General features: G+C 43.7%; 1 protein-coding gene and 1 long non-coding RNA gene across 2 annotated transcripts; both read right to left on the bottom strand.

Moving 5' to 3' along the window:
• Positions 1 to 508: 508 nt before the first annotated feature.
• Positions 509 to 30,250, bottom strand: LOC124043662 (TGF-beta receptor type-2-like). The gene is made up of 7 exons (XM_046362467.1): positions 29,714 to 30,250; positions 22,512 to 22,662; positions 21,625 to 21,815; positions 18,914 to 19,686; positions 18,113 to 18,254; positions 2,048 to 2,172; positions 509 to 1,683 (listed from the first exon to the last, which is right to left on the bottom strand). Exons 1-7 carry the CDS (start codon positions 29,784 to 29,786, stop codon positions 1,492 to 1,494), a joined length of 1,647 nt encoding a protein of 548 aa, XP_046218423.1. The 5' UTR covers positions 29,787 to 30,250; the 3' UTR covers positions 509 to 1,491.
• Positions 30,251 to 33,842: 3,592 nt separating this feature from the next.
• LOC124043059 lies at positions 33,843 to 35,020 on the bottom strand. The gene is made up of 3 exons (XR_006840263.1): positions 34,894 to 35,020; positions 34,035 to 34,226; positions 33,843 to 33,899 (listed from the first exon to the last, which is right to left on the bottom strand). It is a non-coding gene; the product is annotated as an uncharacterized LOC124043059 (long non-coding RNA).
• Between the last annotated feature and the right edge of the window lie 37,069 nt (positions 35,021 to 72,089).

The raw sequence follows: 72,089 nt of genomic DNA on the forward strand, positions 1-72,089 counted from the left end.
AACAGGCAGGGGATAAATCATGAATTGGAGGTCACCTGTTTTTCATGTTTACTGCTGTTGAAATGAGCTTTGGCAATATTCAAGTACCAGCATACAGCCTCCAAAAACATGTCCTGATATGACCTAAAGGTTGAGCCAAATTAAGAGAGCCTTGTGTTACAGTCTGGTAGCCCAGTGACAGCATTGGAAACTCTGACGAGAGGAAATAGAACTCCACTTCAGAGTGGCAGTGAAATGAACTAACATGTTACTGTAATGCGGTTTGACTGAATATCCTGTCCGGCAGTAGTACACACATTGGAGTAGTCCACACACTGTGAGCCTTCAACACTGTGGGTAGAGATCAAGCTGAAGACACGGTATCCCTTTGGCTAAAAGAGAATGGACGTGCCCTGCCTGAGGTTATTCAATCAAACCGCAGACCTAAAGTTAGGTCGAGGTGAATAACAAGACAGCAAGAAAAAGAGAAATATTTAATCCTACGCCAAGAAAATGAAAAGACGCCATCTTTAAAAGAGTAGAATACTTAAAATCTTTAATGAAGGCTTTTTAATATTATACATAGACAGGGTTTAGAGATCTTTAATTGAGAAAGGATCAAGTTCCCTTCCTTGTCATTATATTTAAATATCTTGTATCAGTTACTGCTGGGCAGAAATTCCATGTACAGTACTTCCAGTTCGGTCCTTTTGTTATGATAGCTTGATTCCCTTTATCATTCTCCGTTGATTAAATACACTTTCTTTTATAGCTCCGGGTTCCTCTGAGTAAAATATCTCTATTCCCCTTTTTCTCATCTAGGGCTTGAATTCAGTCTTTCGTTTACAGTTCATAGTCCTTGGGATATGATATCAGCATTTCCCCCTGGGCTTATTGGCCTGGAATCATTTTCTATTTCATAGCTTGGTCCTTTTTATCATTCCCATGAAATGAAACTTTCACCTTTGTTTTAGTTTTATATTGCGCCGTCCTCCAGTCCCTTTTGTCATCCAATGCCACCTTTAAAAATGTCAAAAACACCCAGTCCGAAAACTGGCTAAGATGTTATTAGTGTTACCAGTATTGACTGCTCTCTTACTGTTCCACATTGGCAACCCTCTTTCCTATAACTGCACTGTATTGTCATCACGAATATACAGTAACGGAATATACACAGTTTGGTATGCATAGCTATTAATAAAGTGCAAACAGCATTTAGTTACGAAAGCTGTATATTTTCCCCAGTCCAGTCATGGCTTTGATCCGTCTTTGGAGCAGCTGCTGTAAATCTTTAAAAACACGATCACTTCCTTTCTGATTGGTCGGTTCAGTTTTGTTACCTTTTACATGCATGACACACCACATCCATCTGTTTGCTCCTCGGAGTCACAAGCAGGACAAATACATAGAGCACATACACAGACTCTCCACTTGAATCTCTCTCAGCTGCTTGGTTGCTTGTAGTTATCGGCCTCCCCAGCAGGGGGCATTGTAGTTTCTGAGGCATACTTCCTACTTCTCAATCTCTTCAATCTCCGTCACAGAGACATCCTGGGGGATCTTCTCCTCGGAATTGCTGCGTCCAGACAGCTTGTCTGGGTGCTCCATGTCGTTGAAGCGTTCGGCCACACACTGAGCAGTCAGCCTGGCCTCGGGGTCGTGGTCCCAGCACTCGTCTATGGTGCCGCACACCACCTGGATGCCCTGATGGAGGTGCAGTGGAGCACAGAGACACACAGTCAGCAGTAGTAGACAGAAACTGGAGTAGGTAGAGAGAGAGAGAAGTTGGCCCTAATCACAGATCTAAAATCAGATTATACTATGAAAAGAATTGCTGAACCTGTATCTGTGATTGGGGCAACTTCGACTTAATCCTCGTTATTGTTAACAAAAAAAAAAAAGAAGAAGAAGAATGCGCAAGTAAATTATGCAATAATTATTCTGCGCTTGTGTGCATCATGCACCTGCAATATGTGCGTGTGTGCGTGTGTGCGTGTGCGTATTTAGTCCTATGTGTGTGTAAGGATGCGACAGTGAGTGCATAATGAAAGCAGGCCTTGTTACTTACTGGGTGGTTGATCCAGCTGTTGGGGATCTCTGGCCTCCCTCTGTCTCTGAGAACGCTGTCCTTCATACTCTCCACACACGGGTGCTCCCTCACCTTACCGAAGGGCGGCTCGTAGTCCTTCACCTCTGTGCACAAACACACACAGAGCTGTACATTTAATGCAGGAGCCAGAGAGATACAGATGTCAAAATATACATATGATACAGGTTAATGGAGGTAGGTTCAGAAACATACACACACACACAGAGCCATGTATTGTTTTGTTTATATTCAAATGTAGCTCTACCCTCACTATATGATTTTCCATGAAAGTCGACAATAAGGTTTGTATACGCAAACTGAAACAGAGAGACACAGACATCCAAAACGTACATATGTCGTAGGTTTATAGGATGAGGGGCCAGGGAAAACCTGCCGGAGGAAAAACAGTCAATATTATTGCATTTGGGCTCGTTGAGAGTGTGCTTGAAACAAATCACCAACTCAGCATTGGCTCAGTGTCAGCTATCTTATAACGTGGCATCCAAGATACTCGTCAAGCCCTACGCCGGAATAAAGTTTACTCTTGCAGAATATTAAAGAGTTGGCTTGGGATGATGCAGAGAACTATTTATCTTTAGATTGATCTGATCTGTCCATTGGGTAGAGCAACAAATCAAACTCAAGAGTACTATGAAGAGTGGAGCTCTTGTATAAAAATAAAAAAATGTTTCAGAAAGTCCAAAAGGGGTAATTAAAGCAGCTTGACGGAAACTGTGTGAGAACCTTGAGCGCTGAAACGGAACTAAAAGTCATTTTCCAGGGAGATTTCCGACGATAAAAAAAATGAGTAAGTCAATTATCCTCAATAGCGCCATATCGCAAAAACATTCCTGTACAATGACACGGAACAGGCGTGAGACAGAGCCAACTGAAAACAACACGGTTATTCAGGGGCCAATAGGCACTGTGGTATTAATACATATTTCCACAATGAATACCTGTACTGTAACTATTGTTTCACTTTTGCATTAGTTTAGTAATGCCATCGTGAATAGAATGAAGACATGGAAATACAGTAGTATATGGATCCTAATGAAAACCTTTCCCATCGCTTAACACAATCCCACAATCAATCAAACCAATGATGAGTTGACCTGTTAAGAAACTGAAAGGCCCAGTGCAGACAAAAAAGTGATTTTCCTGTGTTTTATATATATTTACACACTATGAGGTTGGAATAATACTGTGAAATTGTGAAATTGTGAAAATTGTGATAATTCCACAAGAGCTGTTTGGAAAGACCTGAAATGTCTGCCTGTTTTGGTCAGATAGAGCTCAGGCCAGCTACTTTTGTGTCTTTTTGGCCATTTTAATTGAAAACAATCACAGTAAGGTACTTAATTATTAACCAGAAATGATTTGATATTGAGATAAAATTTGCTGCATTGGCCCTTTAAAGCTGATGAGCTGTTTCCCTGTACAGTTCTGTAATACTGTTCAATTCTGAGTGAATTCTGTCTGACAGCTGAGAAACGGGCGGTCCCTGCCCAGAAGAGAGGCCTCGCAGGAAGTCCAGATGCACACAGACAGGAATTGGACGCTAGGTCACGGCTTGGGCCAACAGCTGACTCCACAGGCATGAGCATCCTGTTTTGACAAGAAGACTTCCCTCGTTTCAGTGTTTAAGAAAAATACACCCATCCATCCACCCGCCCACCCATCTGTCATTATTTAAGCGAGTAAAGGAATAACGTTAGAGGATCTGGGTACTGTAATGAGTGCACGAGTGGGAGCCAATTTCTAAAACAATTGTGCAATTTTGTTTATCGTCTTAATGCTAAAACAGGAGCTCCCAAAATATGCCACATGAATCACTAAGTCCACACCCCTTATTTATCTGGGTAGCCGGAGAGTAGAGAATTTCAGAAGTCTAATGCTTTTGTCACATCTAGATTAGACTACTGCAATGCTCTATTTTCCGGCTATCCGGATAAAGCAACTAAATACACTTCAGTTAGTGCTAAATACGGCTGCTGGAATCTTGACTAGAACCCAAAAAGTTGATTATATTACTCTCTACACTGGCTTCCTGTTAACGCTAGGGCTGATTTCAAGGTTTTACTGCTAACCTACAAAGCATTGCATGGACTTGCTCCTACCCATCTCTCTGATTTGGTCCTGCCCCTACATACCTACACGTATGCCACGGTCACAAGACGCAGGCCCTAGAATTTCTAAACAAACAGTGGGAGGCAGGGCTTTCTCCTATAAAGCTCAATCTTTATGGAATGGTCTGCCTATCCATGTGAGAGACAAAGACTCGGTCTCGACCTTTAAGTCTTTACTGAAGACATATCTCTTCAGTAGGTCCTATGACTGAGTGTAATCTGGCCCAGGGGTGCGAAGGTGAACGGCAATGCACTGGAGTGACGACTGTCTCTGCCTGGCCCGTTCCCCTCTCTCCACTGGGATTCTCTGCCTCTGACCCTATTACAGGGGCTGAGTCACTGGCTTACTAGTACTCTTCCATGCCATCCCTAGAAGGGGTGCGACACGTCGTGCCAGGTTTTTTCCCCTCTATACTCGGCTTAAGTGGGTTGAGTCACTGACGTGATCTTCTTGTTCGGTTTTGCGCACCCTCAGGCTTGTGCGGTGGAGGAGATCTTTGTGGGCTATACTCAGCTTTGACTAAGGGTAGTAAGTTTGTGGTCTGGTGATCTCCCTCGAGTGTTGTGGGGGCTGCTTTGGCAAAGTGGGCAGGGGTATATCCCGCCTGGTTGGTCCCATCAGACAGGGCCCCCCCTTGTCTCAGCCTCCAGTATCGATGCTGCAATAGTCTATGTGCTGCAGGGCTAGGGTCAGTCTGTCCTATCTGGTGAAATTCTCCTATCTTATCTGGTGTAATTCTCCTGTCTTATCTGGTGCCCTGTGTGACCTTAAGTATGCTCCTTCTAATTCTCTAATTCTCCCTATTGACATGAATGTGGTGTCATATAAAAGAAGAGGTTGTGCTCTTTAAAAGTATGTTAACTTGTCATTGTCACGTGTTCTTTGTTTTTGAGCTATGTCTGTTTGTTTGAAATGTGTGAGAAAATGAGTTTTATCTCAAAAATTCTCAGAAACTACAGCAGCATTCTAGAATTCTATTGGGGTCTAATGGGTTAAAGCATATCATTTTCCTATTGACTCACATACCTGTATTAGAACTGTTAATAACACCTTTGATGATAACTGACATATTGTCTGCATCACTCACTGTGAGTTGTCATAGGACGTGAGAAAAGTCTGAAATAGTCTCAACAAGTGAATCAAGAAAATGTCTCAACATTCCCGCTCTGGTGTTTCCCACTGACTTCCTCTTGCTGGTTTGTAATGTTAATACAGTACATTTTTAGCAGCTCAGACATGTTTCCATAGGTTTAGACTCATGGCCAGACTGTTGTGTCTTTATTGGATCTCATCACCACACTGCCTCTCTCTCCCTCATGCTATTAACCATCAGGTCTCAGTCTGGTTTCCTGGTTCAGAGCCTGACCTGTTTAAGTTACTGTGCAGCCCCAGTCATATGTTTGTTATTATGGCTCATTCTAGAGACTTCTGTTCAAACTGTACCCTGTGGTTGAGCAAGCATGCCACCACCTGAGTATATCTGAACCATCTGAGTATATCTGAACCATCTGAGTATATCTGAACCACCTGAGTATATCTGAATCACCTGAGTATATCTGAACCGCCTGAGTATATCTGAATCACCTGAGTATATATGAACCACCTGAGTATATCTGGACCACCTGAGTATATCTGAACCACCTGAGTATATCTGAACCACCTGAGTATATCTGAATCACCTGAGTATATCTGAACCACCTGAGTATATCTGAACCACCTGAGTATATCTGAATCACCTGAGTATATCTGAACCACCTGTGTATATCTGAACCACCTGAGTATATCTGAACCACCTGAGTATATCTGAATCACCTGAGTATATCTGAATCACCTGAGTATATCTGAACCACCTGAGTATATCTGAATAACCTGAGTATATCTGAACCACCTTATTACAATGCCTTGCAAAAGTATTCATCCCCCTTGGTATTAGAACCTGTAACTTAAATATATTTTTATTTGGATTTCATGTAATGGACATACAAAAATAGTCCAAAATTGGTGAAGTGAAATTTAAAAAAGAACTTGTTTCAAAAAATAAAAAATAATAAACGGAAAAGTGGTGCGTGCATATGTATTCACCCCCTTTGCTATGACGCCCCTAAATAAGATCTGGTGCAACCAATTACCTTCAGAAGTCATATAATTAGTTAAATAAAGTCCACCTGTATGCAATCTAAGTGTCACATGATCTGTCACATGATCTCATTATATATACACCTGTTCTGAAAGGCCCCAGAGTCTGCAACACCACTAAGCAAGAGGCACCACCACCAAGCACGCGGCACCATGAAGACCAAGGAGCTCTTCAAACAGGTCAGGGACAAAGTTGTGGAGAAGTAAAAATCAGGGTTGGGTTATAAAAAAATATATAAAACTTTGAACATCCCACGGAGCACCATTAAATCCATAATAATTTTTTAAAGAATATGGCACCACAACAAACATGCCAAGAGAGGGCCACCCACCAAAACTCACAGACGAGGCAAGGAGGGCGTTAAAATCAGAGAGGCAAGAAAGACACCAAAGATAACCTTGAAGGAGCTACAAAGCTCCACCACGGAGATTGGAGTATCTGTCCATAGGACCACTTTAATTAAGCCTTACACTCCACAGAGCTGCGCTTTATGGAAGAGTGGCCAGAAAAAAATACATTGCTTAAGAAAGAAATAACCAAACACATTTGGTGTTTGCCAAAAGGCATGTGGGAGACTCCCCAAACATATGGAAGAAGGTACTCTGGTCAGATGAGACTAAAATTAAGCTTTTTGGCCATCAAGGAAAACGATATGTCTGGCACAAACCCAACATCTCTCATCACCCCGAGAACACCATACAGTGAAGCATGGTGGTGGCAGCATCATGCTGTGGAGATGTTTTTCATCATCAGGGACTGGGAAACTGGTGGGAATGATGGATAACGCTAAATACAGGGACATTCTTGAGGGAAACCTGTTTCAGTCTTCAAGAGATTTGAGACTGGGACGGAGGTTCACCTTTCAGCAGGACAAATACCCTAAGCATACTGCTAAAGTGACACTCGAGTGGTTTAAGGGGAAACATTTAAATGTCTTGGAATGACCTAGTAAAAGGCCCGACCTCAATCCAATTGAGAATCTGTAGTATGACTTAAAGATTACTGTACACCAGCGGAACCCATCTGAATTTAAGGAGCTGGAGCAGTTTTGCCTTGATAAATGGGCAAAAATCCCAGTGGCTAGATGAGCCAAGCTTATAGAGACATACCATAAGAGACAGCTGTAGTTGCTGCAAAAGGTGGCTCTACAAAGTATTGATTTTGGGGGGGTGAATAGTTATGTACGCTCAAGTTTTCTGTTTTTTTGTCTTATTACTTGTCAGTTTCAAATGATACAACCCCCCCCAGGTTGTAAGGCAACAAAATCGGAGAAATGCCAAGGGGGGTGAATACTTTCACAAGCCACTGTATATCTGAACCACCTGAGTGTATCTGAACCAGAACATGCCAGTTCACATCAAAGTTGAAGTAAGATAAAGAAAAGGGGAAGAGAGAATGACCAATGTAAACCCACAGACAATACAGTACCCCTCAGGCACATAGGAACGTGGTATTCATCATACAGTACTTTGTTGTGGTTCATTTCTTGTGCACTATCTGGTAGATATTAGGATTTCCGTCATCTTAAACAAGTCAAGAAAACAGATCCTCATAGGGCTAACAAAAGTCTGCTTCCCAATCTGAAGCCAACACAGCAGCAGGAATCTGTTTGAGATGCTGTAGTCTCAATAAGAGTCACAGTTTGACAATCCAGCTTGACACTCTCTCCCTCCCTCTTGGAGAACGATAATCTATTCTATTATACTCCTCTCTTCTGATGGTTTTGATTAAGATGAAAGCGTGTGGCGATGGCTCTGACACTTGTTTTCTGTTCCTCACAGGTTGTTAAAGCCCTGGGTGACAGACAGACAGAAAACCAGCCAGCCAGCAAGCCAGACAGACAGAAAGACATACCCTTACGGAAAGAAAAAAAAACATGAATTTCACATGAACACGTGAAGTGTTCCAAAAACACGTTTTCATGTGATCACATGCTCTTACATGTATGTGAAGTTAAGGTGATAACATGTGACAACATTTAAAGTAAGATGTGATAACACAAAACGACACCCGAAAAGTGTTCCAAAAACACATTTTTACATGAGTTCACAGTTGAAATTTCATGTGAAATCATGTGGTTTTTCTGTAAGGGTAATTCAGACCGAAAAGACAAACAGACAGTTTGCCAGACAGCTAGCCAGGCAGACAGACAGCGTGGGGCCCATTCAGGCTTGAGGTGAGGCCATGACATCTGGATAGCAGCCGCCCTACTCTACTCTACTCTACTCTACCTACTCTACTCTACTCTAACCCTGTCTTCTCCCTCAGGGGAGTGAAGGCATTTATCCTATAGTGGGATGGTCAACACCACCGTTCCTCCCTGACCCCGCCTGGGAACACCCTCCTGTCTTTCCTGCTCCTAATTCCAGCCCTGCAAATTATATGGGAGAGACATTTCGGGAAAAGAGACGGCCCCGGGACGCTGCCTTTATTACTTTCTTTCAGAATTTCTCTTTTTACTTGTCCTTACTTTTACTTTACAGGATAAAGAGTGCATTGTGTTGGCTGCTGCTGCTTCCTCGGAGGCTGCGACTGGCCCTGTTGACAGACAGGCACGTTCGTACCGGGTGACAGACAGCGTGACAGATCCCAGATTATACAAAAGGCCCCGAAACTGTGACAAAGTGGCTGACTGACTGCCTGTGTTATGTGGCAGTCTGCCAGATAAGGCAGTGAGACGACAGGAACTGTTCTGACATCTGTCTGGCGGTGGCGGCTGAGGCAGGGAAGCCAACGCGACAGACAGGGAAGCCAACGCGGCTTCACCTCCCAACTCATTATAATGATGCACTGAGATGTGTCAGTCTGACTGTGTGTGGGGAAGAGGGAAGTGTGTGTGTCTTCTCAGTTTCATGCCATCGGGTGTGTGTGTGTGTTCTCAGGTGACCGAGCTGGGATGATAGCATGGGAAGCTTTTATTGAACGGATGACAAGTGGTCCAAAAATGAATGTGCTGTGGTTATGTGAGTGCCACTTTCGCTGACATAGATAGAAGATTTGATAAGATAGTTATTCTAACTCTGCAAACATTTTGCCCCCAAGGGAATATCCAAACAAACGGTCAGTGCGGCACAGTAACGCTTTTACACAAGATAAGGCAGCTTGCTGTATCAAGGTGGGAGACTAGCTAAATGCATGGTGGATGTATGTAATGTAATCATGCAGTGGGGGGGGTATTTATTACTGTAAGAGTATATGCTTCAGCACAAGAGACTGCTGAGAGAGAGAGAGAGAGAGAGAGAGAGAGAGAGAGAGAGAGAGAGAGAGAGAGAGAGAGAGAGAGAGAGAGAGAGAGAGAGAGAGAGAGAGAGAGAGAGAGAGAGAGAGAGAGAGAGAGGAGAGAGAGAGAGAGAGAGAGAGAGAGAGAGAGAGAGAGAAGAGAGAGAGAGAGAGAGAGAGAGAGAGAGAGAGAGAGAGAGAGAGAGAGAAAGAGAGAGAGAGAGAGAGAGAGAGAGAGAGAGAGAGAGAGAGAGAGAGAGAGAGAGAGAGAGAGAGAGAGAGAGAGAGAGAGAGAGAGAGAGAGAGAGAGAGAGAGAGAGAGAGAGAGAGAGAGAGAGAGAGAGGAAGGGAGAGAGAGACTCTGTGCCCTAGATAAAGGAGGCCTGAGGACATAGTGACCGACCTGGGTCTGTAAAGAATGTCTACTGCCTTGAAGCTGAAACGAGAGAGAAGTTTTTGGACAGAATAACGACTGAATATCTGAATGTTTGGAGAGAGATAAGTGAATGAATGAATGAGTTCATGAATGGACGAGCGAGTGAACAAATGAATGAACGAACATAAAAATATAACCACTCATGCGGTTTCTGAGTTGTCCTACTCAGTGGAATGCCTTGCTCTGTAGGACCAATGTAACCATAAGCCACTATTTTGCCAATCATGGGCCTAGATTCCCTTAAAACTCATCATCATCACCACAAATATGCTTTCTACTCTAGGCTACAGCACATCCTCATGTAAACAAGACCAATATTGCCCCTCCATGGAACTGAATATAGTAATTTCAATATGTGTGTGTGTGCATTGCTCATTCCATGCAAAACAGGAAATTAACTATTTTCATTTCAGAGGTGTACCCACAGGGCACACATATTCTTCACCCCCTGCCAATGGAGGAAAAGGTGAAAGGGTCTAACAGGCCCGACCATTCCACAATGTTGTCCTTCAGAGGGCTTTGGGGCAGCGCTACTGCTCTGACGGTGTTCAAGGGACCACTAGGGACCAAAGGGAAAACAGGAAATGGCCATGCAGGAAGCAGGCGAGCACCAACACTAACATTTGATCGATCAACGTTCTGACACAATGGTCAAACAGGATCACCGGCAAGACCAAGTAGACCACAGTGACACAGAGTGGATTGAAAATATGAAATATGGCCATGTGGCTTGCCGTAGGATGCCCATTGGATAGTCACCCAATTATATTAATTTCTCATATCCTCTCCGTGTTGTTCAGAGAGATGGCAAACAGGAAGAAGGGTCATTAGATAGGGGAAGGCTGTTGTTCATTTATGAACTACCTGAGGATGAATTGTGTTTTTGACACAATTTGTTTTCTCTGAAATGGTTCCCACACCACATTTGTTTTATTATCCTTATTTTACCAGGTAAGTTGACTGAGAACACATTCTAATTTACAGCAATGACCTGGGGAATAGTTACAGGGGAAAGGAGGGGGGATGAATGAGCCAATTGGAAGCTGGGGATGATTAGGTGGCCATGATGGTATGAGGGCCAGGTTACAATAGAGAATCAGGACACCCGTTTAACGTCCCATTCGAAAGACAGCACCCTACACAGGGCAATGTTCCCAATAACTGCCCTTGGGGAATTGGGATATTTTTTTGTTCTACGTACTCCCCACCCGTTTTGGTAAAAAGCTAAGGGATGGGACTGGAGAAATGTAACGACTCCTAAATTCGTAGAAAGACCTATGGATGCAAGGACTGACCATTTTCTAGGCTATATAGTGTTTGTTTACATTAACTTGTTTACACACATTGGAGTAAAACAAGCTTATATTTTGGCTCGTTGAACTACGCTCATGACATAAGTTATATTCTTCAAGAATCAATGGGTAAAATGGATGTAGCGATTGCCGATTGCCCCTTTAAGCAGTCTTGAGTAGTGCTGTGGACATCATGACCTTTTGTCAGCCGGTGATTGTCAAGCAAATAACTGCTGGTCTCAAGGTCATTTACCATGAATTAACATAAACAAATGTAGCATCTCCTGGCTTCCACGCACAGCCTACAAGCCACTGATGCAGACCTTTGGAACATCTACATTAATAAATCCATTAAATATAGCCTACACCATCACAATAAATCCCTTATTTATTTTAGACTAGTCTGAAGAAATATGATATGAAGAAAATGTAGTCTATTACAGAAGAACAGAATAGTATACTCTGAGTTGTCCTTATGTTAGGCCCTGGTCTGGCTATGCCATATGGCTGTGGGCTATACTAGTTCATCATTTAGCAGGCAAGATTTGCTTAGAATTCCATGGCATTGGCCTCACGAGTGGTGCAGCTGTCTAAGGCACTGCTTGAGGCGTCACTACAGACCCGGGTTTGATCCCGGGCTGTGTCACAACTGGCCGTGACCGTGAGTCCCATAGGGCGGCTCACAATTGGACCACAGTCGTCTGTGTTAATGGAGGGTTTGGCCGAGGGGGCTTTACATGGCTCAGTGCGTTCTAGCGACTCCTTGTGGCGGGCTGGGTGCCTGCAGGATGATTACGTCGTCAGTTGAACAGTGCTTCTTCCGACACATTGGTGCGGCTGGCTTCCGGGTTAAGGAGCGCGGTTTGGCGGGTCATGTTTCGGCGGAGACATGACTCAACCTTCACCTCTCCCGAGCCCGTTGGGGAGTTGCAGCAATGAGTCAACATTGAAAAAGGGGTACAAGAATATAAATACAAATCTGTGGCATTATTTTATAGTATGATGAATACAATTTCTCCAAACGATTTGAGGGCGGCTATTCTGTGTTGAGCGGATAACAAAGAAACAGGTATTTCTACATGCTTCATTCAGAGTTATTTATGTCACCTTAGGTGTACACAGCCGTAGGCTATAAGTGCAACTGTTCCATTAGCAGGAAAACTCCATTCTAAAAAGTGAGTGCAAATGCAATTATGCATGTAATGATTTTATTATAAAGGTGCATATTTATGCTGAATTTTTTCCCCCCAAACTTAGAACTGGATGGACTAGGTTACATGAGGTGTGTGACTCTGCTGTTGGATCTGACAATTCATCTTGATGGTTGTACAGTTGTCTCAATTAAAACTTTGAAGGACCTCGGCATTTCTCTGGACCCTGATCTCTCTTTTGACGAACATACCAAGAACATTTTAAGGACAGCTTTTCCATCTTCGTAACATTGCAAAAATCGCAAACTTTTTTTTACAAAAATGATGCAGAAAGCTAATCCATGCTTTTGTCACTTCTAGATTAGATTACTGCAATGCTCTACTCTTCAGGATAAAACACAAAATAAACTTCAGTTAGTGCTAAATACTGCTGCTAGAATCTTGACTAGAACCCACAAAATTTGATTATATTAATCCAGTGCTAGCCTCTCAACCCTGGCTTCCTGTTGAGACTTGGTCTGATTTCAAGGTAGCATTGCCTTTAAATTGTTTAACTTGGGTCAAACGTTTCAGGAAGCTTTCCACAAGCTTCCCACAATAAGTTGGGGGAATTTTGGCCCATTCCTCCTGACAGAGCTGGTTCATCCTTGGGAGCAATTTCCAAATGCCTGAAGGTACCACGTTCATTTGTACAAACAATAGTATGCTCACGCTTTTTCAGTTATGCCCAGACATTTTCTATGGGATTGAGGTCAGGGTTTTGTGACGGCCACTCCAATACCTTGACTTTGTTGTCCTTAAGCCATTTTGCCCCAACTTTGGAAGTATGCTTGGGGTCATTGTCCATTTGGAAGACCCATTTGCGACCAAGCTTTAACTTTCTGACTGATGTCTTGAGATGTTTCTTCAATATATCCACATAATTTTCCTCCCTCATGATGCCGTCTATTTTGTGAAGTGCACCAGTCCCTCCTGCAGTAAAGCACCCCCACATCCCCCTTTTTCCTCCAAACATAACGATGGTCATTATGGCCAAACAGTTCTATTTTTTGTCCCCATGTGCAGTTGCAAACCATAGTCTGGCTTTTTTTATGGCGGTTTCTGAGCAGTGGCTTCTTCCTTGCTGAGTGGCCTTTCAGGTTATGTAAATATAGGACTTGTTTTACTGTGGATATAGATACTTTTTTTTCCCTCCAGCATCTTCATAAGGTCCTGTGCTGTTGTTCTGGGATTGATTTGCACTTTTCGCCCCAAAGTACGTTCATCTCTAGGAGACAGAATGCGTCTTCTTCCTGAGCGGTATGACAGCTGCGTGGTCCCATGGTGTTTATACTTGTGTACTATTGTTTGTACAGATGAACGTGGTACCTTCAGGCATTTGGAAAGGACGAACCAGGTCTACAGTTTTTTTTGGCTGATTTCTTTTGATTGTCCCATGATGTCAAGCAAAGAGGCACTGAGTTTGAAGGTAGGCCTTGAAATACATCCACAGGCACACCTCCAATTGACTCAAATGATATCAATTAGCCTATCAGAAGCTTCTAAAGCCTTGACATAATTTTCTGGAATTTACTTCTTATGGCTGGGGGCAGTATTGAGTAGCTTGGATGGATAAGGTGCCCAGAGTAAACTGCCTGCTACTCAAGCCCAGTTGCTAATATATGCAACTTATTAGTATTAGATTTGGATAGGAAACACTCTGAAGTTTCTAAACCTGTTTTCATGATGTCTGTGAGTATAACAGAACTCATATGGCAGGCAGAAACCTGACAAGAAATCCAACCAGGAAGTGGGAAACCTGAGGTTTGTAGTTTTTCAAGTCATTGCCTGTCAAATATAAAGTGTCTATGGGGTCATATTGCACTTCCAAAGGCTTCCACTAGATGTCAACAGTCTTTAGAACGTTGTTTGAGGCTTCTAGTGTGAAGGAGGGGGGAATGAGAGCTGATTGAGTCAGGGATCTGGCAGAGTGCCATGAGCTGATCACGCGCGCTCACGTGAGAGCGACCTGCATTCCATTGCATTTCTACAGACAAAGGAATTCTCCGGTTTGAAACATTATTGAAGATTTATGACAACAACATCCTACAGATTGATTCTGTACTTCGTTTGACATGTTTCTACGAACTTTAATATGACTTTTCGTCTGAACTTTCGTCTGGACTTGCTCGCTCCTCGTGAGTTTGGATTGTGCACTAAACGCGCAAACAAAAAGGAGGTATTTGGACATAAATGATGGACTTTATTGAACAAATCAAACATTTATTGTGGAACTGGGATTCCTGGGAGTGCATTCTGATGAAGATCATCAAAGGTAAGTGAATATTTATAATGCTATTTCTGACCTCTGTTGACTCCGTAACATGGCAGATATCTGTATGGCTTGTTTTGGTCTCTGAGCGCTATACTCAGATTATTGCATGATGTGCTTTTTCCGTAAAGCTTTTTTGAAATCTGACACAGCAGTTGCATTAAGGAGAAGTTAATATAAAGTTCCATGCATAACACTTGTATTTTCATCAACATTTATGATGAGTATTTCTGTAAATTGATGTGGCTCTCTGCAAAATCACTGGATGTTTTGGAAGCAAAACATTACTGAACGTAACGCGCCAATGTAAACTGAGATTTTGGGATATAAATATGAACTTTATCGAACAAAGCATACATGTATTGTGTAACATGAAGTCCTATGAGTGTCATCTGATGAAGATCATCAAAGGTTAGCAATTAATTTTATCTCTATTTCTGCTTTTTGTGACTCCTCTCTTTGGCTGGAAAAATGGCTGTGTTTTTCTGTGACTCGGTGCAGACCTAACATAATCATTTGGTGTGCTTTCGTCGTAAATCCTTTTTGAAATCGGACACTGTGGTGGGATTAACAACAAGTTTATCTTTAAAATGGTGTTAAATACTTGTATGTTTGAGGAATGTTAATTATGAGATTTCTGTTGTTTTGAATTTGGCGCCCTGCACTTCCACTGGCTGTTGTCATATCGATCCCGTTAGCGGGATCTAAGCCATAAGAAGTTTTAAAGGCACAGTCAACTTAGTGTATGTAAACTTCTGACACACTGGAATTGTGATACAGACAGTGAATTGTGAAATAATCTGTCTGTAAACAATTGTTGGAAAACTTACTTGTGTCATGCACAAAGTAGATGTCCTAACCAACTTGCCAAAACTAGAGTTTGTTAACAAGAAATTTGTGGAGTGGTTGAAAAATGAGTTTTAATGACTGCAAACCTAAGTGTATGTAAACTTCCAACTTCAACTATATATAATAATATATATATATATATATATGCCATTTAGCAGACGCTTTTATCCAAAGCGACTTACAGTCATGTGTGCATACATTCTACGTATGGGTGGTCCCGGGGATCGAACCCACTACCCTGGCGTTACAAGCGCCATGCTCTACCAACTGAGCTACAGAAGGACCACAACTGTATCTCTCCGATTTGTTCCTGCCGTACATACCTACACATATGCTACGATCACAAGACACAGGCCTCTTTATTTTCCCTATAATTTCTAAGCAAACAGCTGGAGGCAGGGCTTTCTCCTATAGAGCTCAATTTTTATGGAATGGTCTGCCTGTCCATGTGAGAGACGCAGAAGTCTTTACTGAAGACTCATCTCTTCAGTAGGTCCTAGTGTAGTCTGGTCCAGCAGACGAAGGTGAACGGAAAGGTCCTGGAGTGACAAACCACCCTTGCGTTCTCTGCCTGGCCAGCTCCCCTCTCTCCACTGGGATACTCTGCCTCTGACCCTATTACAGGGGCTGAGTCACTGGCTTACTAGTACTCTTCCATGCCGTCCCTAGGAGGGGTGTGACACTTGAGTGGGTTGAGTCACTGACGTGATCATCATGTCCGGTTTTTATCCCCCTCGGGCTCATGCCGTGGGGGAGATATTAGTGGGCTATACTCATCCTTGTCTCAGGGTAGTAAGGTGGTGATCTGTTGATATCCCTCGAGTGGTGTGGGAACTGTGATTTGGCAAAGTGGATGGGCTTATATCCTGACGGATTGGCCCGGTCCGGGGGTATCGTTGGACGGGGCCCTATTCTCCCGACCCCCCCCCTGTCTCAGCCTCCAGTATCTATGCTGCAATAGTCTATGTGCCGGGGGACTAGGGTCAGTCTGTTATATCTAGTGTAATTCCCCTGTCTTATCTGGTTTCCTGTGTGACCTTAATTATGCTCCCTATAATTCTCTCTCTCTCCCTCCCTCCCAGAGGACCTGAGCCCTAGGATCATGGCTCCTGGGTGTCCCCGGTCCACCTGGCCGTGCTGCTGCTCAAGTTTCAGCTGTTCATAATGCGGCTACGGAACCCTGACCTGTTCACAGGATGTGCTACCTTGTCCCGGACCTGTTGTTTTTGGCTCTCTCTCTACCACACCTGCTGTCTTGACCTCTGAATGCTTGGCTATGAAAAGCCAACTGACATTTACTCCTGAGGTGCTGACCTGTTGCACCCTCTACAACCACTATGATTATTATTTAACCCTGCTGGTAATCTATCAACGTTTGAACATCTTGAAGAACAATCTGGAATTAATGGCCATGTAGAGGACTGGCCACCCCTCAGAGCCTAGAGCTTTCTTCCTAGGTTCCTGCCTTTCTAGAGAGTTTTTCCTAGCCAGTGGAAAAACTTCTACATCTGCATTGCTTGCTGTTTGGGGTTTTAGGCTGGGTCTCTGTATATGACTTCTGCTGATTTTGATTTGAAAAAGTTGCAAAAAAAAGGCATGCGCTGTTCCTTGCCTTAAGCTGGACATCATTCACAAGGGATAATATATCATCCACAAGTGGCAGGCTAATATTGTGACCCATCAGACTATTCTTGATGTAATCTTGTCTTTACATATACTAAACGATATATGAGTGAAATGGATTTAGAATGGACCATTATCATGTACTTCTCTATCATGCACCTACAGTATATTTAAATAATGAATGGAGGACACTAATTCCCACGGTTTATTTTCATGCCAGCCAGGTAGGCTGCACTCCTGTTGTAAAGAGAAGCAATGTGCTTCATATTAGGAAAGTTGAGAAAGAAATATAGTACGCCTAGCCTATTGAAAGTTGATGGGATCCTCCTCTTTTTAATGAAGGCCATCCCTCTGCTTCCTCACGCAATTGCATAGCCTATAGAAATGTTGCGCAACATGAGCTCATGGGCCGTCATTAATTGTTTGATTCGATTTTCGATTACATTTTCATTGGTGTCAGAGTGATTAGAGGGACAATAGAGTGCTGGGTACTTGGCAGTTAGCAAGTTTGGTCATTAGTCACCTACCATCGGCAGCATCAGAGCTTGGAGAAGCCTAATTACCGTGACAAAACGGTCATGTGGAATTTGACTGCCGCCCTGACTTGTGATTGCCGGTGTGGTGATAATACGGTCACCGTAACAGCCCTAGTCATGAATAACTTCAGATAAACAAACCTGTGATTATTTAACAGTGAACACCTGTATTTTTTACAGACAATTTGTCAAGGTCCTGAAGGATTTTCAGGAATGTGTGACTACAATTGCGGGCACCTTTTACGGAGAAGTACACCTACTCTATATCACTTACACAAGGTCACAAATTAAAATCAATTGGCTACAGTCTAAAGCAGCTCAGTCACATGATTGGTCAGACGTCATGTGGTGTTACTTTACCTCCAATGGCATTGCACCTGGAGGTGATCTCCCACAGTACCAGGGCCATGGAGTAAACGTCTGTCTGCTTGAACGACTCAATGTTTTCCAGGTTGATTCTGGACTCCAGCACCTCAGGGGCCATGTACCTGGCAGTGCCCACCTGTAGGGTGAGACCAACAAGGACAAGATGTTAGCCTATTCAGTGGATCATTATCAAAACTGTTCTGTTCTATTCTATTATTTTCTTTTCTACTTACTCTGTTTTGTTCTGTTCTATTGTATTCTGTTCTGTTATATTCTACTCGATTCTAATGCTATTTACAGTAGAATATGCATGATTGCTTCCAGAGGTAGTACTGTACAGTACCATGTACCACTACAATTCAACTGCAATTTTAACTGACAGCCTGGTCGGATACATGTCTTCCCTGTTTCTTCCCCCCACTGTATTATAAGACACTACGAAGAGACAATGGGTGCATTAGACACCAAAGGGGAACCCTCTAAAGAAGCTCACAATGACTACGTTTCATAACAAAGTCACAATGACCCTGTCCTACTGCTGTATAACAGTCTAATGGTTCTATTAGAACTCCATCAGGCCTGTTTGCCTAGTTACTGTAATAAAACAAAAAGGCCGAGCAGCACTTGCTCTATGGATATTACTAATCTGTTGTCCAGAAGAGGAGCCCCCATGAGTAAGTAAGCCAGTCTGAAATGGCACCCTATTCCCTATATAGTGCACTAATTATAGGCAATATGGTACCATTTTGGATGCACCGTGAGTTGAAAGGAGAGACAGGAGGGAAGAACCTGTACCTGTCCACTGTTGGCCAGCTCGTCCACGGACAGCGAGTTGTCCAGACGCAGACCCAGTCCGAAGTCACACAGGACACAGGTGAGGTCCCCCTTCACCAGGATGTTGGAGCTCTTGATGTCCCGGTGGACGATGGGTACCTTGTAGCGTCCACACAACGTGTGGTCACTGTGTAGGTGGGCCACGCCCCTTGCCAGCGACCCGCCCAGCACCCACAGGTCGTCCCAGCTGATGACATGGCGCGTCAGGTACTCCTGGAGGTTGCCCCGGGGGTGGTAGGCCGTGATCAGCCAATACTGTTTCTCCACCTTGTGGTCTTCTGCGGTCAGGAAGTGCAGGACGTTCTCGTGGCGCAGGTCGGCGTCCGAGAAGATGTCCTTCTCGTTCTTCCACGAGGCATATTCCTCGTCTGCGAAAATTTTGACGGCGACGGTCTCAAAGTGTTCGCCAGCCCCAGTGGCGCCCTGCTTCAGCTTGGCCTTGTAGACCTCGGCGAAGCGGCCCTTTCCCACCTGGGCGTCCAGCTCGATGGGGAGGAGCTCCGTGTTGTGGTTGAGGTTGTTGGCGTGCGTGGAGCTGCTGTCCGAGCCGTCGTCGTCCATCATGATGGCGTGGGCATCACTGAAGTCGAGCGGCGTCTTCTTGCGCTTGGCACCGGCGCGGCGCTGGTGGTAGATGCGGTACCAATAGAAGGATGTGATGACCAGCACGGCCAGAACCAGCAGAGGAACCAGGCTGACCAGGATCACCGACACCACCTGGGAGTCTAGGGAGTCTAGGGTGGAGAGGAAAGACGAGAGAAAAAGAGACAAGGTAGATGTTATAGATTAGTTATACAATACATTGCCTATTCAGTATAAATATTGTAGAATATACCTATTCTGAAACATACAGTAGGACCACCCCCTAGTTAGGTATATTCTACAATACTTTTAAAATGATCCACCTCTACAATTATTAGAAGTCTTCAGCCATCATAATCTACTCTGAAACTTGAGCATATTTTCACAATGACCTTTTCACTCACTATGAGTAGCTGGACTGGCCATGAAGGTGAAGATCAAAGAATTGCCTGTTTGTTTATTGAACTTAAGAGCCCACTGCATAAAAACCAATGACCACAAAGGACTATATGGGATACATGATGTGTGCAGTAGCCTATACTTTGATGTTTGACATTTCAGTTGCACTTGAACGTCATACTGTACATTACACTCCAACTCCTTCAGCACTAGGAAATCAATAGGAAGTAGCCAAGTAGCTATATCGTCTCAGAGCATCTTGCTACGCGCAACGTAGCCTGCTCCTTTCCAGCAAAGCAGAGGAACCTAACATTTCCATGAGGAATGTCAGTAAGCATCTCGAAGCTACGAAGCTGAAGTTAGCTTGCTGGTCTGTTAAACACACAAATAGGCTGAACCATGCCCCAGTCAACCACATATTGTGTTCCCTTTATAGACCTAGTCTATGTCTGATTCTTATACTTTTAAGGAGTGATGTCGGTGTCTGCTAGACAGAGTAATCTGGTGAACGTTTATGTTTATGCTATGTTTATGATCCTATTTCTGGGGATGGCAGAAGTCTCGTAAAAACATAATAAAACACAACATGTCACGCGCAATTCCAGATCCCAGATCAGTTAGGATTTAAAGGGTCGTAAATGAGTCCTTAACACGTTGTCTGAACAGGCAGACTGTGACAAGTGCTGCTGGGGTTCTATAAATACAGACAGAGATATTAGGAACATGTTTGGCAGTGGAGGATTGTGTGTGTGTGTGCGCATGCATTTGTGTGTGTTTGTATGTCTACGAATGTTTCTGTGCATAGAGAACAGCAAGTACCCGTCAAGCCCTCACTCACTCGCTCCTTTTTTTCAGACAGGAAACCACATGTCTGAAATCTTCCACCCAGCGGAGTTTGTTTTCTTTTTCGAAGAGCGAGAGATAGGAGATCCGTCACAACAAACCTGTCCCTGTGCCTCTGCCATCTCTCAGTAGATACGGCCCACAAAGGAAAGCTTCCTAGTTACTAACCCCACTTAGGGCCAGGTTTGAGAATATCAATTGTATTAATACATGCACGAGCTGTTTTTCACCATTCATTGTTGTGTGGTGAACATGAAGTTAGACCGTGTGCAGCAGAGCTATCCATCTTCCGCAGTGAGGGGAAATGTATTTCCATGACATCGATGTTCCCGGTGTGCGGGATGTTTTTAACTTTGGGCTCCGGAAAGTAAAGTCTGGAAAATGTATCTCTGTGTTATTACTGCTTGGATGCTGTAGTCAAAATACATTTGATTCCAAAATTGTAACGAAAGACTACAGCCAAAAGCCCTCGGCGATGCAAAACCTTTTTGCAATCTTGTATTTGGTGGGTGTACAACAGTACACACATGTCAGCATTCATGTGTGACACCTTACATGACAACCTAATAAGGAATTGCATAAGTGTTTATTACAACATATGGTAGAAGAACATGTGTGAGTTACGTCAAAAGTGTTGGTAAACTATATGATCAATTGTCATAGTTAGCCTACATAACACAATCAGCCATGGCATAACAGGTGACATAGCATCACATAGGGACTCACAGAAGGTGAAGAAGACACGTTTGTTGCACTCGTTTGACCAATCATAATGCCAACAAAAGGCATGACATAACAGGTGACATAGCACTGCACAACAGGTGACATAACCCTATATAGGGACTCACAGGGGGTGAAGAAAAGGTGGTCGTTGCACTCGTCCTCGGAGCAGGAGCAGATGAAGAACTGGGAGCCCATGTTATTCCTCTCCCTCATCTCACACTTGCTGTTGTTATAGTCCTCCAGCACCAGACCATGTAGCTTATGGGCTGGGTTGTGGCATATCGTGTCTATGGTGACGTTGTTGTCTTTCTTCCTCCTGGAAACAAGACAACAGGAGCAATTAGTTCCACTCCAATTCATTTTTATTAAACAGAGAGAACATTTACGCTAGTGATAAATACAGTAATAACTGGGAAAATAACTTTTAAAAACTAACAAAACAAAGTCTAAGCATTATGGTAATGATTTGATACAGAGGTCAGGTTAGGTTGTACAGAATGTATCCCCCAGTTACAAAATACCGCCGTACACGTGCAGTGAATAATCCTGAAGGTGCACAAATGGACCTACAAATGGGATACTCAGGTCTCCTGCTGGGTGGTGTGGAGCGTATGTCCTGAAAGCCTTTTTAAGAGGTGTTGCTGTGAACATGGCATTAGGAGTTCAGCTGACTTCAGCTCTGAATGCTATAAAAGTAATGAGATAATGTGGCATTGCCTTTAGCTTCGAACAGGAGGCCAAATCTAGTTCTCCTCTTTTTTTACATTCACAAGGCAAATTTCACAACGATTGTTGGTGGGGCACTTTTGGGTTTAGCTACTTAAATAAACCTTGTTCACAGCAAATGTAGTTTTTAAATGACAAAGAAAAAGTATTAATTTCTGCTCTGTCACACATTAACATGCTCCTAGTGTGTCACTGTACCCACTACCCAGCATTCTCTCCTAAGGTCAAGTTTAAAGGTCATTCCAACTCCCAACGAGAGATGATGAGGGGCGCTGTAGTCACTCACCAGATGCTGACACACACGTCCTCTGGATGGGGGCAGATGGATGTGATGCTACAGTCGGCCATACAGTTCCCTGTGCCCGTACAGCTGGTAGACTCAACGTCACAGAACTTACACAGAAGCTTCAGCTTCAGCATAGTCATTGATGAGGCCACTGAGGTGGAGACACAAAGAGATAGGGGGAAAGACATTAGATTGATCATTTATAAAGGGATATGGTTACACACAGCAGTCAATAGTTTGTCAATTTAGGTTACTCATGTGTCGTCAAATATGTTCACTCTTCACTGCAGCTCTTTTACTTCCCTATTCCAAAGTAATACAGGTCACTTTGACAAGATAAGACAGTTGACTGGGATTCCATTTGATTGCGCTCGAATACAGCTTTTAAAGGCAATGTTGCCATGTTCGCTGAGATCGCATTCGAGGTAAACGCCGAAAGATGTTGGCTCAAATGGAAATGACCTTTAAATGTTTTGGATTGAACCTCGGGCCATTGTTCGCTTTCATATACGGGCCTAAACTGTATTGACAGAAAGGCGAACTCTCTCATCTAAATGTATTACATATTAATATTTCCTACACTGGAAGAGTATGGCCTGTTGAACATCAGCGAGTACAGTGAAACATTAACCTCACGTCTCAGTCCAGACTACGTGAAGGAATTTATCATTAGTGAGAGACTTGACAATTTCCCTCTGAAAAGAATGTGTGAAACAGACAAAAGGAATGTTCCCTTCGGTACTACGTCTCTAAGTATAACTATTCCAAAAGAGAGTTTTCAAAGCAAGTGATACATTTGTGTTCATGTGTTCTTCTCCAATTCATTCATTACAGTGTAACATGGTACATCCATTTTTCAACCGTATGTAAAACTATTTCCCTCGAGCGCAAATTCTACCGGGTGAACAATCAGCACATTCTGCAGTGCCATCTATCTACTATGGTCGTGTTCAGACTTGACTCAGACTCAGTGGCGTGATGAGTGCCTGTGTGTGCTTGATAGTCATCTCTACTGAGACAACCACTAGACAGACAAAAAAAAAACAAGCAAAGGGAACATTGAACATCAGTATGTCTTTCAGTCGAGTAGTCTCTAATTTGCAAATTTGATTAGTTGCCGTCTTGCCAATTCACTTTGTGAACATCAAAAAGCAGGAGATAATGTCAGAGTGTGTGTTTGTGAGTGAGTGAGAGAGAGAAACAGCGAAAGAGATAACTAATAGAGTGTATAAATGTGTGTGTGCGCATGTGTGTGTTTTAAAGTCTAGGAGCGCTCCTAGTGGCAGATAACTTTAATGCAGGCAAACTTAAATCAGTTTTACCACATTTTTACCAGCATGTCACATGTGCAACCAGACTAAAACTAATCCTAGACCATCTTTACTCCACACACAGAGATGCATACAAAGCTCTCCACTGCCCTCATTTGGCAAATCTGACCATAATTCTGTCCTCCTGATTCCTGTTTACAAGCAAAAACTAAAGCAGGAAGTACCAGTGACTCGCTCAATATGGAAGTGGTCAGATAACGCGGATGCTACACTACAGAATTGTTTTGCTAGCACAGACTGGAATATGTTGAGGAGTACACCTCTTCAGTCATCGGCTTCATCAATAAGTGTATTGACACCGTCGTCCCCGCAGGGACTGTACGTACATATCCCAACCAGAAGACATGGACTATAGGCAACATCCCCATTGAGTTAAAGGCTAGAGCTGCCGCTTTCAAGGAGCGGGACACTAATCCGGATGTTTATAAGAAATCCCGCTATACCCTCAGACGAACCATCAAACAAGCAAAGTGTCAATACAGGATTAAGATTGAAGCCTACTACACCGGCTCTTACGCTTGTCGGATGTGGCAGGGCTTGAAAAATATTCCGGACTACAAAGGGAAACCCAGATGTAAGCTGTCCAGTGACGAGAGCCTACCCGACGAGCTAAATGTATTTTATGCATGCTTCGAGGCAAGCAACACTGAAGCATGCATGAGAACACCAGCTGTTCTGCATGACTGTGTGATAACGCTCTCGGTAGCCGAAGGTGAACAAAACCTTTAAACAGGTCAACATTCACAAAGCAGCTGGGCCAGACGGATTACCAGAACATGTACTCAAAACATGCGCAGACCAAATGTCAAGAGTCTTCACTGACATTTTCAACCTCTCTCTGACAGAGTCTGTAATACCTACATCTTTCAAGCAGACCACCATAGTCCCTGCACCCGAGGAAACAAATGTAACCCGCCTAAATGACTACCGCCCCGTGGCACTCACATCGGTAGCCATGAAGTCGGTAGCTGCCGCCAGGTGGTAAGAGTAGGCAACAACACGTCTGCCACGCTAATCCTTAACACTGGGGCCCCTCTGGGTTGTGTACTTAGTCCCCTCCTGTATTCCCTGTTCACCCACGACTTCGTGACCAAACACGACTTCAACACCATCATTAAGTTTGCTGACGACACAACAGTGATCACCAACAACGATGAGACGGCCTATAGGGAGGAGGTCAGAGAACTGGCAGTGTGGTGCCATGACAACCTCTCCCTCAATGTGAGCAAGACAAAGGAGCTGATCGTGGACTACAGGAAAAGGCGGGCCGAACAGGCCCCTATTAACTATTCAACGGGGCTGTAGTGGAGCGGGTTGACAGTTTCAAGTTCCTTGGTGTCCACATCACCAACAAACTATCATGGTCCAAACATACCAAGACAGTCGTGAAGAGGGCACGACAAAATTTGGCATGGGTCCCCAGATCCTCAAAAGCTTCAACAGCTGCACCATCGAGAGCACCCTGACCGGTTGCATCACCACCTGGTATGGCAACTGCTCGGCATCTGACCGATTCTACAAGAGGGTAGTGCAAACAGTCCAGTACATCACTGGGGCCAAGCTTTCTGCCATCCAGGACCTATATAATAGGCGGTGTCAGAGGAAAGCCTATAAAATTGTCAGAGACTCCAGTCACCCAAGTCATAGACACCCCCCCCCCCTCCCTTTTGTAAACTGCTGCTACTCACTGTTTGTTATCTATGCATAGTTACTTCGCCCACACCAACATGTACAGATTACCTCAATTAGCCTGTATCCCTGCACACTGAACATGTACCCGGTGCCCCCTGTATTAGCCTCATTATTGTTATTCTTATTGTGTTTGTTTTTATTATTACTTTTTATTTTAGTCTACTTGGTAAATATTTTCTCAACTCTTCTTGAACTGTACTGTTGGTTAAGGGCTTGTAAGAGAAGCCTTTCACGGTAAAGTCTACACTTGTTGTATTCGGCGCATGTGACAAATAAAGTTTGATTTGATTTGCGTTTGTGAGTGCGTGCTCATGTTTTACTCCCAAATAAATTCTATTGGTTATCTACCTGTCTTTGCACTGCGTGTGCTGCTCCTGACCAATTTATAAGTCGCTCTGGATAAGAGCGTCTGACTTAAATGTAAATGTAAATGTAAATTACTTAAATGTAAATGTAAATAACCATTAGACTGTATGCTACTGTTTGGCTGATGTAAGAGAATAAAAATCTCAGACACATGGCAACAACTGGAATCTAACTCTTCCAATCACAATGAGTATGAGGGAATTCTGTTTTCACTGCAATCACCATAGTGAAGTATGTGGGAACAGGGATATTTTGGCTGCGAGATGGGGAGAGGACATCTTTATCTCTATCTTTAGGGCTCCCGAGTGGTGCAGCGGTCTAAGGCACTGCATCTCAGTGTAAGAGGTGTCATTACAGTCCCTGGTTCAATTCCAGGCTGTATCACATCCGGCTGTGATCGGGAGTCCCGTAGGACGGCGCAAAATTGGTCCGTTTTGGCTGGGGTAGGATGTGATTGTAAATAAGAATGTGTTCTTAACTGACTTGTCTAGTTAAATTAAACAAATAAAAAAATCTCTCTTCGACTTTATCTATGTGTGCAAGCATTATTCAGTCCCAACCCCACAGGGGTCGTGCTATCATATGAAGACTTGGTCCAACTTTACACACTATCTGCGTGTGAAATGGCATCCTATTCACTATATAGTACACTACTTTTGACCAGGACCCATAGGGTTCTGGTCAAAAGTAGTGCACTATAAAGGGTGTACAGGGTGCCATTTTGGACACGCATACGGTCTCTTTAGTGAATAGCCATACTGTATCGTTGGTGAGAGGAACATGGTCCCTTCCAGCAAAAATGTGTAATTTACTATTGCTGGGTTATGTTTGTCCACCTGTTACAAAAGCTAATCATACTTCAGAGAGATTTGCTTTGGAGGGCGCCAGTGAACGGTTGATTACCTTACATCAATGTTTCTCTGTTGTTACTTAATTGTCGCAATAACATGTGGACAACACATTTTGAACATAAAATCAACTATAGCCCCAAAACAGTCCACTTTGGTAAGGTAGGAAGGATCCAACAATCTTCAGGACTTTCTCACCGAGGGGTTGGAAAGTGAGAGCAAGAGAGAAAGAAAATGCAAGAGCAAGAGAAAGAGAAAGATGTTGCACCCAACTGCCAGATCACTCCCTTTTTTTCCCTCCATTTGCTCTCCTTCCAGACCTTTATGGAGTGTCTTTAGCATGTATAAAACCAGAAACGGACCAAAATCAGATGCTCCTAATTGTTAAAACAGAGATGAGGTGAAATGAAGTGAAAAGAGACGGAGGGAGAGATCTTACACACTGAATGACGTCACTACCACATAACCACAAGTCTAAGTATGATAGACTGCACAAATAGGAAGAGAAAGCTCAACCTTTTACTTGCATCAGCAGGGTCCTCGTGACACAACCGATAGTGAAAATGCATTATTGACCGTCATCTAGGCCTGTCTGCATGTGCAGCTCAGGGATTTCCTCTTGAAGAATTCCAGTCGCCGAGAGCTAAGTTCAGCCAAGCGAAATGGGTGAGGATTGGGTCTGTGTTCAAAACGACAGCTTATTACCCATATAAAGCACAAATTTTGAGCAGGCAATGGTCAAAAGTGGTTTTCTATATAGAGAATAGGGCACCATTTGGGACGCGCTTGGGTCTCCTCTGTGTTTGACCGGCTGGCAGGGGGTGAACCTGATAGAGCCACTTTGTCAGGTCACGTGACCAACCATGTTAAAATAATCAACCTTCTCTCTCTCTCTTTCTCCTCAGTAGAGGAGAGAGAGCAAATATGGTTCTCTTCCCTCCAACTTCCTCACAGTGCAGTAGTATACTGTATTACTCTATGCCAGAGAATATCAAGGCTACTGACTTAGGAGTGAATGTTGTACTCCTGTACCAGGACAAAACACCTACTGTAGCTGTTGCCAATCTGCAGGGTGGAGTAGAGCTGCGGCTTAAAGCAACAGAAATACAACCTGCAAGTCTGAAAACCAGGGTAACTGGAGCAGATCATACAACCTGCAAGTCTGAAAACCAGGGTAACTGGAGCAGATCATACAACCTGCAAGTCTGAAAACCAGGGTAACTGGAGCAGATCATACAACCTGCAAGTCTGAAAACCAGGGTAACTGGAGCAGATCATACAACCTGCAAGTCTGAAAAACAGGGTAACTGGAGCAGATCATTCAACCTGCAAGTCTGAAAACCAGGGTAACTGGAGCAGATCATTCAACCTGCAAGTCTGAAAACCAGGGTAACTGGAGCAGATCATTCAACCTGCAAGTCTGAAAACCAGGGTAACTGGAGCAGATCATTCAACCTGCAAGTCTGAAAACCAGGGTAACTGGAGCAGATCATTCAACCTGCAAGTCTGAAAACCAGGGTAACTGGAGCAGATCATTCAACCTGCAAGTCTGAAAACCAGGGTAACTGGAGCAGATCATTCAACCTGCAAGTCTGAAAACCAGAGTAACTGGAGCAGATCATTCAACCTGCAAGTCTGAAAACCAGAGTAACTGGAGCAGATCATTCAACCTGCAAGTCTGAAAACCAGGGTAACTGGAGCAGATCATTCAACCTGCAAGTCTGAAAACCAGAGTAACTGGAGCAGATCTAGAGAAGCCACATCCAATGCAGCTGGCAGCATTCATAAGGCAGTACAGCCAGTGAAGTAAACATGGTGTCAGGATATTGCAGAGGGATACTAGGCTATATTCTGTTATTGCTATTTCTAGGGTGCAGTGTACATGTCTGACTTGCTAAATCTTAAGCAAACAAATAAAGGCATTACAGTTAAGTTCTGCAGAGGAGTACAATTTTGAATTTGGCCTGAAGTGGTTTGTAGTGTATTATAGAGTTATAACAGAACAGCTAAGAATGAACTTGGGCTGAGAGCTGGTAGTAGAGTGAGAGGTGGTAGAGTTAGGAGTAATTATATCATTAGAAAAACTCCTCTCAAAGTGTATGTTATTTAAGCCCAAGGAGGCGGGCTATGGTGTGGATGAATGCTGGTAATTGTCACCCAGGGCAAAATATAATTGCAGATGTGGGGGAGAGAGGATTATAAGAAACCAACTCTGTTTGGTACCATTGGGACATGTTTGGAGTTGGAGACAGAGGCAAATAGATGGCAATTTCTGATATGTCTCCCTTGCAAATGATAGACCAAATATAATTCCAACATCCAGTGTCAACAACGCACATCAGAATGAAAAGTCCCATTGGTCGGACGACCATGCATGTTTTCTCCTGCAACAGGTGGTGTAGCTAAACCTCCTCCCACTGTGTTAAGCAACCCCTTCAACACACAACATATACTGTACCTACTTCCTCTTTACAAAAACATCATTCTACACACTCAAATGCTTTTCTGATGTGAGTTCCTCTTGGAAAATACCAGTGCTCACTTGAATCATTGAACATAGACATTATGTTCATACATTCCAACCCCACTTTAGTACAAAAATGAGGATTTGGGTATAAACGTACCACCGTTCTTGAATTCCTGATATTGAACAACACTGACTGCGTAGTTTGTATACATTAAATACTTCTATGCATACAAATTGCAGTAACACCAGCTAATATATTTGCGAGTTTTAGCTCAAATGAGCTGAAAATTTCGCCTTCCACTAAAATGTATAGTTTTATGGCTGGATTATGTTTGACCACCTGCTACAAAAAAACTGAATGACAATTTTGAAGAAACGTGTGTCAACGTTCGTTACAACAACCTCCTAAATGTTTCAATAATTACTTGATTACGTCGATAACACTAACCAAACACCAACATTCATAGGTTACTTTAAAAAAAGAAACGTAAAACTCACTTTTCTGTTCTAGCAGAATACTACCAAACATTATCGTTCCCCACCAGAAAGCGGAAAAACGAAGTAGCTCCATTTAGAAACGGACTATAAACTCCTCTTCTTTTCATTTACTAAAGCCTTGATAAAAGTAAATATCCAGACTTTAATTCGAGACGTTCTTCGGGGGGTTTCTTCGGGTCTGCCTGTTGCTCTCATGCGTCTCTCAAGCAGCGTCCGGTTAGAAAAGTAAATAGTGCAGGCAGAACTTGCCGTATATGAGTCAGACAGTATGTATGCACTTTTCATGAAACAGGAAATCTTCAGAAAGGGCAGGACTGTTTTTTTCTTCTTCTCTGGGCTACTTCTGAACTTCTGGGCTTGTGGCTCACTGGTCTTGAAACATGTTATTATGGCCACAATACCTATAGCAAGGCAAAACTTGAAATGACACGCTCCAAAATAGATGGCAATGACTTCAAAAGAAGTTAGGATAAGTACACATCCAAACAAAACATAAGAATTTAACACCTCTCTACTTACAATTCTGCAATATTCTTGACGTTTTTACACCCTTCACTGTGCCATTTACCATTACACACAAATGATTGATCAGCCAAAATACAGCTGTGTCTGTCAGCAAATGAATGACAACATTACATAACTTCTTTACTTGCTTTACTAGCACTTTTTCACATGGACCCCTGATACATTGTCCCCCTCCTGCATATCTCTCTTCCTGAGGAAAGCTATTATTCATCAGAGGGGGGACAGTTAGAGGTGGTGAGTGGCTGGGTGAGTGCTCCTTTATGTTCCCCTGTGTTGGTTTAATGGGTGGTACTCAGGGGTTAAGTCCACTGTTAACACCCATAAATTACTGGTTTATTACTGTGCTTCGGCAGCATATGTTTTCGCTTGGAATACTCAAGCCATGATGTCAGGCTTCAGACCTGACCTTATGAACTCTCTACAGATGTCGTCTCTATCTCTCTACACAATTGCAGTGCTACAAAAGTCACATAATATATTCATAATAGTTGTTTATCTGTGTTTATCGCATTGAGGACATTTCCTGTATAAAATAGGATTTGTTTATAGTGTGCAAACCTTTACGTTTTGTGGCAAGTGTCTGTTTTTGTCTGTGTGCGTTTGTGTGTGTGTGAACATGCATGAATTTTTATTTATTTTCATTTTTAATTGAAACTTTCTTTAACTAGGCAAGTCAGTTAAGAACAAATTCTTATTTACAATGACAGCCTACCCCGGCCAAACCCGGACGACGCTGGGCCAATTGTGCGACGTAAAAAAAAAAACGGTTGCAGGTTGGAGGGCCAACTGACAAATGTAGATCGGAGGGCCGTCAAACAAAATAGATCAATGAAGCACGGGTAAACTGCGCGAGTATCTACAACTCTCTGAGGGGCCATAGGCCACCTATGGGCAGGTGCGTCGGCCGCGTCGTTACACGTGCATGCATATGTGTGCATGTGTATGAGCGTGTATACTGTGTTAAAAATATGACATACACACACAGACACACACACACTTACACATACACCACACATGCACGCAGCACTTGCTTGCACAAGGCCGGCTCTAGCCTTTTGGGTGCCATAAGCAAGATCTGCAAAACATTTCAGTGGCCACCTCTTGACGGAGGAGAGAGAAAAAATATATTTTTTATGTTAATTTCCTGAAATTCTATACATTTTGCCATGGGACGTAGAGAAAATGTTGTAGTTTTAAAGCAAGTTTTCTACATTTCTACACATTTTGCCAATGACAGAGAGAAAACTTTGCAATTTCATAACACATTTCCCGCAATTTTACTCATTTTGCAATGGGCATAGAGAAGAAATGTGCAGTTTTACAGCACATTTCCTACAATTATACCCATTATGCCATTGGGTGAAAAGAAATGTTTACAGTTTTAAACCAAATTTCCAGCAAATGTATACATTTTGTAACGACTTAGGCAATGTTAATATGATATCTTAGTGAGAATAACTAACCCCCCTGGAGGTTTGCCCCTTAGACAAACAACACTGTTAAAATTAAGTGCTTTGAAACACTAAAACTAGTGGCAACTGAGCTGCCACCACCTTAAAGGAGACAGAACCTTAACTTTGCTGGAGTATTGAAACACATGGGTGTGAGGGTATTGGGACAGATTTAAAGGGACATTTCAACATTTTCATAATCTCCCAGCACCACCCCAACATCAACATATGTGAAAATGTTTCTATGTTTTGTAGTGAAAAATATAGAGGAAGATAAGTGTTTCCAATGACATCATCAACCAATTAATAGACAATTAGGAGGCAATTAGTAGGCAATGCCTACACATGTTTGGTTAAAAATCACACAATGCTTACTGATGATTTCTTGGAAACACTGATCTTCCTCTATCTTTTTTACTACAAAACACACAAACACAATTTTCACACATGTTGATGTTTGGGTGGTGCTGGAGAAGATGAATATGACATTGACATTTTGTTACATTTTCTCTTTAAAGGTGTACTGAAACATTCATCCTGAGGTGTTCTGAAACATGACGTGGTATGTTGTAAGCCACTTAATCAAGTGTTGTGCAACACCTTGCCAGAGACTTGGAGCACTAACCCAGAAAAGGTTGAAAACACTATTATGGTGTTTTGAGTCCCGTGTAGTGAATTAAATATCTTCTCTTTTAGTGTTGTTTACACTCTCTAAAGCTCCTAAACACGATGAGGGTGTTTCGAGTCTTGTCTAGTTCAGAATTAGAACCCTTCTTCTGGAGTTTCCAAATACTGTAATTACTGATTAACTCCTCATTGGTAATTCCAATAGGTCCAATGCTCAGTATAATGCTCAAACAAAGAACAAGAGAAAATATCATTTTGTGAAAATACTCTTTTTTTTGTCCAGGATAATAATTATTGAGGACAAAATGACTTTTTCAAGACATGATTTGAAGCTTGAAATGCTTTCCCTTTTCTTTGGAACTGGTCAAATGACAACAAAACATTTACAGGTCTTTCGCATTTTCTATATCTACAAAGTAAGACAGTTCCAAGATCTGTGAGGTACAGTATTTATTATATTAGTAGTCTTCCAAATGAATGGAAATATGGCATTATATTTCACATTCATGGAAAAACAATACAGGCCGCGACTGCCAATGCTAGCAGTAGCACATACAAAACGTGTACAAACTTTCACTCCACGGCTCAACGCAATCCACCCGTCATCCATCATGCGAATGCATCTGACCTGAGTCTCTATATTCAGATGATGGTACATGGCATGCTAAGTTGTTCAGATGGAATCACAGTACAGTTGATATGATTGACAGTTGAGTTGACATTAGTCTGTGATTCTTGTCTTGATTGGCTTTGGTTAAGGACTGGCCAGCCGATGGGTAACATAGTTGCTATATAAAAAAAATTCTGCTGGGAGACAGAGAAATATTCAATAATAACAATCATGATATTACATGAAAGCATAATTAGGTTACAATATTAATAAATTGCAATATGAATATACAATTATTAAACATCGGCAGCAAGCAAAATGCATATGTGATTAAGCTATGCAAATACAGCAACAGATAACAATATAGGTAACACTTTACTTGACACACAGTGTCATAACAAGGTATGACATGGTCAGAACCATGCCAGAATATGTCCTAACAGATGACATAACTTGTCATAACCTGTCATAATATGGTCATTACACTGTCATGACCCATATATTAAGACCTGCTGTGACATATATTGTGTTGTTTTATGGCTGGTTATGACACCTACATTTATTGAAATTAGTTGTTTCACTGCCAGTCATGTTTTTTAAAATCATATTTTAAATAACGTGTAGAAAATACACTTTATGACACTGTCATGAAGCATTATAATCATCCTTTGTCACTTTACTTAGACTAAGAAAATACACTTTATGACACTGTCATGAAGCATTATAACCATCCTTTGTCACTTTACTTAGACTAAGAAAATACACTTTATGACACTGTCATGAAGCATTATAACCATCCTTTGTCACTTTACTTAGACTAAGAAAATACACTTTAATGACAGCCTAGGAACAGTGGGTTAACTGCCTTGTTCAGGGGCAGAACGACAGATTTTTACCTTGTCTGCTTGGGGATACGATCTAGAAACCTTTCGGTTACTGGTCCAACGTTCTAACCACGAGGCTACCTGCCGCCCTATAAAGGTGAAGAAGACACGGTTGTTGCACTCGCATGACCAATCATAATGCCTACAAAAGGCAACCTTGAGGATGACATAACAGGTGACATTGCACTACATAGCTGGTGACATAGCACTACAGAGGGACTCACAGGGGGGGGAAGAAAAGGTGGTCATTGCACTCGTCCTCGGAGCAGGAGCAGATGAAGAACTAGGAGCCCATGTCATTTCTCTCCCTCATCTCACACTTGCTGTTGTTATAGTCCTCCAGCACCAGACCATGCAGCTTATGGGCTGGGTTGTGGCATATCGTGTCTATGGTGACATTGTCGTCTTTCTTCCTCCTGGAAACAAGACAACAGGATCAATTAGTTCCACTCCAATTCATTTTTGACAAACAGAGATAAAATTTAAGCTAGTGATAAATACAGTAATAAAAGGGAAAGTAACTTTTTGAAAACTAACAAAACACAATCTAAGCATTATGATAGTGATTTGATACAGGGGTCGGGTTAGGTTGTACAGAATGTATCCCCCAGTTACAAAATACCAATACACGTGCAGTGAATAATACTGAAGGTGCACAAATGGACCTACAAATGGGATACTCAGGTCTCCTGCTGGGTGGTGTGGAGCGTATGTCGTGAAAGCCTTTTTAAGAGGTGTTGCTGTGAACATGGCATTAGGAGTTCAGCTCACTTCAGCTCTGAATGCTATAAAAGTAATGAGATAATGTGGCATTGCCTTTAGCTTCGAACAGGAGGCCAAATCTAGTTCTCCTCTTTTTTTAGTGGGATTAGTGGATGGGGCACTTTTGGGTTTAGCTACTTAAATAAACGTTGTTCATAGCAAAAGTCGTATTTAAATTACAAATCACCAAACAAGATGATTCATTTCTGCTCTGTCACACATTAACATGCTCATAGTGTGTTACTGTACCCACTACCCAGCATTCTCTCCTAAGGTCAAGTTTAAAGGTCATTCCAACTGAGCGGTACTGTAGTCACTCACCAAATGCTGACACACACGTCCTCTGGATGGGGGCAGATGGCTGTGATGCTACAGTTGGTTAAACAGTGTGCCCATGCAGCTGGTAGACTCAACGTCACAGAATTTACACAGAAGCTTCAGCTTCAGCATAGTCATTGATGAGGCCACTGAGGTGGAGACACAAAGAGATAGGGGGAAAGACATTAGATTTATTGTTTATAAAGGGATATGGTTACGTACAGCAGTCAATAGTTTGTCCATTTAGGTTACTCATGTGTCGTCAAATATGTTCACGCTTCACTGCAGCTCTAAAACACAAGATAAGACATTTGACCGGGATTTAATTTGATTGCGCTCAAATACAGCTTTTAAAGGCAATGTTACCGTGTTCGCGGCGATCGCATTCGAGGGAAACGCTGCAGAATTTGGCTCAAATAGAAATTACCTTTAAATGTTTTGGCTTGAACCCCAGTCATTATTTGCTTTCTTAAATGGGCCTAAACTGTATTGACCCAGAGAAGATGATAACTTTGCTTGACTTAGGAAACTGACAGTTCCCTCCAAATACACAGACAAACAAAAGGCCAACAAACATCAGAAAGGCGAACTTTCTCATCTAATATATTACATAATAATATGAACATTTCCTACACTGGAAGAGTATGGCCTGTTGAACAAATCAAATCAAATCAAATTGTATTTGTCACATACACATGGTTAGCAGAGGTTAATGCGAGTGTAGCGAAATGCTTGTGCTTCTAGTTCCGACAATGCAGTAATAACCAACAAGTAATCTAACTAACAATTCCAAAACTACTGTCTTATACACACAAGTGTAAGGGGATAAAGAATATGTACATAAAGATATATGAATGAGTGATGGTACAGAGCGGCATAGGCAAGATACAGTAGATGGTATCGAGTACAGTATATACATATGAGATGAGTATGTAAACAAAGTGGCATAGTTAAAGTGGCTAGTGATACATGTATTACATAAAGATGCAGTAGATGATATAGAGTACAGTATATATGTATACATATGAGATGAATAATGTAGGGTATGTAAACATTATATTAGGTAGCATTGTTTAAAGTGGCTAGTGATATATTTCCCATCATTTCCCATCAATTCCCATTATTAAAGTGGCTGGAGTTGAGTCAGTGTGTTGGCAGCAGCCACTCAATGTTAGTGGTGGCTGTTTAACCGTCTGATGGCCTTGAGATAGAAGCTGTTTTTCAGTCTCTCGGTCCCAGCTTTGATGCACCTGTACTGACCTCGCCTTCTGGATGATAGCGGGGTGAACAGGCAGTGGCTCGGGTGGTTGTTGTCCTTGATGATCTTTATGGCCTTCCTGTAACATCGGGTGGTGTAGGTGTCCTGGAGGGCAGGTAGTTTGCCCCCGGTGATGCGTTGTGCAGACCTCAATACCCTCTGGAGAGCCTTACGGTTGTGGGCGGAGCAGTTGCCGTACCAGGCGGTGATACAGCCCGCCAGGATGCTCTCGATTGTGCATCTGTAGAAGTTTGTGAGTGCTTTTGGTGACAAGCCGAATTTCTTCAGCCTCCTGAGGTTGAAGAGGCGCTGCTGCGCCTTCTTCACAATGCTGTCTGTGTGGGTGGACCAATTCAGTTTGTCTGTGATGTGTATGCCGAGGAACTTAAAACTTGCTACCCTCTCCACTACTGTTCCATCGATGTGGATAGGGGGGTGTTCCCTCTGCTGTTTCCTGAAGTCCACAATCATCTCCTTAGTTTTGTTGACGTTGAGTGTGAGGTTATTTTCCTGACACCACACTCCGAGGGCCCTCACCTCCTCCCTGTAGGCCGTCTCGTCGTTGTTGGTAATCAAGCCTACCACTGTTGTGTCGTCCGCAAACTTGATGATTGAGTTGGAGGCGTGCATGGCCACGCAGTCGTGGGTGAACAGGAAGTACAGGAGAGGGCTCAGAACGCACCAGTGAACATCAGTGAGTACAGTGAAACATTAACCTCACCTCACAGTCCAGACTACGTGAAGGAATGTATCATTATTGTGAGACTTGACAATTTCACTTTATAAAGGATATGTGAAACAGACAAAAGGAATGTTCCCTTTGGTTGGGCTTTATTTTGTCGTGAAAAATTACATAATAGTCATGCTATCCCGTGTTTTACTGTTTAAAGAATTGTCTCTTGTTATATGCTAGTGTTTTTTCTAACCTGATACAAACTGGCCTCGTGCTATCTTAAATCTGCACAGACAACTAATTGCCTTTTATATACTGTCTGCTGACTGCCATGTATAAAACATGATGTATTTTTCTATAAAATCAGAGACCTGAATATGTTTGTGAAGGTTTCAACTCTGAAACATTCTTGGTGAAGGTTGGTTGCTTCATTTTCAAAAACGTTTTACAATTTTGGTTTGAAAGAATCTGCAGTCTCTCTCTTCCTATAGAATTGCTACCACAATTTGGTGACGAGGATGGGATTTGCTCCCGAGGAGACTGATGTTAAACTGCACACAGCAGGAGCTGCATTAGGCGTGGTTTAGTGAGTGGATACGCAATTCTGAACAGACAATAAATTACGGTGTAACGGCCGTTGGTGGAAGAAAGTGAGGACCAAAGTGCAGCGCGGTAAGTGTTCATCTTGTTTATTTAACTGAACATTGAATAACCAAAAGAACAAAGAGAACAACCGAAACAGTTCTGTCAGGTGAAACAAACACTAAACAGAAAATAACTACCCACACAGGTGGGAAAAGGCTACCTAAGTATGATTCTCAATCAGAGACAACGATAGACAGCTGCCTCTGATTGAGAACCACACCTGGTGTAACGCCCGAGGTGTAGTGGAGGAAGAAGTCAGGCACAGGAAGCAGAGTTCAGGGTAGTGCTACTTTTAATACACCACAACGGTGAAACGACGCCAACCCAAACAAACGCCCCAAACACGGGGAACTGAAACAGTTCAGCAAAATACACACACACGGACAACCGTGACCTACAGTCGTGTACAACCGTACACTGAAAATAATCCGCACAACCAGCAGTTGGGCCGGCTGGTAAATAAAGCCCAACCAATTATCCTAAACTAAACACAGGTGCAACTAATAAACAGAAAAAGGGGAAGAAAAGGGATCAGTGGTAGCTAGTAGGCCGGTGACGACGACCACCGAGCACCACCCGAACAGGAAGGGGAGCCACCTTCGGTAGGAGTCGTGACACCCGGCCAAACACAGAAATCCAAAATATTGAAAATGAACATAGAATGCCCACCCTAGTCACACCCTGGCCTAACCAAAATAGAGAATAAAAATCTCTCTATGGCCAGGGCGTGACATACGGATGAAACTGATTTTCTTTGAAACATTATAGAAAATCCTGTTCTAAGAACAGGTTGTGCACATTATGTCTTTTTTTGTAGCAAAAACACCCCTATTTAGAAATGTTATTGTTGTAGAGTTATTTCTGAATAGGGGATGTCTTAGAAGTAATTATAGGGCAAACATCCTTTTGAAGCAGCGTGACTCTGTAGGAGCAGGGGACATTTCTGATTGGGATCTTTCGAGAAGTATCCTGGTTAGAGACAGGGGTTGTGATACTCTGTTGAAGCAGAGAAGCGGCCATGGGATGATATGATACTACGAGTCATGTGATTCCAGGGCACAATCCTGAGATAGACAAACATAAATATTCCTGCAGAGTTGATGTATATATGTGAAATTTAAAAAAACATTCTACAAGAAAATGTATTGTACTGCTAAACAGTTGGTTATGATTGGGAAACTAGATATAAATGTAAACCCTACATGGAAACGTGCATTGGAGGAACTACCATATGGGTACAACATTTAAAATGACATAGATTAATTCAAAAGTATTCAGATGGAGAAAAATTTACTCTTTTCAAATTATAAGAAATGAATGACGTTCCTAACCAAATACTGTTAATTTTGTGTGTTTGTTTTTGTTTCCTGAGTGTGTGTATTGACAAGAGATTTATATTATGGACGGACGAAGGACCCTATCAGCTCGACTGGCTGCACTGTGTGATTGAATAAAGGAACACATATTCTCCAGTAGTAAATTGGCAGACATTCCAGGATTGGTTATAATACAAGGTATCAAAACCTTTACCAATTAAAAGGCTCAAATACCACAACTACTCTCTGGGGAAGTGGGTATCACTACCATGGAAAATTGTTAAATTGGCATATATTAGAGCCGTGAGTGAGTAAATCTAAACACTCTGACCACGGTCAGGAAGAGGTCAACTGTAGCAAAGCCATAGATGTACTAAAAGAAGCGCAAAAGTATTCTACCAATTTGGCTCAAATATGAAAAAATCCAATCATGGATAAAAATTTGGCAGCATTTCCCCGCTGACTGGAAAAATGCGAGAGCCGATACAAATTCATTGTTTCAATGAATTATGACAATTTGTTAGTTATACTAACTTTTTGAACCGCATAGCATATCATTATAGCAGTATTTACTGGTATTGTAATGAACTTCGTCTGTTGTTTGTAGACAGTCATACCGAAATGCAGCGTGTAGGTTACTCATGACTTTTAATAAAGAAAAAAGCGGTACATGAAATAATTGAAAATACGAAAACAACAAATGAGAGAAACTAATACAGCCTATCTGGTGACTAACACAGAGACAGGTACAATCGCCCACGAAATACAACGCGCACTCAAGCTACCTAAATACGGTTCCCAATCCGAGACAACTAGAATCAGCTGACTCCAATTAGGAATCGCCTCAGGCAGCCAAGCCTAACTAGACACACCCCTACTAATACACACTCCCAATTAATACAAACCCCAATACGAAATACAACATATAAACCCATGTCACACCCTGGCCTACCCAAACATATAACAAAAACACAAGATACAATGACCAAGGCGTGACAGAACCCCCCCCTAAGGTGCGGACTCCGGGACGCACCTCAAGAGCATAGGGAGGGTCCGGGTGGCGTCTGTCCATGGTGGCGGTTCTGGCTCGGGACGTGGACCCCACTCCATAAATGTCCTAGTTCCTCCCCTTCGCGTCCTAGGATAATCCACCTTCTCCGCCGACCATGGCCTAATAGTCCTCACCCTGATCCCCACATAACTGAGGGGCAGCTCGGGACCGAGGGGCAGCTCGGGACCGAGGGGCAGCTCGGGACAGAGGGGCAGCTCGGGACAGAGGGGCAGCTCGGGACAGAGGGGCAGCTCGGGACTCGGGACAGAGGGGCAGCTCGGGACAGAGGGGCAGCTCGGGACAGAGGGGCAACTCGGGATAGAGGGGCATCTCGGGACAGCGGGGCAGCCCGGGACAGAGGGGCAGCCCGGGACAGAGGGGCAGCCCGGGACAGAGGGGCAGCCCGGGACAGAGGGGCAGCCCGGGACCGAAGCAGCCCGGTACTGAGGGGAAGCCCGGTACTGAGGGGAAGCCCGGTACTGAGAGGGAGCCCGGTACTGAGAGGAAGCTCAGTACTGAGAGGAAACTCAGTACTGAGAGGAAGCTCAGTACTGAGAGGGAGCCCAGTACAGAGAGGGAGCCTAGTACTGAGAGGAAGCTCAGTACTGAGAGGAAGCTCAGGCAGGTAGTAGACTCCGGTAAATCCTGGCTGGCTGGTGGACCTGGATGATTAAGGTTGTCTGGCCGATCTAGAAGATCTTGGCAGACTGGCACTTCTGGCGGATCCTGGCAGACTGGCACTTCTGGTGGATCCTGGCAGACTGGTGATGCTGGGCCGACTGGCGGCGCTGGGCAGACAGGAGACTCCGGCAGCGCAGGAGAGGAGAAAGGCTCTGGCTGCGCTGAACAGGCGAGGCGCACTGGACGCGCTGGGCCGACTGGGAGCACTGGTGGCGCTGGACAGACAGGAGACTCCGGCAGCGCAGGAGAGGAGAAAGGCTCTGGCTGCGCTAAACAGGCGGGAGACTCCGATAGCGCAGGAGAAGAGAACAGCTCTGGTTGCGCTAAACAAGCGGGAGACTCCGGCAGCGCAGGAGGGGAGAAAAGCACTGGCTGCGCTGAACAGGCGAGGCGCACTGGAGGCCTGGTGCGTGGTGCTGGAACTGGTGGTACTGGCGCGAGGACACGCACAGGAAGCCTGGTGCGGGGAGCTGCTACCGGAGGACTGGTGTGTATAGGTGGCTGTGGATAGACCGGACCGTGCAGGCGCACTGGAGCTCTTGAGCACAGAGCCTGCCCAAGCTTACCTGGCTCGATGCCCACTCTAGCCCGGCCAATAGGAAGGGCTGGTATAAGTCGCAGCTGGCTCTGCACCTGCACTGGAAACACTGTGCGCTCCATAGCATAACACGGTGCCTGCCCGGTCTCTCTAGCCCAACGGTGAGCACAGGGAGTATGCACAGGTTTCCTACCTGGCATTACTATTCTCCCTTTTAGCCCCCCCCAATACATTTTTTGGGTGACTTTCCGGTTTCCAACCGAGTCGCAGTGCTGCCTCCTCATACTCACGCCTCTCCGCTTTAGCTACTTCTATTTCCTCCTTGGGACGGCGATATTCTCCCGGCTGCGCCCAGGGTCCTTTTCCGTCTAATATCATCTCCCAAGACCAGAAGTCCTCATTATGCTGCTCCTCACAATTAACAGCGAGAGTAGGCTCAGGTCTGACTCCTGACTCTGCCACTCTCTCTCTGCACTTTCCCCGTTACCTACGGTTTTCGCTCTGTATAGCCGTGCTCTCCTTTTCATTCCATCCGTGTATAGCCCTCTTCGCATTGCTGTAGGGAATCCCAGGCGGGCTCCTGCACTCGCACTGGGTCTGCCGCACACCTGTCGATTTCTTCCCACGTAGTATAATCCATATCGTCCTCCTTCAGATCCTGCCAGTTCACACGCTGCTCGGTCTGTGAATCGTGGTGGGTGATTCTGTAATGAACTTTGTCTGTTGTTTGTAGAGAGTCAGACCGAAATGCAGCGTGTAGGTTACTCATGACTTTTAATAAAGAAAAAAGCGGTACATGAAATAATTGAAAATACGAAAACAACAAACGAGAGAAACTAATACAGCCTATCTGGTGACTAACACAGAGACAGGTACAATCGCCCACGAAATACAACGCGCACTCAAGCTACCTAAATACGGTTCCCAATCCGAGACAACTAGAAACAGCTGACTCCAATTAGGAATCGCCTCAGGCAGCCAAGCCTAACTAGACACACCCCTACTAATACACACTCCCAATTAATACAAACCCCAATACGAAATACAACATATAAACCCATGTCACACCCTGGCCTACCCAAACATATAACAAAAACACAAGATACAATGACCAAGGCGTGACAGGTATTATATGTTAGCTAGCTACCTAACATTAGTTGGCTACTAATACATCAAACTTGCCTGTATATTAACTCTATGCAATCTAACTACCCAGCGTTTATTGACTTGATTATTCACGTCATTCTCAGATCAACCCTGCTCCTCGGCCAGAGTGGCCAGTGTACACTCTGAACCGTCTGAATTTTCAAACACCTGTTGTAGTAATTTGTTAACAAGCTAGCCAGAGGCTGCGTATAGCAACATCATCAACTTCCGGGTAGACATGCAAAGCTCAGCTGAAAGGTTACCGTTTGTTTACAGTATACTAAAATGAACTAATAGTATATATTATGAAGTATATACTCATTGAGTATCTGTTATATAGTATATTAGTTTGGGTATTTGTACACAGCTTGGGTATGTGAGGATATTGATCAAATGTGTACGTATGTTTTGATAGCAGGTTTTAAACCTGCTATCAAAATGGATATTGAGGGGGTAGCGGAAAAATATGGAAAAGTGAGTGTAGGGGCAATATTGGCAAAATGTATAACAGGAAAGTATTATATTTATTGGGGACACAGGAAGAATCGAAAGTGATATGACTACTACCCATGTTACTGATTATTAGCATGAAAAGATAAAGAAACTCATATGCCACATTAGTAAACTATTTGGTAGAGCAGGGTCACAAGGCAGCATTGAACAAGACATAATATATTTTTGGGGGTTTGGATTTCTGAAGGCCCGAATCACATTACAGGTGATCAAGTAGGAACAATACGTTCTTTGGCAAAACCAAACAGTCCTTGTAGACTCGAGAAAACCCTAGGGGTTTTAATCTTGTGAGACACTTTATTCCGTCTTCTTCTAAAATAGATTTATACAATTGACGAAAGGGATGAGGGGTCACGACTAATTAAAGTGGTCTCCCTGTGGACAGAAGTTATCATGTTAATTAAAGTGGTCTCCCTGTGGACAGAAGTTATCATGTTTGTTTGACTGTAATTAAAAACTTTTTGTTCACCTGGTAAAGTAAACGTTGGTCGGAAGGACAGAGGTGTTGGAGGGCTGAGGTCAGTCTGTTATATCTGGAGTATTTCTCCTGTCTTGTCCGATGTCTCTGTCTCTGTCTCTCTCTGTCTCTCTCTCTGTCTCTCTCTGTCTCTCTCTCTCTCTCTCTCTCTCTCTCTCTCTCTCTCTCTCTCTCTCTCTCTCTCTCTCTCTCTCTCGCTCTCTCTCTCTCTCTCTCTCAGGACTTGAGCCCTAGGACCATACGTCAGGACTAGCGATCAAACGATTAATCTGCAGGGCCTATTTCAAGTTTTCAAGGAGCCAAGGTAAGTTGCTAGCTAGCATTAAACTTGTCTTTTAAAAAACAACCAATCTTCACATAATCACTAGTTAATTATATGTGGTTGATGATATTACTAGGTTAACTGGCTTGTCCTACATTACATATAGTCAATGCGGTGCCTGTTAATTTATCATCAAATCACAGCCTACTTCAACTTTGCCAAACAGGTGATGATTTAACAAAAGTGCATTTGCAAAAAATGTAACCATAAACATCAATGCCTTTCTTAAAATTATTTTGTGAAAATAAATTAATGTTAGTAGGCAATATTAACTAGGGGAATTTGTCACTTCTCTTGCGTTCAGTGCAAGCAGAGTCAGGGTATATGCAACAGTTTGGGCCACCTGGCTCATTGCGAACTGTGAACTAATTTGCCAGAATTTTATATAATTATGACATAACATTGAAGGTTGTGCAATGTAACAGCAATATTTAGACTTAGGGTTGCCACCCGTTCAATAAATTACAGAACGGTTCCATATTTCACTGAAAGAATAAACTTTTTGTTATCGAAATTATGGTTTCAGGATTTGACCATATTAATTAATGACCAAAGGCTCGTATTTCTGTGTTTATTATATTAGAATTATGTCAATGTTTTGATATTTGATAGAGCAGTCTGACTGAGCGGAGGTAGGCAGCAGCAGACTCGTAAGCATTCATTCAAACAGTTCTTTACTGCGTTTTGTCACGTTCTGACCTTTATTTCATTTGTTTCGTCTTTATTTAGTATGGTCAGGGCGTGAGTTGGGGTGGGCAGTCTATGTTTGTTTTTCTATGTTTGGTTTCTATTTCGGCCTAGTATGGTTCTCAATCAGAGGCAGGTGTCGTTAGTTGTCTCTGATTGAGAATCATACTTAGGTAGCCTGGGTTTGACTTTTGAGTTGTGGGTGTTTGTTTTCCGTGTGAGTGTTTGGTCCACACGGTACTGTTTCGGTTTTCGTTCGTTCACTTTATTGTTTTGTATTTCAGTGTTCAGTTAGTTTCATTAAATATTACATCATGAACACTTACCACGCTACGCTTTGGTCCTCCGATCCTTCTCGCTTCTCCTCCTCAGAAGAGGAGGAGGAGGAGGAATGCCGTTACACGTTTTGCCAGCAGCTCTTAGCAACGCTTGAAGCACATCGCTGTTTATGACTTCAAGCCTATCAACTCCCGGGATTAGACTGGCAATACAAAAGTGCCTATAAGAACATCCAATAGTCAAAGGTACAGTTGAAGTCAGAAGTTTACATACACCTTTGCCAAATATATTTAAACTCAGTTTTTCACAATTCCTGACATTTAATCCTAGTAAAAATTCCCTGTTTTAGGTCAGTTGGGATCACCACTTTATTTTAAGAATGTGAAATGTCAGAATAATAGTAGAGAGAATTATTTATTTATTTCATCACATTCCCAGTGGGTCAGAAGTTTACATACACTCAATTAGTATTTGGTGGCATTACCTTTAAATTATTTAACTTGGGTCAAACGTTTTGGGTAGCCTTCCACAAGATTCCCACAATAAGTTGGATGAATTTTGGCCCATTCCTCCTGACAGAGCTGGTGTAACTGAATCAGGTTTGTAGGCCTCGTTGATCTCACATGCTTTTTCAGTTATGCCCACAAATTGTCTATGGGATTGAGGTCGGGGCTTTGTGATGGCCACTCCAATACCTTGACTGTGTTGTCCTGAAGCCATTTTGCCACAACTTTGGAAGTATGCGGTCATTGTCCATTTGGAAGACCCATTTGTAACCAAGCATTAACTTTATGACTGAAGGCTTCGAGATGTTGCTTCAATATATCCCTCATGATGCCATCTATTTTGTGAAGTTCACCTGTCCCTCCTGCAGCAAAGCACCCCACAACATGATGCTGCCACCCCCATGCTTCACGGTTGGGATGGTGTTCATCGACTTGCAAGCATCCCCCTTTTTCCTAAAAACATAATGATGGTCATTATGGCCAAACAGTTCTATTTTTGTTTCGTCAGACCAGAGGACATTACTCCAAAAATTTAAATCTTTGTCCCCACGTGCAGATGCAAACCATAGTCTGGCTTTTTTTTATGGTGGTTTTGGAGCAACGGCTTCTTCCTTGCTGACCGGTCGATATAGGACTTGTTTTACTGTGGATATATATACTTTTGTACCTGTTTCCTCCAGCATCTTCACAAGGTCCTTTGCTGTTGTTCTGGGATTGATTTGCACCTTTCACACCAAAGTACGTTCATCTCTAGGAGACAGAGCACATGTCCTTCCTGAGCGGAATGACAGCTGCATGGTTCCTTGGTGTTTATACTTGCGTACTATTGTTTATACAGATGAATGCGGTACCTTCAGGTGTTTGGAAATTGCTCCCAAAGATGAAGCAGACTTGTGGAGGTCTACAATTTCTCTTCTGAGGGCTTGGCTGATTTCTTTTGATTGTCCCGAGATGTCAAGCAAATAGGCACTGAGTTTGAAGGTAGGCCTTTAAATACATCCACAGGTACACCTCCAATTGACTCAAATCATGTCAATTAACTTATCAGAAGCTTCTAAAGCCATGACATCATTTTCAGGAATGTTCCAAGCTGTTTAAAGGCATAGTCAACTTAGTGGATGTAAACTTCTGACCTACTGGAACTGTGATATAGTGAATAATAAGTTAAATAATCTGTCTGTAAACAATTGTTGGAAAAATTACTTGTGTCATGTGTAACAGTATAACTTTAGACCGTCCTCTCGCCCATACCCGGGCGCGAACCAGGGACCCTCTGCACACAACAGCAGTCACCCACGAAGCATCGTTACTCATCGCTCCACAAAAGGTGCTGCCCTTGCAGAGCAAGGGGAACCACTACTTCAAGGTCTCAGAGCAATAACGCCACCGATTGAAACGCTATTTAGCGCGCACCACCGCTAACTAGCTAGCTATTTCATATCCGTTACACATGCACAAAGTAGATGTTCTAACCAACTTGCCATAACTATAGTTTGTTAACAAGAAATTTGTGGAGTGGTTGAAAAACGAGTTTTAATGACTCCAACCTAAGTGTATTTAAACTTCCGACTTCAACTGTATATGAAATTCAAATGGTATAGAGAGAAATAATCGACACGTCATAATTCCTAAAACTTCTAAACTGGAAATATTGAAGAACTGGGAATATTGAACCACCAGCTTTCATATGTTATCATGTTCTGACCAAGGAACATAAATGTTAGATTTTTTACATGGCACATATTGCACTTTTACTTTCTTCTCCAGCACTGTGTTTTTGCATTATTTAAACCAAATTGAACATGTTTCATTATTTATTTATTTGAGACTAAATAGATTTTATTCATGTGTTATATTAAATTAAAATAAAAGTGTTCATTGTTCATTCAGTATTGTTGTAATTGTCATTATTACAAGTATATATGTATAAAAATCGTCAGATTAATCGGTAGCGGGGTTTTTTGGTCCTCCAATAATCGGTATTGATATCGGCGTTGAAAAATTATAATCGGTCAACCTCTACTCAGGACTACCTGGCCTGAAAAAAAAGAGAAATAGTAGAGAAGTTTAAAAATAAATAGTAAAATAATAACACAAGGAATACTTCCGGGTTGGAGCGAGCGGTCGCATCCGCATTTCGCTCCGCAGGTAGTATAACTTTTTCATTACATTTCATTACATTTCATTATAGCACAATGGTTTGTTTTGTCTAATCTTAGCAATTTCTTCTTAGCTAGCTACATAGCCGTCTTTGTATCAAAGATAATTGCGTAATTATCGTATTTCGCCGTCCTAACGTAGTCTTCACTAGCCAGCTAGCTAACGTCCACCGATTAGCTGCACTGTAGAACTATTACACTCAACTGAACGACTTGATTAGTGTAGTGTTAGCTAGCTACATAGCTGTCTTTGCTGTCTTCGTATCCAAGATAATTGTGTAGTTTAGAGTGTGTAGTCTTAGAGTGAGTGATTATCTTAATTTACCGAGGTTAGCTATAGCTAGACAGCTATTTGTCGTCCTTAACGTAGGAGACTCTGCTAGCTAGCCAACAGCTAGCCGACAGCTAGCCGACAGCTAGCCGACAGCTAGCCGACAGCTAGCCAACAGCTAGCCACAGCTAGCCAACGTCTACCGAATAGACTCACAACCCGGTCGCATTCACAGGTAGTATCACATTTTCATTTCATTTCATTACAGTACAACGGTTTGATTTGTTTGATCGTAGCTAGCTACATAGCTAGCTACATAGCCGTCTTTGTATCAAAGATAATTGTGTAGTCTAGAGCGATTTTCTAGGTTAGCTAGCCAGCTATTGTCATTCTTTTAACGCAACGTAACGTAAACAACACTGCTAGCTAGCCAGCTAGCCCCCGAATAGCAGCACTGTCGAAACTATTACACTCAACGGAACGACTTGATTAGTGTAGTGTCAACAACGCACCCACTGCCAGCTAGCCTGCCAGCTAGCCTACTTCAGCAGTACTGTATCATTTTAATCATTTTAGTCAATAAGATTCTTGCTACATAAGCTTAACTTTCTGAACATTCGAGACGTGTAGTCCACTTGTCATTCCAATCTCCTTTGCATTAGCGTAGCCTCTTCTGTAGCCTGTCAACTATGTGTCTGTCTATCACTGTTCTCTCCTCTCTGCACAGACCATACAAACGCTCCACACCGCGTGGCCGCGGCCACCCTAATCTGCTGGTCCCAGCGCGCACGACCCACATGGAGTTCCAGGTCTCCGGTAGCCTCTGGAACTGCCGATCTGCGGCCAACAAGGCAGAGTTCATCTCAGCCTATGCATCCCTCCAGTCCCTCGACTTCTTGGCACTGACGGAAACATGGATCACCACAGACAACACTGCTACTCCTACTGCTCTCTCTTCGTCCGCCCACGTGTTCTCGCACACCCCGAGAGCTTCTGGTCAGCGGGGTGGTGGCGCCGGGATCCTCATCTCTCCCAAGTGGTCATTCTCTCTTTCTCCCCTTACCCATCTGTCTATCGCCTCCTTTGAATTCCATGCTGTCACAGCTACCAGCCCTTTCAAGCTTAACATCCTTATCATTTATCGCCCTCCAGGTTCCCTCGGAGAGTTCATCAATGAGCTTGATGCCTTGATAAGCTCCTTTCCTGAGGACGGCTCACCTCTCACAGTTCTGGGCGACTTTAACCTCCCCACGTCTACCTTTGACTCATTCCTCTCTGCCTCCTTCTTTCCACTCCTCTCCTCTTTTGACCTCACCCTCTCACCTTCCCCCCCTACTCACAAGGCAGGCAATACGCTCGACCTCATCTTTACTAGATGCTGTTCTTCCACTAACCTCATTGCAACTCCCATCCAAGTCTCCGACCACTACCTTGTATCCTTTTCCCTCTCGCTCTCATCCAACACCTCCCACACTGCCCCTACTCAGATGGTATCGCGCCGTCCCAACCTTCGCTCTCTCTCCCCCGCTACTCTCTCCTCTTCCATCCTATCATCTCTTCCCTCTGCTCAAACCTTCTCCAACCTATCTCCTGATTCTGCCTCCTCAACCCTCCTCTCCTCCCTCTCTGCATCCTTTGACTCTCTATGTCCCCTATCCTCCAGGCCAGCTCGGTCCTCCCCTCCCGCTCCGTGGCTCGATGACTCATTGCGAGCTCACAGAACAGGGCTCCGGGCAGCCGAGCGGAAATGGAGGAAAACTCGCCTCCCTGCGGACCTGGCATCCTTTCACTCCCTCCTCTCTACATTTTCCTCCTCTGTCTCTGCTGCTAAAGCCACTTTCTACCACTCTAAATTCCAAGCATCTGCCTCTAACCCTAGGAAGCTCTTTGCCACCTTCTCCTCCCTCCTGAATCCTCCTCCCCCTCCCCCCCCTCCTCCCTCCCTGCAGATGACTTCGTCAACCATTTTGAAAAGAAGGTCGACGACATCCGATCCTCGTTTGCTAAGTCAAACGACACCGCTGGTTCTGCTCACACTGCCCTACCCTGTGCTCTGACCTCTTTCTCCCCTCTCTCTCCAGATGAAATCTCGCGTCTTGTGACGGCCGGCCGCCCAACAACCTGCCTGCTTGACCCTATCCCCTCCTCTCTTCTCCAGACCATTTCCGGAGACCTTCTCCATTACCTCACCTCGCTCATCAACTCATCCCTGACCGCTGGCTACGTCACTTCCGTCTTCAAGAGAGCGAGAGTTGCACCCCTTCTGAAAAAACCTACACTCGATCCCTCCGATGTCAACAATTACAGACCAGTATCCCTTCTTTCTTTTCTCTCCAAAACTCTTGAACGTGCCGTCCTTGGCCAGCTCTCCCGCTATCTCTCTCCGAATGACCTTCTTGATCCAAATCAGTCAGGTTTCAAGACTAGTCATTCAACTGAGACTGCTCTCCTCTGTATCACGGAGGCGCACCGCACTGCTAAAGCTAACTCTCTCTCCTCTGCTCTCATCCTTCTAGATCTATCGGCTGCCTTCGATACTGTGAACCATCAGATCCTCCTCTCCACCCTCTCCGAGTTGGGCATCTCCGGCGCGGCCCACGCTTGGATTGCGTCCTACCTGACAGGTCGCTCCTACCAGGTGGCGTGGCGAGAATCTGTCTCCTCACCACGCGCTCTCACCACTGGTGTCCCCCAGGGCTCTGTTCTAGGCCCTCTCCTATTCTCGCTATACACCAAGTCACTTGGCTCTGTCATAACCTCACATGGTCTCTCCTATCATTGCTATGCAGACGACACACAATTAATCTTCTCCTTTCCCCCTTCTGATGACCAGGTGGCGAATCGCATCTCTGCATGTCTGACAGACATATCAGTGTGGATGACGGATCACCACCTCAAGCTGAACCTCGGCAAGACGGAGCTGCTCTTCCTCCCGGGGAAGGACTGCCCGTTCCATGATCTTGCCATCACGGTTGACAACTCCATTGTGTCCTCCTCCCAAAGCGCTAAGAACCTTGGCGTGATCCTGGACAACACCCTGTCGTTCTCAACCAACATCAAGGCGGTGGCCCGTTCCTGTAGGTTCATGCTCTACAACATCCGCAGAGTACGACCCTGCCTCACACAGGAAGCGGCGCAGGTCCTAATCCAGGCACTTGTCATCTCCCGTCTGAATTACTGCAACTCGCTGTTGGCTGGGCTCCCTGCCTGTGCCATTAAACCCCTTCAACTCATCCAGAACGCCGCATCCCATCTGGTGTTCAACCTTCCCAAGTTCTCTCACGTCACCCCGCTCCTCCGTTCTCTCCACTGGCTTCCAGTTGAAGCTCACATCCGCTACGAGACCATGGTGCTTGCCTACGGAGCTGTGAGGGGAACGGCACCTCAGTACCTCCAGGCTCTGATCAGGCCCTACACCCAAACAAGGGCACTGCGTTCATCCACCTCTGGCCTGCTCGCCTCCCTACCACTGAGGAAGCACAGCTCCCGCTCAGCCCAGTCAAAACTGTTCGCTGCTCTGGCCCCCCAATGGGGGAACAAACTCCCTCACGACGCCAGGACAGCGGAGTCAATCACCACCTTCCGGAGACACCTGAAACCCCACCTCTTTAAGGAATACCTAGGATAAGATAAGTAATCCCTCTCACCCCCCCATTTAAGATTGAGATGCACTATTGTAAAGTGACTGTTCCACTGGATGTCATAAGGTGAATGCACCAATTTGTAAGTCGCTCTGGATAAGAGCGTCTGCTAAATGACTTAAATGTAAATGTAAATGTAAATAAATACACAATGGGTAACAATAATTTGGCTATATACACAGGATACCAGTACTGAGGAAATGTGCAGGGGCACGAGGTAATTGAGGTAAATTGAGGTACATATAGGTATGGATAAAGTGACAGATACATAATTAACAGTAATAGCAGCGTATGTGGGCTAGCACTAAATAAACTTTAGTTTGTGCTAAACATGGCTGCTAGAATCTTGACTAGAACCAAGACAAATCCCGGGGGACCTGAGCCCTAGGATCATGCTTCAGGACTACCTGGCCAGATGACTCTGGGCTGTCCCCAGTCCATCTGGTCGTGCTGCTGCTCCAGTTTCAACTGTTCTGCCTGCCCTGACCTGTTCACTGGACGTGCTTCCTTGTGCCAGACCTGCTGTTTTCAACTCTCTTGAAACAGCCGGTGGGGTAGAGATGGGGTAGAGATACTCTGAATGATCTATGAAAATCCAACTGACATTTACTCCTGAGGTGCTGACCTGTTGCACCCTCTACAACCACTGTGATTATTAATATCTGACCCTGCTGGTCATCTATGAACATTTGAGCATCTTGGCCATGTTCTGTTGTAATCTCCACCCGGCACAGCCAGAAGAGGTCTGCCTCCCCCATAGCCTGGTTCCTCTCTTGCTGTTTGGGGTTTTAGGTTTTCTGGCCTTTCTAGGGAGTTTTTCCATAGCCACCGTGCATTCTTTACACCTGCATTGCTTGCTGTTTGGGGTTTTAGGCTGGGTTTCTGTACAGCACTTTGTGACATCATCTGATGTAAGAAGGGCTTTATAAATACATTTGATTGATTGATTGATTGATTGATTGATTGATTGATTGAAGGAAACAAAGGAAATGGCAAGTTAATTGGCTCTGGGAGGAGGACACAATGGAGTTGTCGAAATCATTCCTCCCGGGAGGAAGAGCAGCTTCTTGTTTTCTCATTTGAATTGTTTGGTACTGATTAAGATTGAGCAAAGTGAAAACTAAGGAAATGTTTAAATGTTATAAAAATATTAGATACGGCCATAGAGGAAGCTCCCAAATAAGTATGGCCTGGCTATTGGTTTGTTTGTTTTGCCCTACATATTACCAACACACACACACACACACACACACACACACACACACACACACACACACACACACACACACACACACACACACACACCGGTTATGAATATTTGTTAGTAGTGTTAATACCGAGTTTGATGTATTGTGTGGGGTCTTTTTTAATTTGGTAGTAAACCAGGTAAGCGGAATGATGGCAGTATTTAAAATGTTTTAATTTGTTTTTTTTAAGACCAGGGAAAGAAAAGATAAAGAATATACTTAATAAGGCTGACTGACCTATAACCTCTGTTCTGGCTTCCTGGTGAGGCCTGATCACATTGGGTGAGATTTAAATGGGTTATGTAAACACTAATAATTAGTAAGAAATGTATATTTTCGCAATAGTCCTATGTGTGACCATGAGAAGCAGAGCGAGAGAGCACTGTCCCTTAATGAGGGACACCTGTCTCTAGTCTATTTACCATTACCTTATGGGATACAATTATTTCTTTATGGAGTTATGCAGAGTTGTAATTCTAATTTGATTTTTTTTTTTTTTTTTATTTTTTTTTTTTTTTTGATTTTGGTTTTTAATTACCGGCCCCCTGGGGCCTTTGGTAAATATGCTAATGTGTTTCTTCACATGTCTGGCTATAAAAGGAAGAAGTGCATTGATGTTGTTTGTTTGTTGTCGTCTTGCTTCCATAACAAATCTCATCAGATTGTCTGTAGGGTCGGGATGTCTCCCTAAGGATTGGCCTCCCTGACCCTGTAACTTTGTAGTGAGATCGCCAAGATGATAGGGCCAATTCCGGGTGGAAATGGTTTAAACTGCATTCGTATTCTCTTTGAGATTTGTTTTAGAAATCTGACAATGGCGTTCAGTACGGTCCTGCACCACTCCTACCGTCTTTGTTTTCTTCATTATTTTGGTTAGGTCAGGGTGTGACAAGGGTGATTTATGTGTTTTTGTCTTGTCTAGGGGTTTGGTAGTGTTTAATAGTCTAGGTGTTATGTACAGTGGGGAGAACAAGTATTTGATACACTGACGATTTTGCAGGTTTTCCTACTTACAAAGCATGTAGAGGTCTGTAATTTTTTATCATAGGTACATTTCAACTGTGAGAGACGATGATTTTTAAGTAATTCATTTGCATTTTATTGCATGACATAAGTATTTGAATACCTACCAACCAGTAAGAATTTTGTCTCTAACAGACCTGCTAGTTTTCCTGAAATTCTTGAAATGTACCTATGATAAAAAATTACAGACCTCTACATGCTTTGTAAGTAGGAAAACCTGCAAAATCGGCAGTGTATCAAATACTTGTTCTCCCCACTGTACATAACACCCCCATAAACATGCCAAATCCCTAGACAAGACAAAAACACATAAATCACCCTTGTCACACCCTAACCTAAACAAAATAATAAAGAAAACAACGAATACTAAGGTCAGGGCGTGACACTCATCTTGCACTCGGTAGGAGTAGTGCAGGACTGTAATGAATGACAATTTTGAAGAAACGTGTGTCAACGTTCATTACAACAACCTCATAAATGTTTCAATAATTACTTGATCAGCTCGATAACACTAACCAACCACCAACATTCGTAGGTTACTTTAAATAAACATATAACTCACTTTTCTGTTATAACAGAATACTACCAAACATTATCGTTCCCCACCAGAAAGTGGAAAAACGAAGTAGCTCCATTTAAAAACGGACTATAAACTCCTCTTCTTTTCATTTACTGAAGCCTTGATAACAGTAAATATCCAGACTTTAATTTGAGACGTTCTTCAGATTTTCTCCGGTCTACTTGTTGTTCTCACGTGTCTCAAGCAGCGTCCGGTTAGAAAAGTAAATAGTACAGGCAGAACTTGCCGTATATGAGTCAGACAGTATGTATGCACTTTTCATGAAACAGGAAATCTTCAGAAAGGGCAGGACTGTTTTTTTCTTCTTCTCTGGGCTACTTCTGAACTTTGGGCTTGTGGCTCACTGGTCTTGAAACATGTTATTATGGCCCCAAAACCTATAGCAAGGCAAAACTTGAAATGACACGCTCCAAAATAGATGGCAATGACTTCAAAAGAAGTTAGGATAAGTACACATCCAAACAAAACATAAGAATTTAACACCTCTTTGACTTACAATTCTGCAACATTCTTGACGTTTTTACACACACTTCACTGTGCCATTTACCATTACACACAAATGATTGATCAGCCAAAATACAGCTGTGTCTGTCAGCAAATGAATGACAACATTACATAACTTCTTTACTTGCTTTACTAGCACTTTTTCACATGGACCCCTGATACATTGTCCCCCTCCTGCATATCTCTCTTCCTGAGGAAAGCTATTATTCATCAGAGGGGGGACAATTAGAGGTGGTGAGTGGCTGGGTGAGTGCTCCTTGATGTTCCCCTGTGTTGTTTTGATGGGTGGTATTCAGGGGTTAAGTCCACTATTAACACCATAAATTACTGGTTTATTACTATGCTTCGGGAGCATATGTTTTTGCTTGGAATACTCAAGCCATGATGTCATGCTTCAGACCTGACCTTATGAACTCTCTACAGATGTCGTCTCTACCTCTCTACACAATAAGGTATGGGTGCCTTTCATTGCAGTGCAATAAAAATTACATAATATACTCATAATAGTTATTTTTCTGTGTTTATCCCATTGAGGAGATTTCCTGTATAAAATATGATTTGTTTATAGTGTGCAAACCTTTATGTTTTATGGTGGGTGTGTGTTTTTGCCTGTGTGCGTGTCCGCACATGCATTATACATATATGTGTGCCTGTGTGTCACGCCCTGGCCTTAGTTATCTTTGTTTTCTTTATTATTTTGGTTAGGCCAGGGTGTGACATGGGTGATTTATGTGTTTTGTCTTGTCTAGGGGTTTTTGTAGATTTATGGGGTTGTGTTCTTTTAGGTGTCTAGGTAAGTCTATGGTTACCTGGATTGGTTCTCAGGTGCAGGTGTTTATCGTTGTCTCTGATTGGGAGCCATATTTAGGCAGCCATATTCTTTGGGTATTTTGGGTATTTGGGTATTTTGTGGGTGATTGTTTCCTGTCTTTGTGTTTTATGCACAAAAAAAAACTTTTTCACGTTTATTGTTTTGTAGTTTGTTCATGTTTGAGTTTTCTTATTAAAGAACCATGAACTATAACCACGCTGTGTTTTGGTCCACCTCTCCTTCCCAGGAAGAAAGCCGTGACATTGTGTGTGTACGTGTATACCATGTTAAAAATATGACAAACGCACACACACATATACAGACACACACACACACACACACACACACACACACACACACACACACACACACACACACACACACACACACACACACACACACACACACACACACACACACACACACACACACACACACACATACATACATACATACATACATACATACACATACATACATACATACATACATACATACATACATACATACATACAGTACACATGCACACACACACACACACACACACACACACACACACACACACACACACACACATACATACATACATACATACATACATACAGTACACATGCACGCAGTACTTGCTTGCACAGGGCCAGATTCAGGAAACTAGGCGTATGTCGCAAGTCACGACTTCACAGAAGAGACGTTTGAACCTAATATTTTTTAATCAAAATATTTTTTAGGGCGAGAAATGCCTTATCAAACATGTGAACTTTCATGTGCTTTAATAAACTTTTATGCCATCTGCAAATATGAATACAATTGTTAAATTATGGTTAAGCCACAGAAAAAGTGAGCAACCTTCCCACTAGCCATGATTGGCTGAGATAATGAGTGGGTCTATTTGAGCAAGTCAGTCTGTGTTGGTAATCCTGTTGAACGCAGCTAATGTATTGTGTAGTGGAGCTGCATAAGTGTTGCTCTCTACGTTCTTGAGAATCAAGTCTTGAAATCAGTGGAATTAGAGTATGATAGCTAAAGAAATTGAGAAAACATCTGTCTCAGGCTTACATCTTCAAACTAAGGGCAACCGTGGCATGGCATTCATGACGGTGAGACGCATCCATCATGCATGTTGTATACAGGTAAGCTAGTCTAGCGTTAGCTAGCTACATTTTCCAATATTATACATTTATAATTTTGACAGAAAGTGGTTTAATTTCAAGATAAAGTGTAGCCAGCTAGCTAATGTTAGCTGGCTGGCTCATTAGGTAACATTACGTGACATGTGTGGTCTTACACTTACCTAGCTAGGTTTATTGTTTACGTAGCTAGCTAGCTACATGTCTTAAGCTAAAGTGTACTGTTAGCTTGCTAGCTAACGTTAGTTGGCTGGCCCCCTAGCTGACATTATTATTTGTATCCCAGAGCCGTTTGCTTATCTAGTTAGAGCTAGCTAACATTGAACCTGGTTGGTAAGGTCCAGCACTGTGGCATTGTTGGTACTGTGTTCAACTAGCTAAGGTTAGCTGGCTGGCTCATTAGCCAACGTTACGTGACGTGTGTACAACACCCATTGAATATGGCCAGTGTCAGTAAATGTCTGCAAAAAAGCGTAATGAAATTGTTGCCAGCAGAACTGGTTAGGCTGTTTTCATGTTATCCAGGGGTAAACAAATCATCAGTCAGAGCATCAACTGTTCGTTCTGAACGCTCCGAGAGCGAAACGAGATGGGTGGGGCTAAAGCTTAAGAGGGTGTGAATGATGCTGAATGGGTATAGACAAAGAAGAGCTCTTCACTAGATACCAAAACATTCAAAGGACAATTTCTCAAAAAGTGTGTTTACGAGTTTATCAAATTTCAAAGCAGAATTACTTTCCCATTGTTCCTCAAATGCAGTGTATGATATACCATTTTGTAGCTCTGAGTCTCTAATTTTATCCAATGTAAAAAACGTAATTTCAAATTTTGCTACATTAGAACGAATCCAGGTGGTGAGTCATATATGTGAAAATGGCATGTTTCTATGTTTTGTAGTGAAAAATATAGAGGAAGATAAGTGTCTCCAATGACATCATCAACCAATTAATAGACAATTAGGAGGCAATTAGTAGGCAATGCCTACACATATTTGGTTAAAATCACACGATGCTTACTGATGATGTCTTGGAAACACTTGTCTTCCTCTATCTTTTTTACTACAAAACATACAAACACAATGTTCACATATGTTGATGTTTGGGTGGTGCAGGAGATGATGGATATGACATTGACATTTTTTACAATTTCTCTTTAACTTCTTATGGCTGCAGGGGCACTATTGAGTAACTTGGATGAAAGGTGCCCAGAGTAAACGCCCTGCTCCACAGGTTCAGTTGCTAATATATGCATATTATTATTAGTATTGTATGGAAAACACTCTGAAGTTTCTAAAACGGTTTGAATGATGTCTGTGAGTATAACAGAACTCATATGGCAGGCAAAAACCTGAGAAAAAAATCCAAACAGGAAGTGAGAAATCTGAGGTTTGAATATATTCAACCCATTCCCTATTGAAATCCCCTTGAGATATGAATGAAGATTCACTTCCTAGGGCTTCCACGAGATGTCAACCGTCTATATAAATTTCAATGAGGCTTCTACTGTGTTGTGGGACTGAATGAGAGGGGAATGAGTCAGACTACTGGCAGAGAGCCAGTTCCAGGTCACGCGCATACTGCAAGATTTCTTCCGTTCCTCCTCAAGACACAAAGAAATTCTCCAGTTGGAACTTTATTGAGGATTTATGATAAAAACATCCTAATGATTGATTCTGTACTTAGTTTGACATGTTTCTTCGACCTGTAATATAACTTTTTGAAGATTTTGTCCGAAAAAATGGTCGACCAGCTCCAGCGTTTGGATAGGTGTACCAAACACGCGAACAAAAGTAGCTAATTGGACATAAATAACAGACATTATTAAACAAATCAAGCATTTATTGTGGACCTGGGATTCCTGGGAGTGCATTCTGATGAAGATCATCAAAGGCAAGGGAATATTTAGCATGTAATTTATGGTTTATGTTGACATGGCGGCTAATTTGACTTGATTGTTCTGAGTGCCGTCTCAGATTATTGCATGATTTGCTTTTTCCGTAAAGTCTTTTGGGAATTCTGACACAGTGGTTGCATTAAGGACAGGTATATCTATAATTCCATGTGTATAACTTATATTATCATCTACATTTATGATGAGTATTTCTGTTGAATCGATGTGGCTATGCAAAATCACTGGATGTTTTTGGAACTAGTGAATGTAACGCCCCAATGTAAACTTTTTTGATATAGAGTGGGGAGAACAAGTATTTGATACACTGCCGATTTTGCAGGTTTTCCTACTTACGAAGCATGTAGAGGTCTGTAATTTTAATCATAGGTACACTTCAACTGTGAGAGATGGAATCTAAAACAAAAATCCAGAAAATCACATTGTATGATTTTTAAGTAATTAATTTGCATTTTATTGCATGACATAAGTATTTGATACATCAGAAAAGCAGAACATAATATTTGGTACAGAAACCTTTGTTTGCAATTACAGAGATCATGCGTTTCCTGTAGTTCTTGACCAGGTTTGCACATGTTTATCTTGCATACTGTATTACTGTAGTAATACAGAAGATCAAAGAGAGCCCCCCTCTCCCACCAGAGAGGAAGTGTGGGAAGTGGGCCGGTCTTATGACTTTAACAACCGGTCGTATACTCTCTCTGGTGTCTCGCAGTGTTGAACAAAGGAATCTGATGTGTGTAGAGAGAGAATCTCTTGCCAAAACTTCAAACATCAAAAGATTGGATATTGGAACATTAGTTTGCAAATCCAAACATCTGTAATGGTTGGTGGGGATCCAAACAATAAATCCTGTCAAAAGTTTATTGATTTGTGATCTCATTAACCTCTTGGATTTAGGGGGCGCTATTTTAATTTTTGGATGAAAAACGTTCCCCTTTTAAACAAGATATTTTGTCACGAAAAGATGCTCGACAATGCATATTGTCATGTTATGTCTTGTCCCTGTGCTTTGTCTTCTCTTCGTTTCCCCCTGCTGGTCATATTAGGTTACTTTCTCTCTCTCTATCTCTCTCTCTATCGTTCCGTTCCTGCTCCCAGCTGTTCCTCATTCTCCTAACGACCTTGTTTACTCTCTCACACCTGTCCCCTCTTTTGCCCTCTGATTAAGTCTCTATTTCTCTCTCTGTTTCTGCTTCTGTCCTTGTCGGATTCTTGTTTGCTTTGCCCTTGTTCCGTCCAGTCGTAATCTGCCTCTTCATCAGATGCTGCGTGTGAGCAGGTGTCTCTGTCCTCTACGGCCCGCGCCTACCCGAAGGGACCTGCAGTCTGTTGCCGCTAGCCCTGTTGCTCAGTTGGTAGAGCATGGCGCTTGTAACGCCAGGGTAGTGGGTTCGATTCCCGGGACCACCCATACGTAGAATGTATGCACACATGACTGTAAGTCGCTTTGGATAAAAGCGTCTGCTAAATGGCATATATTATTATTATATTAATTCTCCTCTACTACTTGAAGCGGGACTCTCCTGTAAAGATAGAGGATTTATGTTTTCCCTGTTTGGACATCTCCTGTAAAGATTGAGGATTTATGTTTTCCCTGTTTGAACATTAAAGGACTCTGTTTCTGTTAAATCGCTTTTGGGTCCTCACTCACCTGCATGACAGAAGAATCCGACCAAGAATGGACCCAGCGACTTCGGATCCTCTCTACTCAGCCGTCGAGATCCAGGGAGCGATGCTAGGCAGACACGAGCAGGAATTGTCTGCTGCTCGACATGCCGTTGAGACCCTGGCCGCCCAAGTCTCCGACCTCTCGAAACATATTCACAATCTCCTCCTCGATCCACCGGCTACTTCCAGGGCTTCCGAGTCTCCGGAGCCCAGAATGAATAACCCACCGTGTTACTCTGGGGAGCCCACTGAATGCCGCTCGTTCCTCACCCAGTGTGATATTGTGTTCTCTCTCCAGCCCAACACGTACTCCAGGGGTACAGCTCGTATCGCCTACGTCATATCTCTCCTTACTGGACGGGCTCGTGAGTGGGGCACGGCAATCTGGGAGGCAAGGGCTGAGTGTACTAACCAGTATCAGAACTTTAAGGAGGAGATGATACGGGTTTTTGATTGTTCAGTTTTTGGGAAAGAAGCTTCCAGGGCCCTGTCTTCCCTATGTCAAGGTAATCGATCCATAACGGATTACTCAATAGAGTTTCGCACTCTTGCTGCCTCCAGTGACTGGAACGAGCCGGCGTTGCTCGCTCGTTTTCTGGAGGGTCTCCACGCGGAGGTAAAGGATGAGATTCTCTCCCGGGAGGTTCCTTCCAGCGTGGATTCTTTGATTGAACTCGCTATTCGCATAGAACGACGGGTAGATCTTCGTCACCGAGCTCGTGGAAGAGAGCTCGCGTTATCCGTTTCCCCCCTCTCCGCATCACTACCATCTTCCTCCACTGGCTCAGGTGCTGAGCCCATGCAGCTGGGGGGGTATTCGCATCTCGACTAAGGAGAGGGAACGGAGAATCACCAACCGCCTCTGTCTCTATTGCGGTTCCGCTGGTCATTTTGTCATTTCATGTCCAGTAAAAGCCAGAGCTCATCAGTAAGCGGAGGGCTACTGGTGAGTGCTACTACTCAGGTCTCTCCTTCAAGATCCTGTACTACCTTGTCGGTCCATCTACGCTGGACCGGTTCGGCAGCTTCCTGCAGTGCCTTGATAGACTCTGGGGCGGAGGGCTGTTTTATGGACGAAGCCTGGGCTCGGGAACATGACATTCCTCTCAGACAGTTAGGGGGAGCCCACGGCCATGTTCGCCTTGGATGGTAGTCCTCTCCCCAGGATTCAGCGTGAAACGCTACCTTTAACCCTCACTGTACATTTACATTACATTTACATTTAAGTCATTTAGCAGACGCTCTTATCCAGAGCGACTTACAAATTGGTGCATTCACCTTATGACATCCAGTGGGACAGTCACTTAACAATAGTGCATCTAAAACTTAGGGGGGGGTGGGGTGAGAGGGATTACTTAACCTATCCTAGGTATTCCTTAAAGAGGTGGGGTTTCAGGTGTCTCCGGAAGGTGGTGATTGACTCCGCTGTCCTGGCGTCGTGAGGGAGTTTGTTCCACCATTGGGGGCCAGGGCAGCGAACAGTTTTGACTGGGCTGAGCGGGAGCTGTACTTCCTCAGTGGTAGGGAGGCGAGCAGGCCAGAGGTGGATGAACGCAGTGCCCTTGTTTGGGTGTAGGGCCTGATCAGAGCCTGGAGGTACTGAGGTGCCGTTCCCCTCACAGCTCCGTAGGCAAGCACCATGGTCTTGTAGCGGATGCGAGCTTCAACTGGAAGCCAGTGGAGAGAACGGAGGAGCGGGGTGACGTGAGAGAACTTGGGAAGGTTGAACACCAGACGGGCTGCGGCGTTCTGGATGAGTTGAAGGGGTTTAATGGCACAGGCAGGGAGCCCAGCCAACAGCGAGTTGCAGTAATCCAGACGGGAGATGACAAGTGCCTGGATTAGGACCTGCGCCGCTTCCTGTGTGAGGCAGGGTCGTACTCTGCGGATGTTGTAGAGCATGAACCTACAGGAACGGGCCACCGCCTTGATGTTAGTAGAGAACGACAGGGTGTTGTCCAGGATCACGCCAAGGTTCTTGGCGCTCTGGGAGGAGGACACAATGGAGTTGTCGACCGTGATGGCGAGATCATGGAACGGGCAGTCCTTCCCCGGGAGGAAGAGCAGCTCCGTCTTGCCGAGGTTCAGCTTGAGGTGGTGATCCGTCATCCACACTGATATGTCTGCCAGACATGCAGAGATGCGATTCGCCACCTGGTCATCAGAAGGGGGAAAGGAGAAGATTAATTGTGTGTCGTCTGCATAGCAATGATAAGAGAGACCATGTGAGGTTATGACAGAGCCAAGTGACTTGGTGTATAGCGAGAATAGGAGAGGGCCAAGAACAGAGCCCTGGGGGACACCAGTGGTGAGAGCGCGTGGTGAGGAGACAGATTCTCGCCACGCCACCTGGTAGGAGCGACCTGTCAGGTAGGACGCAATCCAAGCGTGGGCCGCGCCGGAGATGCCCAACTCGGAGAGGGTGGAGAGGAGGATCTGATGGTTCACAGTATCGAAGGCAGCCGATAGATCTAGAAGGATGAGAGCAGAGGAGAGAGAGTTAGCTTTAGCAGTGCGGAGCGCCTCCGTGATACAGAGGAGAGCAGTCTCAGTTGAATGACTAGTCTTGAAACCTGACTGATTTGGATCAAGAAGGTCATTCAGAGAGAGATAGCGGGAGAGCTGGCCAAGGACGGCACGTTCAAGAGTTTTGGAGAGAAAAGAAAGAAGGGATACTGGTCTGTAATTGTTGACATCGGAGGGATCGAGTGTAGGTTTTTTCAGAAGGGGTGCAACTCTCGCTCTCTTGAAGACGGAAGGGACGTAGCCAACGGTCAGGGATGAGTTGATGAGCGAGGTGAGGTAAGGGAGAAGGTCTCCGGAAATGGTCTGGAGAAGAGAGGAGGGGATAGGGTCAAGCGGGCAGGTTGTTGGGCGGCCGGCCGTCACAAGACGCGAGATTTCATCTGGAGAGAGAGGGGAGAAAGAGGTCAGAGCACAGGGTAGGGCAGTGTGAGCAGAACCAGCGGTGTCGTTTGACTTAGCAAACGAGGATCGGATGTCGTCGACCTTCTTTTCAAAATGGTTGACGAAGTCATCTGCAGAGAGGGAGGAGGGGGGAGGGGGCGGAGGATTCAGGAGGGAGGAGAAGGTGGCAAAGAGCTTCCTAGGGTTAGAGGCAGATGCTTGGAATTTAGCGTGGTAGAAAGTGGCTTTAGCAGCAGAGACAGAGGAGGAAAATGTAGAGAGGAGGGAGTGAAAGGATGCCAGGTCCGCAGGGAGGCGAGTTTTCCTCCATTTCCGCTCGGCTGCCCGGAGCCCTGTTCTGTGAGCTCGCAATGAGTCATCGAGCCACGGAGCGGGAGGGGAGGACCGAGCCGGCCTGGAGGATAGGGGACATAGAGAGTCAAGGGATGCAGAGAGGGAGGAGAGGAGGGTTGAGGAGGCAGAATCAGGAGATAGGTGGGAGAAGGTTTGAGCGGAGGGAAGAGATGATAGGATGGAAGAGGAGAGAGTAGCGGGGGAGAGAGAGCGAAGGTTGGGACGGCGCGATACCATCCGAGTAGGGGCAGTGTGGGAGGTGTTGGATGAGAGCGAGAGGGAAAAGGATACAAGGCAGTGGTCGGAGACTTGGAGGGGAGTTGCAGTGAGGTTAGTGGAAGAACAGCATCTAGTAAAGATGAGGTCGAGCGTATTGCCTGCCTTGTGAGTAGGGGGAAGGTGAGAGGGTGAGGTCAAAAGAGGAGAGGAGTGGAAAGAAGGAGGCAGAGAGGAAAGAGTCAAAGGTAGACGTGGGGAGGTTAAAGTCGCCCAGAACTGTGAGAGGTGAGCCGTCCTCAGGAAAGGAGCTTATCAAGGCATCAAGCTCATTGATGAACTCTCCGAGGAACCTGGAGGGCGATAAATGATAAGGATGTTAAGCTTGAAAGGGCTAGTAACTGTGACAGCATGGAATTCAAAGGAGGCGATAGACAGATGGGTAAGGGGAGAAAGAGAGAATGACCACTTGGGAGAGATGAGGATCCCGGTGCCACCACCCCGCTGACCAGACGCTCTCGGGGTGTGCGAGAACACGTGGGCGGACGAAGAGAGAGCAGTAGGAGTAGCAGTGTTGTCTGTGGTGATCCATGTTTCCGTCAGTGCCAAGAAGTCGAGGGACTGGAGGGAGGCATAGGCTGAGATGAACTCTGCCTTGTTGACCGCAGATTGGCAGTTCCAGAGGCTACCGGAGACCTGGAACTCCACGTGGGTCGTGCGCGCTGGGACCACCAGAGTAGGGTGGCCGCGGCCACGCGGTGAGGAGCGTTTGTATGGTCTGTGCAGAGAGGAGAGAACAGGGATAAACAGACACATAGTTGACAGGCTACAGAAGAGGCTACGCTAATGCAAAGGAGATTGGAATGACAAGTGGACTACACGTCTCGAATGTTCAGAAAGTTAAGCTACGTAGCAAGAATCTTATTGACTAAAATGATTAAAATGATACAGTACTGCTGAAGTAGGCCAGCTGGCAGTGGGTGCGTTGTTGACACTACACTAATCAAGTCATTCCGTTGAGTGTAATAGTTCTGCAGTGTTGCTATTCGGGGCTAGCAGGCTAGCTAGCAGTGTTGTTTACGTTACGTTGCGTTAAAAGAACGACAATAGATGGCTAGCGAACCTAGAAAATCGCTCTAGACTACACAATTATCTTTGATACAAAGACGGCTATGTAGCTAGCTAAGTAGCTAGCTACGATCAAACAAATCAAACCGTTGTACTGTAATGAAATGAAGTGAAAATGTGATACAACCTGTGAATGCGACCGGGTAGTTGAGTTCTATACAGAAGACGTTGGCTAGCGTTGGCTAGCTGTTGGCTAGCTAGCAGAGTCACCTACGTTAAGGTAATCATAGCGAAACCATTTCTTTTTTGATTTTTCGTTCACCTTTTACACCTGTTGTTTTGGGCCATCCCTGTCTAGTGTGTCATAATCCTTCTATTAATTGGTCTAGTAATTCTATCCTCTCCTGGAACGTCTCTTGTCATGTTAAGTGTTTAATGTCTGCTATCCCTCCTGTTTCTTCTGCCCCCTCTTCACAGGAGGAGCCTGGTGATTTGACAGGGGTGCCGGAGGAATATCATGATCTGCGCACGGTCTTCAGTCGGTCCAGGGCCACCTCCCTTCCTCCTCACCGGTCGTATGATTGTAGTATTGATCTCCTTCCGGGTACCACTCCCCCCCGGGGTAGACTATACTCTCTGTCGGCTCCCGAACGTAAGGCTCTCGAAGATTATTTGTCTGTAGCTCTCGACGCCGGTACCGTAGTCCCTTCCTCCTCTCCCGCCGGAGCGGGGTTCTTTTTTGTTAAGGAAAAGGACGGGACCCTTACGCTTACCATCTCGTGCGCATCAGGGAGGGGGACGAGTGGAAAACGGCGTTTAACACTCCGTTAGGGCACTTTGAATACCGGGTTCTGCCGTTCGGTCTCGCTAACACTCCAGCTGTCTTTCAGGCATTAGTGAATGATTTACTGAGAGACATGCTGAACATCTTTTTTTTGTTTACCTTGACGATATCCTGATGTTTTCACCGTCACTCCAGATTCATGTTCAGCACGTTCGACGTGTCCTCCAGCGCCTTTTAGAGAATTGTCTTTATGTGAAGGCTGAGAAATGCGCTTTTCATGTCTCCTCCGTCACATTTCTCGGTTCTGTTATTTCCGCTGAAGGCATTCAGATGGATCCCGCTAAGGTCCAACTGTCAGCTATTGGCCCGTTCCTAAGTCACGTGTCGAGCTGCAGCGCTTTCTCGGTTTCGCAAATTTCTATCGTCGTTTCATTCGTAATTTCGGTCAGGTGGCAGCTCCTCTCACAGCCCTTACTTCTGTCAAGGCGTGCTTTAAGTGGTCCGTTTCCGCCCAGGGAGCTTTTGATCTCCTCAAGAAGAGTTTTACATCCACTCCTATCCTTGTTACACCTGACGTCTCTAGACAGTTCATTGTCGAGGTTGATGCGTCAGAGGTGGGCGTGGGAGCCATTCTGTCCCAGCGCTCCCATTCTGACGATAAGGTCCACCCTTGCGCGTATTTTTCTCATCGCCTGTCGCCGTCGGAACGTAACTATGATGTGGGAAACCGCGAACTGCTCGCCATCCGCTTAGCCCTAGGCGAATGGCGACAGTGGTTGGAGGGGGCGACCGTTCCTTTTGTCGTTTGGACTGACCATAAGAACCTTGAGTACATCCGTTCTGCCAAACGACTTAATGCGCGTCAGGCTCGTTGGGCGCTGTTTTTCGCTCGTTTCGAGTTCGTTATTTCTTATCGTCCGGGCTCAAAGAACACCAAGCCTGATGCTTTATCCCGTCTCTTCAGTTCTTCAGTAGCCTCCACCGACCCCGAGGGGATTCTCCCTGAGGGGCGTGTTGTCGGGTTGACTGTCTGGGGAATTGAGAGGCAGGTAAAGCAAGCACTCACTCACACTCCGTCTCCGCGCGCTTGTCCTAGGAACCTTCTTTTCGTTCCCGTTCCTACTCGTCTGGCCGTTCTTCAGTGGGCTCACTCTGCCAAGTTAGCCAGCCACCCCGGCGTTCGGGGTACGCTTGCTTCTATTCGCCAGCGTTTTTGGTGGCCCACTCAGGAGCGTGACACGCGTCGTTTCATGGCTGCTTGTTCGGACTGCGCGCAGACTAAGTCCGGTAACTCTCTTCCTGCCCCTGCTCCTGGCCTTGCTGTGTCTAAGTCTGTCCCCAGCCACCGCATCTCTCCTGCCCTTGCTGTGTCTCAGTCTGTCCTCAGCCACCGCCTCTCTCCTGGTCCTGGTCTTAGCCTTGCTGTGTCTCAGTCTGTCCCAAGTTGTCACTCTCCTAGCCTGTTTGGTCCTGATAGCTCAAACTCTTACAGTTCTCTACCCGTGTCTCATTTTAATAATAATAATAGCACAATGATTCCATCTTCATCGTTTCCCGGTACGGTCCTGAGGAAAGGAGTTGGGTTCCATCTCGGGACGTGCTGGACCGTTCGCTGATCGATGATTTCCTCCATTGCCGCCTGGTTTCCTCCTCGAGTGCACCAGGAGGCGCTCGGTGAGTGGGGGGGTACTGTCATGTTATGTCTTGTCCCTGTGCTTTCTCTTCTCTTCGTTTCCCCCTGCTGGTCGTATTAGGTTACTTTCTCTCTCTCTATCTCTCTCTCTCTCTCTCTATCGTTCCGTTCCTGCTCCCAGCTGTTCCTCATTCTCCTAACGACCTCGTTTACTCTCTCACACCTGTCCCCTCTTTTGCCCTCTGATTAAGTCTCTATTTCTCTCTCTGTTTCTGCTTCTGTCCTTGTCGGATTCTTGTTTGCTTTGCCCTTGTTCCGTCCAGTCGTAATCTGCCTCTTCATCAGATGCTGCGTGTGAGCAGGTGTCTCTGTCCTCTACGGCCCGCGCCTACCCGAAGGGACCTGCAGTCTGTTGCCGCTAGCCCTGCAATTCTCCTCTACTACTTGAAGTGGGACTCTCCTGTAAAGATAGAGGATTTATGTTTTCCCTGTTTGGACATCTCCTGTAAAGATTGAGGATTTATGTTTTCCCTGTTTGGACATTAAAGGACTCTGTTTCTGTTAAATCACTTTTGGGTCCTCACTCACCTGCATGACACATATAATTGACAGCTTTGGAAAGAAGACACTCTGACGTTTCCAAAACTGCAAAGATATTGTCTGTCAGTGCCACAGAACTGATGTTCCAGGCGAAACCCAGATAAAAATCCAACCAGGAATGCCGCATTTTTTGAAACCGCCTCATGCCAATGACTCCTTATATGGCTGTGAATGAGCTACGAATGAGCTTACGTTTTCCACGTTTTCCCCATTTTTCCAATCGCTTCTTATGAGAAACCAACTGCCTCGACGGATATATTATTGAATATACTTGTTGAAAACACCTTGAGGATGGATCCTAAACAACGTTTGCCGTGTTTCTGTCAATATTATGTCACTAATTTTGAAAAGTGTTTGGCGTTATAGTTTAAGTATTTTTCGGTCGATTTCTCAGCCAAGCATGGTGAAGAAACGCGAGCTTTTTCGCCTACAAAAATAATATTTTTGGAAAAAAGGAACATTTGCTATCTAACTGGGAGTCTCCTGAGTGAAAGCATCCAAAGTTCTTCAAAGGTAAATGATTTAATTTGGTTGCTTTTCTTATTTTCGCGAAAATGTTGCCTGCTGCCAACAGAGCCTAGCATAGCATTATGCCATGATAAACTTACACAAATGCTTGTCTAGCGTTGGCTGTAACGCATATTTTGAAAGTCTGAGATGACAGTGTTGTTAACAAAAGGCTAAGCTTGTGTTTTAATATATTTATTTCATTTCATTTGCAATTTTCATGAATAGGAAAAGTTGCGTTACGCTCCCGGATACGGGTTTGCTCGTCGCAAGAGGTATAACTAAATAACTGTAACTCTACAAATGTATACATCCCATTAATCAGATTTACATCTAAATGTTGTAAAACTTATATGATTAAATATGAAACTATTTGTGAGAAGATGAAATGTGATTTTAGCCTTCTAAATGAGATAATTGTTGTTGTATAAAGTTTACCCAGTCAGTAACCATGCCCCCGTGAGCACATGCATTATGCCATTAGGATGGAACGCCCCTTTTTCCAGAGAGCATAAAAGGACTGCTAACGAAATGTACATTAGATCAGAATGTGGCTACACGTTGAAATGGTTTAAAATTCAAGACCAGCATATGTGTGGCATGAGCTGAATACTTTGAAATGGGTGCAATTTAAATTGAGACCAGAAAATGGTAATACCCTCAAACTCTTGATGAGTGAAGGTGAAGACTAGACAGTCACAGTCTGCATCTATATATGTAAAATAGTCTAGGAAACTCGACTGAAGACAAAAGAAGAAGATTTCGCTATCATCACCACTGTGGTACATTTCTGATGTATCCATTCTAACGAACACTTCCAGAACAAAGAAAGCCTACAGCTAAAAAGGACATTGTGACCTCTGGTGGACAACCAAAGAGTGGTTTCAACAAAGAGACAACAGACAAAAACAACTAAGCGTAAAAATATGTTGCATTTCAAAATCCGAATGAGCGGTTGTTAGGGTGCTAAATATCCATATTTATGGTGAGCGTATTATTCAACTGTTTGTACAATAGTTGAATTCCTTTGTCTCTCCCTCTCCCGCTCTTTCTTTCTCCACCCCTTTTCATTGTGTAACAAGCCGTCATATCGGATTAGTCCACTAGGGACTTTTCATTATGTTAGTAATCAATAATCTATATTGTGTGTGTGCTTATGTAATTCTGTTAGTTAGTTAGTTAGAAAATAAATAACTAAGCCAATTTGTGTATCGCTGAATCATCATTAGACTAGGGTTTTGTGCAGATATCCAATAATTTTGCGATGTTCAGAATGAGACTGATGAGGTAACAATAATTAATGGATGACTGGTATGATAACGATATATTCTGATATATTGTTAACTTCTTGCGTCGAGCCAACCCGGATCCGGGATCATGACTACAGCCTCAAGCCCATTACCATAACGCAACGTTAACTATTCATGAAAATCGCAAATGAAATTAAATCAATATGCTAGCTCTCAAGCTTAGCCTTTTGTTAACAACACTGTCATCTCAGATTTTAAAAAATATGCTCCTCAACCATAGCAAACTAGCATTTAGCATTAGCATTTAGCGTTAGCATTAGCAGGCAACATTTTCACAAAAACCAGCAAAAACATTCAATAAATAATTTACCTTTGAAGATCTTCAGATGTTTTCAATGAGGAGACTTTCAGTTAGATAGCAAATGTTCAGTTTTCCTGAAAGATTATTTGCGCAGGAGAAATCGGTCCGTTTTCTGCGTCATGTTTGGCTACCAAAAATAAATGAAAATTCATTCATCCAAACGCCAAACTTTCTTCCACATTAACTCCATAATATCGACTGAAACATGGTAAACGTTGTTTAGAATCAATCCTAAAGGTGTTTTTCACATATCTCTTCATGATATATCATTCCTGGAAGTCTCCTCTCTGTCTCAATCACATGGATGAATGCGAGCAGCTTGGAGATTACGCAACAATTTCAACAAAGGACACCGGGCGGACCCCTGGTAAATGTAGTCTCTTATGGACAATCTTCCAATGATATGCCTACAAATACATCACAATGCTGCAGACAACTTGGAGAAACGATAGAAAGGGCAGGCTAATTTGTGGCGCTTTCACAGCCATATAAGGAGACAATGAAAAACAGAGCCTCAAAAGTCCTGCTCATTTCTGTTGCATCAGTTCTGGGGCACTCACAGATAATATCTTTGCAGTTTTGGAAACGTCAGAGTGTTTTCTTTGCAAAGCTGCCAATTATATGCATATTCGAGCATCTTTTCGTGACAAAATATTGCGCTTAAAACGGGCACGTTTTTTTTTATCCAATAATGACATAGCGCCCCCATAGGTTGAAGAGGTTAAGTTAATTCGGGAAGTGGTAACTCATTAAACAAACTTTTTCCCTGCTGCCCCAAGTTACTAATAAGTTAATAACTTCTTTGGGATAGGGGACAGCATGTTCACTTTTGGATGAAAAGCATGCCCAGAGTAAACTGCCTCCTACTCAGTCCCAGATGCTAATATATACATATTATTATTAATATTGGATAGACAACAAAGTTTCTAAAACTGTTTGAATGATGGCTGTGAGTATAACAGAACTCATATGGCAGGCAAAAACCTGAGAAAAAATCCAAACAGGAAGTGGGAAATCTGAGGTTTGTCGTTTTTGAACTCAGCCCCTATCAAATACACAGTGGGATATGCGTAATTTTGCACTTCCTAAGGCTTCCACTAGATGTCAACCATGTTTAGAATGTTGTTTCAGGCTTCTACTGTGAAGGGGGACGAATGAGAGCTGATTGAGTCAGAGGTCTGGCAGCAGCCTCGATCTCAGTCACGCGCATTCACATGAGAGTTAGCTCTCGTTCCATTGCTTTTCTACAGACAATGGAATTCTCCGGTTGGAACCTTCTTGAACATTTATGATAAAAACATCCTAAAGATTGATTCTATACTTAGTTTGACAAGTTTCTACGACCTGTAATATAACTTTTTGAACTTTTCGTCAGACGTTCGGCTGGACCTGAATGCGCGTTTGGATTTGTTTACCAAACGCCCTAACAAAAGAAGCTATTTGGACATAAATTATTAACTTTTTCGAACAAATCAAACATTTATTGTGGAACTGGGATTCCTGGGAGTGCATTCTGATGAAGATCAACAAAGTTAAGTGAATATTTATAATGCTATTTCTGACTAATGTTGACTGCGCAACATGGCGGATATTTATTTTGGCTGTTTTGGGCTCTAAAGTTTTTTTGAAAACTGACACAGCGGTTGCATTAAGGAGAAGTTTATCTATATTTCCTTGTACCACATATGTATTTTCATCACCATTTATAATAAGTATTTCTGTAAATTGATATGGCTCTCTGCAAAATCACTGCATGTTTTGGAACTACTGAACATAACACGCCAATGTAAAATGAGATTTTTGGATATAAATATAAACCTTACCGAACAAAACATACATGTATTGTGTAACATGAAGTCCTATGAGTGTCATCTGATGAAGATCAAAGGTTAGTGATTAATTTTATCTCTATTTGTGCTTTTTGTGACTCCTCTCTTTGGCTGGAAAAATGGCTGGGTTTTTCTGAGACTTGGTGGTGACCTAACATAATCGTTTGTGGAGCTTTCACTGTAGAACATTTTTTAAATCAGACACTGAAGTGGAATTAATGATAATTTTATCTTTATAGTGGTGCCTAATACTTTTATGTTTGAGAAATTTGATTTATGAGATTTCTGTTGATTTGTATTTGGCTCCCTGCAATTTCATTGGCTGTTGGCGAGGGGTTCCGCTAGCAGAACGGGGTTCCACTAGTAGAACCCCGTTCCCAGAAAGGTTCATTGTTACACGATTAATTTAATAGCGTAATAATTAAACATAGTTAATTGATTTGATAAAATAGTCATCATCACATGGAGAATGGAGAAGGAAGTGAAAGTGCAATATGTGCCATGTAAAAAAGCTAAAGTTTAAGTTTCTTGCTAAGAACATGAGAACATATGAAAGTTGGTGGTTCCTTTTAACATGAGACTTCAATATTCCAAAGTAAGAGGTTTTAGGTTGTAGTTATTATAGGAATTATAGGACTATTTCTCTCTATATCAT

This window comes from Oncorhynchus gorbuscha, linkage group LG09 (assembly GCF_021184085.1).
Source record: "Oncorhynchus gorbuscha isolate QuinsamMale2020 ecotype Even-year linkage group LG09, OgorEven_v1.0, whole genome shotgun sequence".
NCBI classification, from domain to species: Eukaryota; Metazoa; Chordata; class Actinopteri; order Salmoniformes; family Salmonidae; genus Oncorhynchus; species Oncorhynchus gorbuscha.

Bases quoted from the DNA above. Each gene is read 5' to 3' on its own strand.
- LOC124043662 (XM_046362467.1), bottom strand. From the start codon at position 29,786: ATGGAGCTACTTCGTTTTTCCGCTTTCTGGTGGGGAACGATAATGTTT. The intron at 22,663-29,713 runs GTGAGTTTTACG...TCTCCACCTCAG, and splicing joins TATTCTGCTAGAACAGAAAA to TGGCCTCATCAATGACTATG. The intron at 18,255-18,913 runs GTACAGGTTCTT...CTCACCCTACAG, and splicing joins AGCTGGCCAACAGTGGACAG to GTGGGCACTGCCAGGTACAT.